This window comes from Molossus molossus, unplaced genomic scaffold, assembly GCF_014108415.1.
Source record: "Molossus molossus isolate mMolMol1 unplaced genomic scaffold, mMolMol1.p scaffold_m16_p_3, whole genome shotgun sequence".
NCBI lineage: Eukaryota > Metazoa > Chordata > Mammalia > Chiroptera > Molossidae > Molossus > Molossus molossus.
The window spans coordinates 63,559,041-63,628,307 of NW_023425366.1; the positions used below are offsets into that span (position 1 = coordinate 63,559,041).

A 69,267-nucleotide genomic window follows, 5' to 3' on the forward strand; every position below is an offset into this window, starting at 1 on the left:
GTGAATATCCTTGTCTTGTTCTTGATCTTAAGAAAAATGCTTTTAGCTTTTCACCATTGAATATGAGGTTAGCTGTGGGTTTGTCAAATATTGCCTTTATTATGTTGAGGTTTCTTCTCTTTATTCCCACTTTTCTGGGAGCTTTATCATAATGGGTGCTGGATTTTGTCAAATGTTTTTTCTCCATCTATAGGTATGATCATATGATTTTTATCCTTTTTTTTTTTAATGTGATGTATTACAATAACTAATTTGTGGATATTGAACAAAACTTGCATCCCAGGAATAAATTTCATTTGATCATGGTGTATGATATTTTTAATGTATTGCTAAATTCAGTTTGCTAATATTTCATAACATTATATTTGTAGAAAATGCTTGATTAAAATGATATCTTTTAAAATTTATTATATCTTTTTAAATTTATGTTTGTGGCCTCATATGTGGTCTATTATAGAAAATGTTTCATGTGCACTTGGAAAGAATGCATATTCTGCTGTGTTTGAGTAAAATGTCCTATAAATATTAAGTTAATCTGGTTTAATTTGTTATTAAGTACACTGTTTCCTGTTGCATTTCTGACTGGATGACCTATCCATTGATGTCAATGGGGTATTAAAGTTCACTACTATTACTGTGTTACTGTTGATCTCCCCCTTTATGTCAACATTTGCTTAATATATTTAAGTGTTTCTATGTTGGGTGCATAGATGTTTATAAGAGTTATATTCTACTGTTGGTTTGATCCCTTTATTATTATGAAATGCCCTTCTTTGTCTCTTATTATAGCCTTTTTTAAATTCAATTTTCTCTGATATAAGTATTTTTACCTCACTTTTTAAATTTCCATATGCATGGATATCTTTTTCTATCCCTTCTCTTTTAATCTCTGTGTTTTTTAATCTGAAGTGGGTCTCTACTAGGCAACATATATACTGGTCTTGTTTTATCCACTCAGCCACTCTATGTTTCTTGATTGCAGTGTATAGTCCATTTACACTTAAAGTAATTATTTATAGGTGTGTAGTTATTGCTGCTATACTAATTGTTTCTGTTGTTCTTTTCTGTTCCTTTCTTATTGCTATTATTTTGTAGGTTGATGTCTTCCTCTAGTGTTATGTTTGAATTTCTTTCTCTTTATTTTTTGTTTATCTTTTACAGATTTTTAGTTTGTGGTTACCATGTGTTTCAGATATGCCAAGTTATGTTTATAGCAGTCTATTTTAAGTTTATGGTTGCTTAAGTTTGGATACATTCTAAAATCACTAAAATTTTTACTCCCATCTTCACATTTATGTTTTGTCATTATCCTTTGCTTTTGTGTGTGTGTGTGTCCCTTAATTTATTGTTGTAATTATGCATGATGTTGCTACTTTTGTCTTTTAACCTTTGTACTAGCTTTATAATTGGTTGATCCACTGCTTTTACTGTTTCCTTTGTCAGTGAGATTTTTTGTTTGTTTGTTTCCTATATGTTCTTATTCATATTTTCGATCTTTTCTACTTAAAGAAATCTCTTTAACATTTGTTGCAATACTGGTTTAGTGGTGACAAACTCCTTTAGCCTTTTGTTTTTCTGTGAAGCTCCTTATCTTTGCTTCATTTGTAAATAATAACCTTGGTATGTAGAGTAACTTTGGTTGTAAATCCTTGCTTTTCATCACTTTGAATATTTTGTGCCAATCTCTTCTGGCCTGGCAAGTTTCTGTTGAGAAATCAACTGATAGTTTTATAGAAACTTCTTAGTATGTAACTAACAGCATTTTTCTTGCAACTTTTAAGATTCTCTCTTTGTCTTTAATTTTTGGCATTTGAATTATGATGTGTTTTGGTGTGAACCTTTTTGGATTCACCTTGTTTTGGACTCTCTGCACTTCCTGGACTTTCATGTCTATTTCCTTCACAAGGTTAGGGAACTTTTCAATCATTATTTCTTCACAAAGGTTCTCAATCCCTTGCTCTCTCTCTCCTTCTTCTGGCACCTCTATTATGCAATTATTGGTATGCTTGATGTTATCCCAGAAGTTCCGGAAACTGTCCGCATTTTCTAAAATATTTTTTCCTGTTTGTTGTTTTGATTGGGTGTTTTCTGTTACTTTGTTTTCCCAGATCACTGACTCAATCTTCGCTTTTATCTAATTTGCTCTTTATTCCCTCTAGTGTATTCATTATTTTAGTTACTGTTTTCTTCATTTCTGAATGGTTCTTTTTATGTGTTCTATATCCATTTTTGTGTATTTCATCTCTTGGCTGAAATTCTCACTGAATTCAACTATTTTCTTCTTAAGTTAATTGAACATCTTTATAATCATCAACATTTGAATGCTATATCTGGTAGATTTTTTATCTCCATTTTATTTAGTTATTTTTTCTGAAATTTTGTTCTATTCTTTCATTTGAGACTTTTTTGGTCTCATTTTGGCTGCCTCCCTGTGTTTCTTTCTTTTATTAGGTATATCTGTTGCATCTCTCTGTTGATAGGTTGACCTTATGCAGAAGGTATCTTGTGGGGCACAGTGGCACAGTCTTACTAGTCACATGAGTTGAGTGCTCTAAGGTGTCTCCTATGTGGGTTGTATGTGCCCTTCTGTTGTAGTTGAACCTTGATTTTCTTTAGGCTGACTAGCTGTGAGGTCTGGCTGTGACTACAGAGTACAGGGTCTTGTGTGGGGGATGACACCACTGGGTGGGTGTTGCTTCAGTTGTGCTCTGGTACCAGCTGTTGTTTGTGAAGCTTGTTGGATGGTGCCTTGGTGTTTTGAAGCCACTCCATGCTTATGTTGGGTCTGGAGCCTCCTGGGAGGAGCTCTGGTCCAGGGCAAGATCAGCAGATGCTTGTGGCAGGCTTGGGGCCACTTGGTAGGAGATATAATGTAATCCATGGTTGTTTGCCACTTGTGCTAGGTTAGAGGTACTTGGGAGAGGCTACACTGTAAAATGAGGCTTGCTACCATTTGTGTGAGGCTTGAGATCATTTGGTGTGTACCATGATGTGAACTGAGGCCAGCTGTCACTTGTGCCAGGTTTATGGTCTCTTAATTGAAATTATGTCCTAGGCCATGACTGACCACTGCTTATATCAGTCTTGTGGACAATTGATGGGAGTTACAATGCAAGCTGAGATTGGTTGCCACTTATGCTGTGATTGGGGCATTTTAGCAAGAGCTGCAGGGCACATTGAGGCTGGCTGTTGTTTGTTTGGGGTTTGTAGACCTTTGAGATATTTTAGGAAAGTCTGTAGGATAACCCAAGCCAGGCTGCTGGTGTTGATATACATTGTCTTTGTATCCTTAGTTATAGGAATTTTGTTAAGCTTGTCTTTAGTTGGTTCTCAATGATGGTTGTTCTAATATTTAGTTGTAGTTTTGATATGGTAGTGGGGAAAGGTGAGTGTTGACCTATTCTGCAATTTCTATCAGAAGTCTCCCCTGGAAGTATTGGTTTTGATATTTAGATGAGATTTAGGATTTATTGCTAAAATGGTTTAACACATTTGAGGATGTTGAGATAGGGTGAATGTATTTTGCATGTAGGATGGACATATATTTTGGATGTGGGCAGAGGTGACTGCTTTAGTTTGAATGCTGTTTCTCCAAAATTTATATCCATCCAGAACATCAGCATGTGATCTTTCTTGGAAATAGGGTCTTTGAAAATATAATTAGTTAAGATGAGGTCATACTGAATTAGGATAGATCCTAAATGTATTGGTTTATGTCCTTATAAGAAGGCCATGTGAAGACTCAGAGACAGATATACAAACGGGGAAGGTCATATGAAGAGTCAGACAGAGATTGGAGGGTGGCATCTATAAGCCAAAGAATGTCAAGGATTTCTGGCACATACCAGAGGGTAGAGTCAAAAGAAGTATTCTTTCCTTGTGTTTTCAGTGGGAGCATAGCCCTAATGACATTTATTTATTTTATTTTATTTTTCAGATAGATAGAGAGAGAGAGAGAGAGAGAGAGAGAGAGAGAGAGAGAGAGAGAAACATTGATGTGAAAGGGACACATCGGGTATCCGCCACCCACACAACCCAACCAGGGCCGGGGACAAACTGCAACCAAGGTACGTGCCCCTAAGTGGGAATCGAACCCAGGTCTCTCTGGACTGCAGGCCGATGCTCCAACCACTGAGCCAAACTGGGCAGGGAAGTCCTGATGACATTTTAACTTCAGACTCCTAGCCTCTATCACCTGACAGAATACATTTCTCTTATTGTAAGCCATCCTGTTTTTGATACTTTGTCACAACAACCATTGGGAATTAATGTAGTTTTATGCTCAGACATATCAGAAGTTACCAGGTAAATAGTACTTCAAGTAGCAAGTCCTTGTAGAACACAGCAAAATAGGCAGTCATACATTTACATGCAAAAAATAAAGCATTAATGACTAAATTTGTACTGCAGTATTGCTAGCTAGTTGCCAGGTTTGTGTATAAAGACTGCATGCTTTCATCTACCTAAGGATTTGTGTTATTATAACACAGTACTTTTTAGGGACCCATGGCCCTATTCAAAAGAATTTTCCCAAGGATCTCTACCAAATATATAGTCATCAGTTCACCTCTAAATGTAGTGTCATGTAACTTCTCTTAGTGTGCCCAAATGTATCTACTCAATTTGCCACTAAGTTCACTGGATACTAATAATTTTCTGTTATGTTTTCATATAGGCTTTGCGTAGTTTATAATCATGTGTACTTTTATTCACAAAGCAAATACACAACAATAAAACCTGAGAAGAGAAAAGGAAATAAATATATATATATATAAAAAGGATATGTGTCATTAAACCTTTCTCATAAGCAGAAACTATAGTGGAGCAGATGTGATTGAAATTTTCTTCTTAACAACACTACAAAGCCAACAAACCAACAAAAGCTAATTTTACAGGGCTCATCCTTCCTCTTTTCTGTGGTGTTTTATTTCCATTGTCTCTTACTTCAAGACATATAAGAGGCATCGTTTCTTCCAAGAAGCGGTCTTTGAATTTCACTTGTAGATAATTACCCCACAGATAGTGTTGGCTCCCAGTGTTCTTTCAAATCTTTTATTTCTGTGGAATTATTTGTTTATGTGATTGTCTTTTCTACTTGACTATTAGCCCCTATATAATTCATTGGACTAGATGGGTTGGTTTTTTTCTAGGCCTAAACATTATTTATTTTTTAAAACAGCTTTAACAGTATAATTAACACACAGTAAAATATAATATTTAAAGTATACAACCTGGTAAGTTTTGATTAATATATATACCCATTGAACCATCACCAGTATAAGAGAGTGAACACATCAATCACTTCAAAAAAAGTTTCCTCATGTAGGTGGGATGGATTTAAATAAAGCTTTAGAAGAAAAGTTGATTCTAGAGAGCTTAAAGAATTCTGGCCAAAAGTGTCAGTTGGTTGATTGAAGTTTATGTAATTTATATAGTAGCTAGATAAGAAGTACCAGGTGGAACTTTGAGCTAGCTTTTAAAGACACATTTTGGTCCATTAAAATTCTCTCCCTGCACCACATCTATTCAAGAAATGCTGCCTTGGGTTTGAGATCAACCTTAGTGAAACTGGAGCTCAGTAAGAAGCAATGGAATCCAATTGTGTAGTTTTTTCATGTTAAGTTGCACATTTTTTGTTCACCTTTTAACTCCTTGAAATGAGGATGTATTTTGTTCATCCCCATTATTTTATAGATGAGGAAAATTATTCCTTGGGGGCATGTAATCATACAGTGCTTTATTGTTTACATTGTACTTAATATCATCTCATTTATTCTTTATAGCTTATCATCTACAGAATTATCTCCATATTTGTAATTGAGAACTCCAAGACTTGAGGTCAACATGTTTAAGGCTTCTTACTATTTTGAAGATAATGAACCTTCAGCAATGGATTATAGTGATTTATACACCTAGTGGCTGGTAAAGACATTCCATGAGGAAGGACAGATGTGAGTGGTCCTGCAAGGTCATTTCCTTCATGGCCTTCTTGTCATGGAGACTGAGTGAAATTGCCAAGTAGAGCAAGAGAAGAATAATGGAACTTGTTATACTGCTTGTGAGACAACGTAACCTCCCTTCTAATTCATGGGATATGCCAAATAGGAGTTTTAACCTTTATAACTTTCTTAGTCCATTCAGCTGCTTTAACAAAACACTACAAATGAGGTGTCTTATAAACAACAGAAATTTATTTATCACAGTTTTAAAGGCTGAGAAGTCCAAGGTCAAAATGCTGGCAGATTCAGTGTCTGGTAAGAATCTGCTTCCTGGTGCATAGATGTGACCTTACCTGCTGGAAGAGGCAAGGACACTTTCTGAAGTCTCTTTTATAAGGGCACTAATGCCATTCACCAGGGCTCCATCTTCATGACCTAATTATTTCCCAAAGGTCCCACCTTCAAATACTATCACATTGGGTGTTAGGATTTAACATAAATTTTGGAATAGAGCAGGAGAGAGACAAACATTCAATCTAGCAGGGTGGAGAGAAGTACTTTCTCTCTCAAGAGAATGGAAGACTCAGCTGGCTTTCTCTTCTCTGATCTAAGGAAAACGACATGAGGGGAAATATGAGTTTTCCCTATAATAATAACTCTAAATTATATAATTCAGGATTTAATTTTCATATCTAGGAAAATGGAATACAGCATGGCATGTCTTTAGACATAAATATTAAGGGGAAAGGAATAACTTGAAAGAATTATTATTGTAACTGGTAGCTGTGGGTTCTTTCTGAAGACCTTGGAAATAGGTAAGTTCCCACATTTCTGAAGGCAAGGGAATTAGCTAGGGAATCAGTTGAGAATTGTTTCTGCCCAGTGATGCTAAGCTTTCACAATATTGTGTTGAGATTTACAAGTGTAACATAAACACTATAATTGCTTATTGTCTTTGCTATTTTAAGTAGCTGCCAGTGGAAAAAAAATTGTGCTATGTGAATAATCCAGAATTTCTAAATATTTTTCATTTTCTTTGAACTTTAGTAACTCTATTTGAATATTTAAATTTAAAACTCTTGAACTCATTCAGCCAAGAACCATTGTTTGTTTGTTTGTTTTTATTGTAAACTAGAGTCCATTTTACCCAATAACAGCACTGATATTTATATTCTTAAAGAGTTGTATTTAGGATCAGATATGTTGAACAAAGAGAAAAAATTGAAGCATATTTGAAAAGAAACAGATTAAGGTCATCTTTGAAAACTTGTATTATTCACCAAGTACTTGTTTACTTGAAGAAGCATCTATAAGCTTCTAAAATTTACTCATACTCACTGTGACTGTGGTACAAATCTCTGTGATTACACAAGACATTCTCTTGCTGAGAGATTCTTTATTGAAGGCTCCTAGAGACTCCTCTAGTCTCATAATATGTGTTAAATCTAATTGTGATTTAACACTTCTAATCTCAGCCACAAGCAAGTGACCATGACATATCAGCAAGTTCTTATATCTTTTGAGTCATCGAGGAACATTTGAAATACATTTTCTCTTGCTACTCTTCTTTATTTTTAGGAAGAAGAAAATATATTCCATACCAATTAGCCCAGATAAAGATGAAATTCAACACTGATTCATTGCATATTTCCCCACTTAAAAAAAATTTAAAATATAGTTGGCATACAATATTATATTGGTCTCAGGTGTACAACATAGTGATTCAATATTTATATATCTTATAAAGTGGTCACCACAATAAGTCTAGTAACCATCTGTCATCATGCCAAGTTATTAGAATATTATTGACTATATTCCCTATGTTGTACATTCCATCTTATGACTTATTTATTTTATAACTGGAAGTTTGTACTTCTTAATCGCCTTCACCTATACCCTCCTCACACCCTTCCCCTCTGGCAACCATCAGTTTGTTTTCTGTGTCTATGAGACTGTTTCTGTTTTATTTTGTTTGTTCATTTTTTGTTTTTGTTTTTTAGATTTCACATATAAATGAAATCATATGGTATTTGTCCTTTTCTGTCTAACTTATTTCACTTAACACAATACCCTCTAGGTTCACGCCCCACTGTTTTTTATCCTAATTTTACTGGAAATAATTGTTCTTAAATAGTAAAACTCTCATTATATTATATGTAGATTTAAGATAACTGTCAGAATTAACTTGGCTTTACTAGATTTCAAGCACTTAGTGACTGCATAATAAAAGGCAAGGAACATTTTAGAAAAAAATATAAAAACACACCCAATACTGATACAGTAGCCCCTCTTTTTTTCCTTTTTCTTTTTCTTTTTTGGTATGTGCTGCTATTGGGAACCAAACCCGGGACTCTCTGGTCCGCAGGCCAATGCTCCAACAGGTGAGCCAAACTGGCCAGGGCCAGTAGCCCCTCTTATCCACAGTATCACTTTGTGTGGTTTTAGTTACCTGTGGTCAACCCCAATCCAAAAATTCTCAATTTCCACAACCACTGAAATTGTTTGCTCCTAACCGCCAACCATCAGCATTGTCATGGCTTGATGATTCAGGATCACTTGAAGCAGATGACCCGTATTCTGCTATATGGTCAGAAGGTCAGTAGTAGTCTTATGCTATGTTATAATGCCTAAGACATTCGCCTCACTTCATCTCATCACATAGGTATTTTGTTATCTCACATCATCAATAGAAGAAAGGTAAATATAGTACAATACAATATTTTCAGAGCGAGACTACATTTACATAACTTTTATTACAGTATATTGTTATAATTGTTCTATTTTATTATTAGTTTTTGTTATTAAGCTCTTACTGTGCCTAATTTATAAATTTAATTTTATCATATACCTGTATTTATAGGAAAAACATGGTATATATATATGGTTTGATACTATCTGTGGTTTCAGGCATTCACAGGGGTCTTGGAATGCATCTCCTATGGATAAGGGGAGGACTACTGTATTATAATTTTTAAAATGATCATTTATTATTATTTTTATTAATTAATTAATTTTTGTTACAGATGTTTCTTTTCCCCCCACTGATACCCCCCTCAACCTCCCTACCAACCCTGTCCCCAGCTTTGTTGTCCATGTCCATTGTTCATGCATACATGCATATAAATTCTGTAGTTTATCCCCCCACCCCCTCTCCTGGGGATTGTCATTCTGTACCCCACTTCCATGTCTCTGGGACTACCCTGTTCCTCAAACTGTTATGTTCATTATATTTCACAAATAAGTGAGATCATGTGATATTTGTTTTTCTCTGCTTGGATTGTTTCGATTAGGATAATACTCTCCAGATCCCTCCATGTCATCTCAAAGGATAAGAGATCTTTCTTTCTTACAGCTGCATAGTACTCCATTGTGTATATGTACCACAGCTTTTTTATCCATTTGTCTACTGATGGACACATGGGTTGTTTCCAGATCATAGCTATTGTAGAATAGTGCTGCTAGGAACATGGGGGTACATATATTCTTTCTGATTGGTGTTTCAGGCTTTTTAGGGTATATTCCTAGAAGTGGGATCACTGGGTCAAATGGCAGTTCAATTTTTAACTTTTTGAGGTAACACAATAGAGTTTGCCATAGTGGCTGCACCAGTCTGCATTCCCACCAGCAGTGTACTAGAGTCCCCTTTTCTCCACACCCTTGCCAACACTCATGCTTTGATGATTTGTTGATGGTGACCATTCTGACAGGTGTGAGGTAATGCCTCATTGTTGTTTTAATTTGCATCTCTCTGATGATTAGTGATGTTGAGCATTTTTTATATGTCTCTTGGCCATTTGTATGTCCTGTTTGGAGAGGTGTCTATTCAGCTCCTCTGCCCATCTTTAATTGCATTCATTGTCTTCCTTTTGTTGAGCTGTATGAGCACTCTATATATATTGGAAATGAACCCCTTATCTGATGTATCATTGGCAATTATGCTCTCCCATACAGTGGGTTGCCTTTCCATTTTGATGGTTGTTTTTTGTTTTTGTTTTGGCTGTGCAGAAGCTTTTGAGTTTGATGTAGTCCCATGTGTTCATTTTTTCCTTTGTTTCTGTTGCCTTAGGTGATGTATCAGTGAAAATTCTGCTGCGTATGATGTCTGAAATGTTGTTGCCTACACTTTCTTCTAGGATTTTTATGAATTCATGAGTCACATTTAAGTCTTTTATCCATTTTGAGTTTATTCTGTGTATGGTGTAAGTTGATGGTCTAGTTTCATTTTTTTTTTTTTTTTTTTTTTTGCATGAAGCTGTCCAATTTTCCCAACACCATTTATTAAGGAGACTGTATTTACTCCACTCTATGCTTTTGCTACCTTTGTCAAGTATTAATTGAGCACAATGTTTTGTGTCCATTTCTGGGTTCTCTATTCCGTTCCATTGGTCTCTCTGCCTGTTTTTGTGCCAATACCAGGCTGTTTTGATTTCAGTGGCTTTGTAGTATAACCTGAAATCTGGAATGTGTTCCCTCCAACTCTGTTCTTCTTTTTCAAGATTGCTGTGGCTATTCAGGGTCTTTTTTTGGTTCCATATGAACTTTTGAAGTATTTGTTCTAGTTCTATGAAGTATGTTGTTGGTATTTTGATGGGGCTTGCATTGAATCTATAGATTTCTTAGGGTAGTATGGACATTTTAATGATGTTAATTCTTCCAATCCATGAACAAGGTATGTGCTTCCGCTTTTTTATATCTTCCTCTATTTCTTTTTTCAATGACCTGTAGTTTTCTGCGAATACGTCCTTTATTTCTTTGGTTAAGTTTATTCCTAGGTATCTTAATTTTTTTGCCGCAACGCTAAATGGGATTTTTTTAGTTTGTCATTCTGTGAGTTCATCACTGGTGTATAAGAATGCCGTCGATTTCTCAATGTTAATTTTGTATCCTGCTACTTTGCCAAATGCATTTATTAAGTCTAGTAGATTTTTGATGGAGTCTTTGGGGTTTTCTGTGTATAATATTATGTCATCTGTGAACAATGACAGTTTCACTTCCTCCTTTCCAATTTGGATCCCTTTTATTTTCCCTTCCTCTCTGATTGCTGTGGCTAAGACTTCCAGTACTATGTTAAATAAGAGTGGGAAAAGTGGGCATCCTTTTCTTGTTCCTGTTCTTAAGGGAAATGCTTTTAGTTTTTTCCCATTGAGTACAATGTTGGCTGTAGGTCTTTCGTATATGGTCTTTATTATGTTGAGATATGCACCCTCTATTCCCAGATTGCTGAGCGTTTTTATCAGAAATCAGTGCTGGATTTTGTCAAATGCTTTTTCAGCATCTACTGATATGATCATTTAATTTTTATCTTTCATTTTGTTTATGTGGTGTATCACATTTATTGATTTGCGAATATTGCACCAGCCTTGCATCCCTGGAATGAATCCCACTTGGTCATGTTGAATTATTTTTTGGATGTATTGCTGGATTCGATTTGCTAGTATTTTGCTCAGGATTTGGCATCTATGTTCATTAAGGATATTGGCCTGTAGTTTTCTTTCTTTGTAGTATCTTTTTCTGGTTTTCGAATTAGAATTATGCTGGCCTCATTAATCACTTTGGAAGTCTTCCTTCTAGAATTTTTTGAAATAGTTTGAGGAGAATGGGTATTAGTTCTTCTTTGAATGTTTGGTAAAATTCCCTCGTGAAGCCGTCTGGACCTGGGATTCTGTTTGCTGGGAGAGTCTTGATTACATCTTCAGTTTCTTTTGTTGTTATTAGTCTATTCAAGTTTTCTATCTCTTCTTGATTCAGTTTCGGGAGACTATGTGTTTCTAGAAATATGTCCATTTTGCTTAGATTGTCAAATTTGTTGCCGTATAGTTGTTCATAATCCTTTGTATTTCTGTGGTGTCAGTTTTTATTCCTCCTTTTTCATTTTTGATTTTGTGTATTTGGGTTCTCTCTCTTTGTTTCTTGGTGAGTCTAGCTAAGGGTCCATCAGTCTTGTTTATCTTTTAAAAGAAAATGCTCTTTGATTCATTGATCCTTTGAATTTTTTTTTTTTTTTTTTTTTTGGTCTCCATGTCATTTATTTCCGCTCTGATCTTTACTATTTCCATCCTTCTACTTGCTCTGTTTTTTTTTTTGTTTTTTTTTTCTGTTGTTGTTGTTGTTGTTGTTGTTTGCTTTCTAGTTCTAGAAGTTCTGAGGTTAGATGGTGTATTAGAAATTTTTCTTGTTTCTTGAGGTAGGCCTGTAGTGCTATGAACTTCCCTCTCAGAACTGCTTTCTCTGCATCCCATAGATTTTTTGTTGTTGTTTATTCATTTTCATTGGTTTCCAGGAATTTTTTAATTACGTCCTTGATCTCTTTGGTAACCCATTCATTGTTTAGTAACATGCTATTTAGCTTCCATGTGCTCAAATGTCTTTGCATGTTCTTGTTGCAGTTGATTTTTAGTTGCATGCCATTGTGATCTGAGAAGATGCTTGATATGATTTTAATCTTCTTGAACTTGTAAAGACTTAGTTTGTTCCCTAACACTTAGTCTATCTTTGAGAATGTCCCATGTGCACTTGAGAAGAATGTGAATTCTGCAGTGTTGGGGTGTAATTCTCTGTAGATATCTGTGAAATCCATTTGATCTAGCACTTCATTTAGAGTCTCTGTTTCCTTGTTAATTTTTTGTCTAGATGATCTATGCAGTGATGGTAGGAGGGTATTTAAGTCCCCTGTTATTATTGTATTGCTGTTGATTTTTCCTTTGAAGTCCACCAGAAGATTTTTAATATATTTTGGTGCTCCTATATTGGGTACATATAGGTTTACCAAGGTTATATCTTCCTGTTGAATAGATCCTTTCAATATTATATAGTGGCCTTCTTTGTCTCTAGTTATGGTCTTCATTTTGAAATCTACTTTATCAGATCTGAGTATTCCTACCCCAGCTTTTTTTTCCTTTCCGTTTGCTTGAAAAATTTTTTTCCATCCTTTCACTTGCAACCTATGTGAGTCTTTTCTTCTGAGGTGGGTTTCTTATAAACAATATATATGTGAGTCATGCTTTCTTATCCAGTCAGCTACTCTGTGTCTTTTTATCAGAGCATTCAAACCATTCACATTTAAGGTGATGATTGATATGTACATATATATTGCTATTTTTGTTTAGTGTGGTTCTATTTTTCTTTCTATTCTACTAATTACAGCAGTCCTTTTAGCATATCTTGCAGGGCTGGTTTGGTGTTAATGTATTACCTTAATCTTTTTTTTAAATCTGGGCAGCTCTTTATTTGACCTTCTATTTTGAATGATAGCCTTGCTGGATAGAGCAGTCTTGGATTCAAATCCTTGTTTTTCATGACCTTGATTACTTCATGCCATTCCTTTCTGGCCTGTAGTGTTTCTGTTGAGAAGTCAGCTGACAGCCTTATGAGGTTTTCTTTGTAGGTAAACTGTTGCTTATCTCTTGCTGCCTTTAGAATTCTTTCTTTGTCTTTTTGGCATTAACTTTGTGTCTTGGTGTGGGCCTGTTTGGGTTCTTCTTACTTGGGGCTCTCTATGCTTCTTGAACTTGAATGCCTTCTTCCTTCACCAAGTTAGGAAAGTTTTCTGTCACTATTTCTTCAGATATATTCTCTAACCCTTGCTCATTTCCTTCCTCTTTGGGGACTCCTGTGATGCGAATGTTATTACCTTACCAGTCGTCCCACAGTTCTCATAAACTATCTTCCTATTTTTTAATTGTTTTTTCCTTTTGGTTTTCTGATTGGTTGATTTTTTTTCTACCCTGTCTTCTAATTGACTGATCCTGTCCTCAGCTTCCTCTACTCTGCTGGTTAGTCCTTCCAATGTGTTCTTTATTTCTGCTATTATTGTTCATTTCCACTTGGTTTGTTTTCAGTGTTTCTATATCTTTACTCATGGTGTTGATGTCCTTACTCATGCTGTTGAGCTTCCTCAAGATCCTGGCTCTGAACTCTACCTCTGATAATTTGCCTAACTGCATTTCATTTATCTCATCTTCAATAGAGTTCTATTGTTCTTTCATTTGGGATTTGTTTCTTTGTTTCACCATTTTTGCTATCTCAGTGTGTTTTGGAGCCTGCCAAATTTTCCCTATGGATGTTGGTGTTCTGCTGTTTGTGGCTTTCTCTACTGAGTTTGAATGAGTCTCGGTGGGCCCACATTAAACAGTACTGTCAAGTCTTACTTTTCTGGGCAGATTTGCTAGCCCAGGAAAGGTTCAGTTATCCTGTAGCTTTTTCCTGGAGGCTAGTAGTCTCAGTTACTCAGTGCCTTGGAATATAGCCCTGGTGTTCAATGTCCCTGGTTATATGGTCCTGTCCTGTTGCTTCTCTGTTGCTTTTTTTCGAGGATTTGTCTTTATATTAGTTGTAATTCCTGTTTGGTCCTGGAAGATCGTCTGTGTTGCTTCCATTCACTCCGCCTCCAATTTCACATCCTCTAAGCCTATCTTGTGTGCAGCTGGGCTGCACAGGCCTGTCTAGTGTCCTGACACCCTACAGGTCCTGCGGGTAACTGGATTGCACAGACCCTTTTGGGACCTGGCTCTATGATTATGTATGGGCTGGTGGGTCGCACAGGCCTCTCTGGTGCTTTAGCACCCCACATGTCCTGCGGGTAACTAGATCACACAGTCTTTGCTAGGTTGCACAAGCCTCTCTGGTGCCCCAGCACCCTTCAGGTCCTGTGGGCTGGCAGATGGATCGCCCCTAGTCCCTCTCCGGCTCTAGCTTCCCACCACTCTTGTGGGTGACTAGGTCGCAGAGGCCTGTCTGGTGCCCCCACACCCTGCAGGTCCTGATGTGGGCAGCTGGATTGCACCAGTCTCTCTCGGGCTCCCGCTTCCCACTGCTCTTGTGAACTGTTGGACCGCACAGGCCTCTGTGGAGCCCCAGGTCCCGCTGCTGGTGGCTGGGGAGTGCTGCTGCCCCTTGGGGCTCAACTCCTGCTCAGCTTTTGCTGTAGTGTTTGTGGATGGGCCTCAGCTGTTGGTCTGTGCTTCTGTTGCCTGGGGATGGATGTCAGCTCCCCAGCCTCTGTTGCTGGGGGTATATCTTGACTTTGATAGGGCTGCTCCTGTAGGGGATGGTGCTGGGCTCCGGGCTGTCCCCGGTTCCCTGACCAGCTTCTTGGCAGCTCCACTACTGTGCACTGGTCTGTGTTGACACAGAGTGTCCACTGGTCCGATGGTGCCAGGTGAACTGGTGGGCTCACGTTGCTGGGCCCTAGCCGGTCCCACTGCCTCCTCCCAGGGAAGACCCGGGATCTTCCAAAATGGTGGGACCTCCCTGCAGGGCAGGGAGAAATGCACTGAAGAGCTGCTTACCAAGGTAGCTGGCTGTTCTTGTCCACCGCACAGGAATCTTCTGCTCTGTATCTCTGCCCTGAGTTTGGTCATCCTCCTTCACATCCACTCTCACTCTCTCACACACTAGCTCACTCTCTCACACCACTCACCCTCCGGTCCTGCCCACCGTATCTATATTGTATCTATATTGTAATTTCTTCTTTGTATCTATATTGCAATTTTTAAGGCTATGGAATAATATTCTTAAGATGCTAAGATACTGAGTTTGAAAAGAACTTTTAATATATTTTTAAGGTTTATAAAATTGTTAAAAATGTAACTAATCAGTTTTAGTGTCTGAAGTACTGCTAAAATTGTTATAATGCCATAAAAGGCATGCCTCTCTTAAAAAGTTTTTTGGTAAGAATTAAGAATTAAGGAAGTAAAAGGAAGCATTGTTTGTAGTGCAGAGTGTCAAGCTTTGGTAGGCAAAATAATTATCTTATGAGTTTATAAAAATTAGTGATTTGTGCTTAATCTCCTTCTTTCTCTCAGAGTTTCAGATTTTCTAGGTCTAGGGTATGGCTTGGGATCCTGCCTTTAAAAAAAATGAAGCATTCTCATAATGCAGGTGGTCATGGGACTGCTTTAGTATTTATTAAAAGTAATTTGGATAAATGTTAATATGATAATATTGATCAAAAGAATCCTGATCCAAATTAGTATGTAGTATATATATTGTAAGAGTTTATTTGAGCCAAACTGACAACATATGCCAGGGAGTAAGATCTTAAATGCTCCCCAGAATAACAGTTTTGCAGCTTGTTTTAGGCATTTGAAATTAAGGAGGGAATATAAGGAAGATTACATGAAGGTGGGAGAAAGCAAGGCAGGGATTGGGTTACAGGATAGTTAAGAATATTGTGTTCTTTTTAGGGTGGTCACCTATTATGGGGAGGGGTCTGAAAAGAGGCATTACAAAGTGGCATTAAACTTTGAACAGAAACAATGGACAGGGCTTGCTAGATAAGTAATTTTCTTGACCGCTGGGGATGGGGCAGTATCTTAACCATGTGATATGAGTTGAGGCCAAATTTTTCCCCAAAGGGAAAGCAGGTCAATCGAAGGCCATATCAGGTCTTATATCCTTCATTGTGAAAAAACAGTCTGGATATTTTCTATCATATGAACTATCATGATCTGAGTTTTGCCTTCTGTCTCATCTTTCTGTATTGAGCATTTAGTATAACATTTACATAAGCCATGAAAAGAGTATTACCAGTTATCTTATACATGTTTGGTAATCATAAACAGTGAATTATTTAGAAAAACCGAAGAACAAGTATAACTATTATTATGACTAATATCATTTGCAGACAGCAAAAGATGATCAAATGAAACCGATTCTGAGTTTGATAACAATCCATAAGTATACAGGCCTTGTTGATGTCTTAGAATAGCTGTTTATCTCTTGTGTTGGTGACTTCTCATCTTAGTGGAGTCTTTGATGTCTTTAGACAGGGTACATGTCCATTTTAGGTAAGGTGCCTGATAAGGTCCTTTCCAGTGAAGTTGGATAGTATCTTTTATTTAATGTCCTTTTAATAAACAAAATCTCCAGGTGGCAGTCAATGATCTTTGTCTCCTGGGAGCTCCCTGTGAAAGGAAGCAGTTATCAACTTGGCATTTTCTTGAAAGTGACTCTAACAAACCCTAGCCATAGTGTAAGATGTCTCCTTTCAATAATATCAGCTTATAAGTTCCTGCATCTAAGTCCTGTGTAAATGCACTATGATGACGAAGGAATGCAAAAACAAAACTAAACAAAAAACAACAACAATAGAAAAAAAAAAAAAATGCCCTGGCCAGTTTGGCTCAGTGGTTAGAGCGTCGACCTGCGGTCCGGAGAGACCGGGTTCGGTTCCCGCTAAGGGCACGTACTTCGGTTGCAGTTTGTCCCCGGCCCTGGTTGGTCGTGCGGGTGGCAGCCACTCGATGTGTCCCTTCACGTCGATGTTTCTCACTCTCTCTTCCTTCCTCTCTCTCCCTCCCTCTCTATCTGTACAAAAAAATGGAAAAATATTCTCGGGTGAGGATAGAAAAAAAAATAAAAATAAAAAAAACAACAACAAAAAAATGGGTGTCAGAGAGCCAGGAAGAACCAAGTGGCTGTCTTAGGTTTCCCATAGCCCCAACTATTCACTTAATTTACAACCATTGTACCCTAGAAGTTTTTCATCACTTATTTTACAATGCTTCCCATGCAATTTAACATAAAAACAAATCTATGAAGTATTCCAGAGGCCCTTCTGAAACACCACAGACTTATTCCTACATATATTGAAAATTTAACCCTTAAAACCTCAATGTCTACTGAAAACAGTTATCATTCTTTAGCTTAGACATTTTATAACCTCCAGAAACATTTTTCATAGACATAGAAGTTAATTATTATCACAGAGTTTTGTTGTAAAACCCAGGAAAAATAAAAACATGCCAATTTTTAAAAAAACAAACTTAAGCTAGCTTTTATTTACTGGGAGTTAATATTAGATCATATGAACTTGAAAAGCATTTAGGTTAGTTTCTATATTTCTGAGAATTAAAAAAAATCCAATTTTTACAAGTTCTTGCCTTTATTTATTTATTTTTCTTTATTGATTTTTAGAGAGAGAGGAAGGGAGAGGGAACGAGAGATAGAAACATCGATGAGAAAGAACATTGATTGGCTGTCTCCTGCATCTCCCCAACAGGGGATTGAGCCCATAACTTGGGCAAGTGCCCTGACTGGGAATTGAACCGGCAGCCTCTTGGTGCATGGGTCGATGCTCAGCCACTGAGCCACACTGGCTGGACCACAAGTCCTTGCCTTTAAATTAATTTTAACAATACGACCTGAAGGTAGACAATGATCTCACATTTACAACATACATATATAGACACACACACAAACCTTTTATCATGAGAAAAACTCACTAGTTTATAAAAGAATTGGATCCATATTTTACCCTGGAGGCATTTACAATTTATATTTGTCTTTAGTAAATCAAGTTCCAAATGACCTTCCCTCTTTTAAAATAAGGATAGCCATTTTTAATACCTTAAAGAATTGGGTTGATACCTAAATGATATAGGTTGATCAATTTATCTAAATACTTTCTTTCACTCTTTTTAAAAAATCTTTTTACATAGTTTCAATTTAGCTTAGGGGAGAAGGCTTTTTAAATTTGGAGACAGTTTTTCATGTCCCCTCCCACCCCATTTAATCTGCTAATTCCATAGAGAGCTTTTTCTAATTGGGCTTGCAAAAGATTAATTTAGAAGTACCAAAGAAACCTCATCTTGACCATCTTAGCACTAATGAGAGGATGACTGTCATGGGGCTTGTTGGAATGAGAGGCACAATTTCCCATGTTAATTTTGAGGTCTGTAGAGTCTGAACAAACTTCTATGGAAAACCAGCTCTCACATGCACATCTCCAGACAAATACAGTGAATATCCCTATAGGACTGCTTTATACCCTAGAGCAAGTTTTTCGTCAGAAAACCCAAAAAGATTCTTAATCACTTCAGAATACCTGAGCAAGAGCCAGTAAGAGGTTATCAAATGTGCCTGCTCTGTGACATTTTCCAAGGCACAGGCCCCTCTCTCTTGGCCCCTCTATTTGGATGAGCCCATGCTGCCCTTCTCCCCTGGGGTTCCCATGGGCTTCTCTGGGATCTGCTGACTGCCACATTGGATGACTCCTGGTGCCCATCCCCCCCACTCTGGGTTCAGGCATCTGAACAACTGTCATCACCTTGTTGGCTCTTCATGTTGAGGAGGCAAGTATCCTTTCTCTTTTGGAGCTAGAGAGAGTTCAGTCTCTCATTTAACCAGCAAAGATTTTGTTCAGATTCTCAGTAAGAAATTCAGTTAAAAAGCTGAAATTAAAAGCAGCACTCCACTTTTTCCCTGGGCTATCTTAAGCCTTATGTACCTCAAGGACTTCCTTTTTTTTTTTTTTTCTTTTTTTTTTCTCTTTTCTTTATTTATTTTTATTAATTAATTTTTGTTACAGAAGTTTCTCCTTTTCCCCTCACTGATTCCCCCCTTCCCCTCCCTCCCTGCCCTTTCCCCAGTTTGTTGTCCATGTCCACTGTTCATGCATACATGCATATAAGTTCTGTGGTTTATCTCTCCTCCACCACTTTAGGGGATTGTCAGTCTGTACCCCACTTCCGCGTCTCTGGGACTACCCCATTACTCAGACTGTTATGTTCATTATATTCCACAAATAAGTGAGATCATATGAAACTTGTCTTTCTCTGTTTGGCTTATTTCACTTAGGATGATACTTTCCAGGTCCCTCCATGTCGTCTCAAAGGATAAGAGATCTTTTTTTCTTACAGCTGCGTAGTACTCCATTGTGTATATGTACCACGGCTTTTTTATCTATTCGTCTACTGATGGACACTTGGGCTGTTTCCAGATCTTAGTGATTGTAAATAGTGCTGCTATGAACATGGGGGTACATATATTCTTTCTGATTGGTGTTTCAGGCTTTTAAGGGTATATTCCTAGAAGTGGGATCACTGGGTCAAATGGAAGTTCAATTTTTAATTTTTTTTTTTTTCTGAGGTAACACCATATTGTTTTCCATAGTGGCTGCACCAGTCTGCATTCCCATCAGCAGTGTACTAGAGTCCCCTTTTCTCCACACCCACGCCAACACTTGTTGTTTGATGATTTGTTGATGGCGGCCATTCTGACAGGTATGAGGTGATACCTCATTGTTGTTTTAATTTGCATCTCTCTGATGATTAGTGATGATGAGCATTACTTCATATGTTTCCTAGCCATTTGTATGTCCTGTTTGGAGAGGTGTCTATTTAGTTCCTCTGCCCATTTTTTTTTTTTTTTTATCCTCACCCGAGGACATTTTTCCTTTTTTTTTTTTGTACAGATAGAGTGGGAGGGAGAGAGAGGAAGGAGAGAGAGAGAGAAACATTAATGTGAAGGGACACATCGAGTGGCTGTCACCCGCACGACCAACCAGGGCCGGGGACAAACTGCAACCGAAGTATGTGCCCCTAGCAGGAACCGAACCCGGGTCTCTCCGGACCGCAGGCCGACACTCTAACCGCTGAGCCAAACTGGCCAGGGCTCCTCTGCCCATTTTTTAATTGGATTCTTTGTCTTCCTTTTGTGGAGTTGTATGAGCACTCTATATGTATTGGAAATTAACCACTTATCTGATATATCATTGGTAATTATGCTCTCCCATACAGTGGGTAGCCTTTCCGTTTTGATGCTTGTATCTTTCGCTGTGCAGAAGCTTTTGAGTTTGATGTAGTCCCATGTGTTAATTTTCTCCTTTGTTTCTATTGCTTTAGGTGATGTGTCAGTAAAAATTCTGCTGCGTATGATGTCTGAAATTTTGTTGCCTATAGTCTCTTCTAGGATTTTTATGGGTTCATGAATTGTTACATTTAAGTCTTTTATACATTTTGAGTTTATTCTCGTGTAGGGTGTAAGTTGATGGTCTAGTTTCATTTTTCTGCAAGTAGCTGTCTAATTTTCCCAGCATCATTTATTAAAGAGGCTTCCCTTACTCCACTGTATGCTCTTGCCACCTTTGTCAAATATTAATTGAGCATATTGCCTTGGGTCCATTTCTGGGTTCTCTGTTCTGTTCCACTGGTCTATATGCCTGTTCTTGTGCCAATACCTGGTTGTTTTGATTACAGTGGCTTTGTAGTATAACCTGAAATCTGGTAATGTGATCCCTCCAACTTTGTTCTTCCTTTTCAAGATTGCTGTGGCTATTCGAGGCCTTTTTTGGTTCCATATGAACTTTTGAAGTAATTGTTCTAATTCTGTGAAGTATGCCGTTGGTATTTTGATGGGGATTGCATTGAATCTATAGATTGCTTTGGGTAATATGGACATTTTAATGATGTTAATTCTCCCAATCCATGAACAGGATATGTGCTTCCACTTTTTTATATCTTCCTCTATTTCTTTTTTCAATGACCTGTAGTTTTCTGCAAATCGATCCTTTATTTCTTTGGTTAAGTTTATTTCTAGGTATCTTAATTTTTTTGCCGCAATGGTAAATGGGATTGTTTTCTTAGTTTCACTTTCTGTGAGTTCATCATTGGTGTATTAGAATGCCATCGATGTCTTGACGTTAATTTTGTATCCTGCTACTTTGCCAAATTCGTTTATTAAGTCTAGTAAACTTTTGATGGAGTCTTTGGCGTTTTCTATGTATAGTATCATGTCATCTGCAAATAATGACAATTTCACTTCCTCCTTTCCAATTTGGATCCCTTTTCTTTTTTTTTCCTGTCTGATTGCTGTGGCTAAGACTTCTAGTATTATGTTAAATAAGAGTGGTGAAAGTGGGCATCCTTGCCTTGTTCCTGTTCTTAAGGGAAATGCTTTTAGTTTTTGCCCATTGAGTATGATGGTGGCTGTAGGTCTTTCATACATGGCCTTTGTTATGTCCAGATATGATCCCTCTATTCCCTCACTGCTGAGCGTTTTTATCAGAAATGAATGCTGGATTTTGTCGAAGGCTTTTTCAGCATCTATTGATATGATCATGTGGTTTTTATTCTTCATTTTATTTTTGTGGTGTATCACATTTATGGATTTGTGAATATTGTACCAGCCTTGCATCCCTGGGATGAATCCCACTTGGTCATGGTGGATAATTTTTTTGGTGTATTGCTGGAGCCGATTTGCTAGTATTTTGTTCAGGATTTTGGCATCTATGTTCATCAGGGATATTGGCCTGTAGTTTTCTTTGTTTGTTGTGTCTTTTTCTGGTTTTGGAATTAGAATTATGCTGGCTTCATAAAACGAGTTTGGAAGTCTTCCTTCTTCTTGAATTTTTTGAAATAGTTTGAGGAGAATGGGTATTAGTTCTTTGAAAGTTCGGTAAAACTCCCCCCTGAAGCCATCTGGGCCTGGGCTTTTGTTTGCTGGGAGAGTCTTGATTACATCTTCAATTTCTTCTGTTGTTATTGGTCTATTCAAGTTTTATATCTCTTCCTGATCCAGTTTTGGGAGACTATGTGTTTCTAGAAATTTGTCTATTTCACTTAGATTGTCGAATTTGTTGCCATATAATTGTTCATAGTAGTAGTTGTTAACGATCTTTTGTATTTCTGTGATGTCAGTTGTTATCTCTCCTCTTTCATTTCTGATTTTGTGTATTTTTGGGTTCTCTCTCTTTGTTTCTTGGTGAGTCTAGCTAAGGGTGCATCAATCTTGTTTATCTTTTCGAAAAACCAGCTCTTTGTTTTATTGATCCTTTGAATTTTTTTTGGTCTCCATGTCTTTTATTTCTGCTCTGATCCTTACTATTTCCTTTCTTCTACTTGCTCTGGGGTTTTCTTTTTATTTGCTTTCTAGTTCTTTAAGTTGTGAGGTTAGATAGTCTATTAGAGATTTTTCTTCTTTTTTGAGGTAGGCCTGTAGTGCTATGAACTTCCCTCTCAGAACTTCTTTCGCTGCATCCCATACATTTTGTGTTGTTTTGTCTTCATTTTCATTGGTTTCCAGGAAGTTTTTGATTTCTTCCTTGATCTCCTTGGTGACCCATTCATTGATTAATAACATGCTATTTAGCTTCCATGTGTTCAAATGTCTTTGTATGTTCTTCTTGCAATTGATTTCTAGTTTCATGCCATTGTGATCTGAGAAGATGCTTGATATAATTTCAATCTTCTTGAACTTGTAGAGACTTAGTTTGTGCCCTGACATGTGGTCTATCTTTGAAAATGTTCCATGTGCACTTGAGAAGAATGTGAATTCTGTAGTTTTGGGGTCTAGTTCTCTGTAGATATCTATTAAATCCATTTGGTCTAGTGCTTCATTTAGAGTCTCTGTTTTCTTGCTAATTTTTTGTCTAGAGGATCTATCCAGTGATGTCAGCGGGGTGTTGAAGTCCCCTGCTATTTTGTATTACTATCGATTTCTCCTTTGAAGTCCTCCAGAAGTTTTTTAATATATTTTGGTGCTCCTATATTGGGTGCATATATGTTTATCAAGGTTATATCTTCCTGTTGGATAGATCCTTTCAATATTATGTAGTGGCCGTCTTTGTCTCTAATTATGGCCTTTGTTCTGAAATCTATTTTATCAGATATGAGTATTGCTACCCCATCTTTTTTTTCTTGTCCGTTTGCTTGGAAGATTTTTTTCCATCCCTTCACTTTCAATCTATGTGAGTCTTTTGTTGCGAGGTGGGTCTCTTGTAAACAACATATAGATGAGTCATGCTTTCTTATCCAGTCAGCTACTCTGTGTCTTTTTATGGGAGCATTCAGTCCATTTACATTTAAGGTGATTATTGATATGTATTTATTTATTGCCATTTTTGTTATTGTGGTTCTATTTTTCTTCCCATTTTTCCTGGTAATTACAGCAGTCCTTTTAACATTTCTTGCAGTGCTGGTTTGGTGCTAATGTATTCCCTTAGCCTTTTTTTTTCTGGGAAGCTCTTTATTTGACCTTCTATTTTGAATGGTAACCTTGCTGGGTAGAGTAATCTTGGATTCAGATCCTTGTTTTTCATGACCTTGATTACCTCATGCCATTCCCTTCTGGTCTGTAGTGTTTCTTGTGAGAAGTCAGCTGAGAGCCTTATGGGCTTTCCTTTGTAGGTAACCCGTTGCTTCTCTCTTGCTGCTTTTAGGATTCTCTCTTTGTCTTTAATTTTTGGCAGTTTGATTACTATGTGTCTTGGTGTGGGCCTGTTTGGGTTCTTCTTACTTGGGGCTCTCTGTGCTTCTTGAACTTGAATGACTTCTTCCTTCACCAAATTAGGGACGTTTTCTGTCACTGTCTTTTGGAATATATTCTCTAACCCTTGCTCATTTTCTTCTTCTTCTGGGACTCCTATGATACGAATATTATTCCATTTCCAGTTGTCCCACAGTTCTCTTAAGCTGTCTTCCTGTTTTTTTTAATCGTTTTTTCCTTTTGGTTTTCTGATTGGTTGATTTTTTTTTACCCTGTCTTCTAATTCACTGATCCGATCCTCAGCTTCCCCTACTCTGCTTTTTAGAACTTCCAATGTGTTTTTCATTTCTGATATGTCATTCTTCATTTCTTCCTGTTGGTTTTTAATTTCCAACTGGTTGATTTTCAACATTTCTATGTCTTTACTCATAGTGCTCATATCCTTACACATGCTGTTGAGCTTCCTCAACATCATAGCTCTAAATTCTAGTTCTGTTAACTTGCTTAACTGCACCTCATTTATCTCATCTTCCGTAGAGGTCTCTTGTTCTTTCATTTGGCTTTTGTTTCTGTTTTTCACCATTTTGGCTATCACGGTGGGCTTTGGAGTCTGCCAAATTTTCCCTGTGGGTGTTGGTGTTCTGCTGTTTGTGGCTCCGTCTCCTGGGTATAGATGAGCCAGGGAGGACCCACTTTAAACACCACCGTCGTGTCTTAGCTTTTCTGGTTAGTGTTGCTAGCCCAGGGAATGGTAGTTATCCTCTAGCTTTTGTTGCCTGGAGGCTATTAGTAGAGGTCACCTGAACACCCTTCGTTTCTGAGTTGCCTGGAAAACTCCCTCAGGTGCTCAGTGTAAGAGGATTTCCAGATGGTGGGGCAGCTGCTGGTTCTTAATGGGCCTCAATTAGCTTTTCAATGGTCACCAGGTGGGGTTGAATCTCTGAGGGCAGGGCCGCCACCTCTCCCCTGGGCCCTGGGAAGGACTAAAATGACCACAGTCCTGCATGGCTGCACTCAGCGAAAGCTCTTAGCACCCTCCAAAACCCGAGTGTCCCCACACAGTTCCAGTCCAGTCTGTCTTCCCTGTATCGGAGCCCAAGGTGAATGGCTGCTGCCAATTTAGCCTCTGTCCAGACTCTGCGTCGTGGAGCCACCTGGGACTTTTAACCTGAGGGCGTTGCTTCCAGCCAAGGGTGGCCCCGGCTGTGGCTCCAGCCGAGGGCATTGCACTCAGCAGAAACCCCAGGAGTGAGCCAAGGTAGCGGGACACTGCAGAGGTGGCAGCTGCTTCCAGCAGAGTTTCCTGGTCCCTGCGAGACTTTGCGGCACCAGCCGAGGGCTTAGCAGGCAGAGTTCGAGGGACTCAGCCCTGGTAGCAGCGTCCCGTCGAGTCCCCTGGCCCCAGCCAGTCTGTGCCAGTCCTTGTGGCACCAGCCGAGGGCTTAGCAGGCAACAGAGTTCCCAGGACCCATGCGGGGTCGCAAGGAAGGCGGTAGCAGCAACTTCCTGCTGAGACCCCTGGTCCCGCCGACTCCCCTGCTCCCAGTGAGTTCGTGAGGCACCAGCCGAGGAATTAGCAGGCAACAGAGTTCGCAGGACTCGGGCGGGGTCTCAGCAGATGCGGTAGCAGCAACTTCCTGCCGAGTCCCCTGGTCCCTGCCCAGGCCGCTGCGGACAGTGGGCTCCCGGCCCCCTCTCGCGTCCTCGCAAGCCTACCAGGATTGAGTCGGTGTCCCTGGTTATGTGTTCCTCCAAGGTGTCTTTCGGTTGCCCCTTCCTGAAGATTTGCCTTTATTTTCTTTGTAAATCCAGTTTGGTCCTGGGAGATGGTCTGTGTAGCTCCATTCACTTCGCCGCCATTACCCTCAAGGATTTTCTAAGAAGCTCAAATGAAGTCGTGGCCTACTTCTTAAAGCAAGGAGGGCTGGTATTCCGTGAGAAACTAACCCAAGTTCACCCAAAGTGAAGCAGGGAGCTGGTGGGGGCACAATGGGCTCTTGCTTGTAACTAGCACTGGGTCCAGGTTTGCAGGATGTTCTTGGTTGGGTTTCTTCAGTATCCTGTTTCACTACAGCAAGTGAAGGTCAATGCAAACCAGTGGAGAATTGTTATAAGAGGTTATTTGAGCCCTGGTCAGTTGCTCAGTGGTTAGAGTATCGCCCCGCAGACCAAAGAGTCCTGGGATCGGTTCTGTTCAAGGGCAGGTTCCTCAGTTGTGGTTTGTCCCTGGCCCGGGTCGAGTCATGTGGGAGACAACCAATTGTGTGTCGCTCACATTGATATTTCTCTGTCTCTCTCTCTCTCTCTCTCTCTCTCTCTCTCCTTCCCTCCCTCTATTCTACTCTGACTGAAGATAAATGGGAAATATCCTTGGGTGAGGATTAAAAAAAAAGGTTATTTGACCCAAACTGATAACATATGCTGGGGAGTTGGATCTCAAATGCTTCCTGTATTATTCCTTTTCATAAGTCCAAAATAAGCAGAGTTACTTTTGCCCTGTTAGAAGTCAGAATAGTGAGTATCTTTGGTGGGGACTGTGAAGATACAGAGTGCAAGGGGACCTTCTGGGTACTGGCAGTATTTCGTTTCTTGATAGGTGCTGGTTGTTTTGGTGTTTTCATTTATAACTAGTGTATCTTCTATATGTATGTTACACTTCAATCAAACATCAGTTAATTGCCTGAGTGCCTGTAGTTTTAGAAGAATTTCAGAACATACACTTTCTTTTGAGAGACAAATCAGTCTTTCAAAATAAATGGGTCACCAACCATTGTCGATGATAAATTAGATTTAATAATGAACAATAAATTTGGGACTAATGTAAATGGCTGACTATAAAACTGAGCTTCACTTAAAACAATCCAATGTTACAGTACCACTGGTTTGTAGCCCTAATATGATTTCTATGTAATGTTGAATATAATTTATTTATTTATTATTATTTTTTAAATCCTCACCCAAGGATATTTTTCCATTTATCTTCAGATAGAGTGGGGGGGGGGGGGAGAGAGAGAGAGAGAGAGAGAGAGAGAGAGAAACAGCGATGTGAGAGAGACACATCTATTGGTTTCCTCCTGCACGACCCTGACCAAGGTGGAGGACCGAGCTGCAACCAGGGTATGTGCCCTTGACTGGAATTGAACCTGCAACTCCTTGGTCCACAGGCTGAGTCCAACTAGCCAGGGAAAGTTAAATATATTTTAAAAACTGATTTAAAGATTCCGAAAATATTGAAAATGAATCCCTTTTAAGACTATCATTATTTTATTGTTTTTCTCGGTATTTTTCTTTGTAACATCCATAATGTTGTGGACATTTCTCTTTGCTGGGAGTGCTGTTATGAATTTCTTTAAATTATTTGCTAATTTTTTTATTATAAAATAAAAGAGGAATTATAAAAATTTTATAAAGTTTTTCTAAAGTCAATAGATCCCTCTTTTTAATCCTTTTCTTTTCTTCCTATTCTGCACCTTAAACATGAGAATGGTATTCCTCATTAAAAATTGCTGAGGATTCTCATCTTTCTGTTCTCTATGACCTTATTTATCCCTTTTGTCATCTTATAGACAACAGCACAGTGTTATTCTTCTCCGTTTCAAGGGGACATCCTGAATCCTATTCCAGCGGTTTCTTTTGAACTTTTCCTACATACTTGTTTTCCTTTAGAGTTTTGTGGGTAAGGAATTTGGAGATATGGTGAGGTTCCTATCTTTAGGGCCACATACCAGAGAAGTTTAGAAAAGCAAAGCTGAGGAGTTAAGCTGCAACAACTTTGCTTAAAAAGGCATTTGGACCACCAGGGAGCTTGTGTGGCAAGACCACGATAGTGTCTTTTGTTCATTAGATTCTACATATTAGTGAGATCATATGGTACTTGTCTTTCTCTGGCTGATTTATTTCACTTAGCATAGTGCTCTCCAGGTCCATCCATGCTGTCCCAAAGGGTAAGATTTTTCTTCTTTTTAAAAACTGGGTAGTATTCCATTGTGTAAATGTACCACATGGATAGAGAGCAAGCAGGCTGACAGCTATCAGGGATTGAGAAAAAAAAAAGGAAAAGAAAAAACTCATGGAGGACAGTGCAGTGATTGCCAGGGGTGTGGGGGTTGGGAAGTGGGGAGGTGGAGGAAAGTACAACAGGCTAAATGGTGATGGACAGAGATTTGACTTGGGGTGATGAAGACACAATACATGTACAGATGATGTGTTGTGGAATTATGCACCTGAAATCTGTGTAATTTTGTTAACCAGTTTCACCCAATATAGCCAATAAAAAGGAATAAAATAGAAAGAGCATGATAGGATTGGTTAGTCACAAGGAAGTAGAAGCCAGAGGAGGCTGATTAGAATGGGGACATCTCTTCAGTGGCGAAATTATAGAAAATAAAAATGTTTGCCCTACAGAAGAGAGATTAAATAGCTTCATAATAGCTACTTAAAAATATTTTGTGAAATTTATGTAGAAGGTGTATTTTTTCCACTGCTAAGAGAAAATGATTGGAAACATTGTGTAAAAGTTTTATGTAGAATAATTTTGATCTAATATGAGAAAGGGTTTTCTCAAAATTCGAAGCATCACACAGTATGAAGAGTGATGTCAGTCCACTGGTTAAGTGCCCCGCTGCTGGGAGTGGTAAGATGTCATTTAGATTACTAGCAGTAAACAATGCTGTAGAATTATAATTTAATAAGAGGCTGGACTATATGCCATATAATGTTCCTTCTAGTTCTTAGATTTGTGATTTCATGAGGAATATTAGAGATGTAGTTATAACTTAATGAAAAATCACAATTACTCTATTCCCCCCTCACCCCAAAAAACAAACAAAAACCAACCAGCCTAACCAAACCACTTATGACAGGACTCAGGTTGATCTGTAATTTAACATGATATGATTAGTACTATTCATGGTAGACTGTAAAAGGTAAAGGGAGAGTAAAGCAATGACAAGATACATATTTCTGATTGAGATGTCACAAATGGAAGACAATTTACTCAACTGCACTTAATCATTAATGGCTTCAAACATTTAATTTTTATAAATATAATTCTTCCCTCAAACACAGCATGTACTCAGGATGGGCTTGAATAATTCTGTTATTTCGGTTTACCAGAATTATTAGCACAAATGACTCAGAGGTATTAAAAGATATTTTAAAGGAGCTATATAAACTAATTTAAGATTCAGATTGCTTGACATAAATTTTTTCCGCAAGAATTCATTGGAGATAGTTATTTTTACATTATTCTGATCACAAAGCATATATTCATTTTCTGTTGTGTTCAAAGTGTTGTATTTGTTAAAGCTATTTATTATGCTAGTGGGGGTTTTTGGTTTGAATTTGTGTTAAACTCAGTCTTTACTAAGAGGAAGGCATAAAATAACTATAATTGTAAAGGCAGTCAGTGGTAAATTGTCAGGGAAATTTCATTAAAAAGGATCAATGAAACTTGATAGAGTAAGGGCATATACATTTCTAAGTAATTCCTTTGATTTGATTTGACAAAGAATAGTATTTGTAAATAAACTTATAATTAAGATAATCTTGCCCTATTTCTTTTTTCACATGATAATATAGCAGGAACCAGGGCTAATCCTAGAAATATTGAGAGACAGGTCATAATTAGTTCAATTCCAGCCCCTCCCCCGCTTTGCTAGCTACCTAATATATATGTAAGCCGGACTTGTGGCCCATGTTTTGAACACGTTCCTCCAATTAAAGCTTACTTTGGTTTCACTTCCTTAGAAACCTTTTCTCTGAAATTAATTGAGTTGATAAATTAGCTTATGTGAAGATACTAAGAGGCTTCCAAGTGCCATTTCTGATCTTATGTTAAATTCTAAAGAAGATCTTGCTTTCATTGGTTCATATATTTAAATTTGCAGGGGAAATCATCTAATTTTAAACACTAATTTCATAGATGAGAAAAGTGAGGGCTGGGAATTTAAGTCAACCTATGTTTCCAATGATTTTCTCTTAGCAGTGGAAAAAATGCATCTTCTACATAAATTTCACAAATATTTTAAAGTGCTATTATGAACCTATTAAATCTCTCTTCTGAAGGGTAAACATTTTTATTTTCTATAATTTTCTTACTGAAGAGATGTCCCCATCCTTATCAACCTTCTCTGGCTTCTGCTTACTTGTGACCAGCCAATCCTATCATGCTCTTTCTATTTTATTCCCTTTTATTGGATTTATTGGGGAACACTGGTTAACGAAATTACACAGGTTTCAGGTGCACAATTCCACAACACATCATCTGTACATTGTATTGTATGTTCACCACCCTAAGTCAAATCTCTGTCAAGACAATATAAGAAATTGCTTAAAAGTATAAGTAAATCTATTGCTGACTGGCTTATGAGGATATATTTATATAGTCATCTATCATATTGATGGAAACTTGTATTGCTAAGGATGTCTTGAAAGTAATCAGACATCTATTAAAAGTATAAATATACATACCTTTGACATTATAATCCTTTGGCTTATAGTGATCTAGTCCATAGAAATTAAATATTCAGTATGTAAGGATCTATTAGCTATTTTTTGTAGCATTATTTATAATAACATGAATCTAATAACAAGTTAAATGCTTTTCACCAGCAAATTCTTAAATTAATCCAACATGTGCCAAGAACTGCTTTAGATACTTGGACTAAATTAGTGTGCAAACAGTTGAAGATGAAGCTTACATTATAGTATGGGAAAAATAATAAAAACAGTAAAAATAAATTATATAATGTGATATAAGTAAGTGTATAGTATGATCAAATGAAATGGTGACGATGCAGGTTGACATTTTATTTATTTTTTATTTATTTTTTGTTGATTAATTTTTGTTACAGATGATTCTCCTTTTTCCCCCCACTGATTCCCCATCCCCCTCCCCTCCCTGCCCCTTCCCCAGATTGTTGTCCATGTCCACTGTTCATGCATACATGCATATAAGTTCTGTGGTTCATCCCTCCCCCACCTCCCCACTCCTTAGGGAATTGTCAGTCTGTACCCCGCTTCCGCGTCTCTGGGACTACCCCATTCCTCAAACTGTTATGTTCATTATTTTCCACAAATCAGTGAGATCATATGAAATTTGTCTTTCTCTGTTTGGCTTGTTTCACTTAGGATGATACTTTCCAGGTCCCTCCATGTAGTCTCAAAGGATAAGAGATCTTTCTTTCTTACCGCTGTGTAGTACTCCATTGTGTATATGTACCACAGCCTTTTGATCCATTCGTCTACTGATGGGCACTTGGGCTGTTTCTAGATCTTAGTGATTGTAAATAGTGCTGCTACAAAGATGGGGGTACATATATTCTTTCATATTGGTGTTTTATGCTTCTTAGGGTATATTCCTAGAAGTGGGATCACTGGGTCAAATGGAAGATCAATTTTTAATTTTTTGAGGTGACACCATATTGTTTTCCATAGTGGCTGCACCAGTCTGCATTCCCACCAGCAGTGTACCAGAGTCCCCTTTTCTCCACACCCTCGCCAACACTTGTTGTTTGATGATTTGTTGATGGCGGCCATTCTGACAGGTGTGAGGTGATACCACATTGTTGTTTTGATTTGCATCTCTCTGATGATTAGTGATGATGAGCATTTCTTCATATGTCTCTTAGCCATTTGCATGTCCTGTTTGGAGAGGTGTCTATTTAGTTCCTCTGCCCATTTTTTAATTGGATTCTTTGTCTTCCTTTTGTGGAGTTGTATGAGCACTCTATGTGTATTGGAAATTAACTCCTTATCTGATATATCATTGGCAATTATGCTCTCCCATACAGTGGGTAGCCTTTCCGTTTTGATGATTGTATCTTTCGCTGTGCAGAAGCTTTTTAAATAGCATGTCATGATAACCTATTTGAAAAGGTGAGATTTTAGCAAAGAATTGAAAGGAATTGTCAGAAGAATATTCCAAGGAGAGCAAATGCCCAAGGAATGAGACTGGGTGGTGTCATCACCAAAGGAGTGAGAAGATCTGAAGAACTAGGTCCTATGTCCTGGAAATCTCAATACTAAGAATTCGGGGAGAACAGTAGGAACAAGCGAAGAACCAAACCAAGTGAGGAAGAAGGAAAACATGAAAAAAAAAGTGAAGAAAATATATTAAGGAGAAGGAATTGATAGGATTAAATGTCATTGACAGGATAAGGAAGGTGAGCACTGAGAGTTGATTATTGATATATGATGTGAATGTCATCGAAAACCTAGATTAGAGAAAATTTAGAGAAGATAGCGGGACAAAAACCTGATTGGAATAAGTGTCTTAGTCTACTTGGGCTGCTATAGCAAAATACTATAAACAACAAACATTTATTGATTTATTGTTGTTTATGATTTAAACAACAAACATTTATTTCTCACAGTTCTGGAGCTTGGAAGTCTGAGATCAGGGTGCCCCCAGGTAGATTCTTGATGAGGGCCCTGTTTCTGGTTTACAGTCATCTTGCTGTTTCCTCACATAGGTAAAAGAGAGGTTGCTATCTGTCTGGCCTCCTATTATAAAGGCACTAATCCTATCCATGAGGGCTCTATCCTTACGACATCATTACTCCTCAAAGACCCCGCCTCCAAATACCATTGCATTGGGATTAGGGTTTCAACATATGATTTTGGGGGGACACTAACATTCAGTTTATTTCATTCTACCTCTGCCTCTCAATTCAGGTCCTTCTCAGTGCCAAAGACATTCATTCTATCCTAATAGCTTTAAAAGTTTTAACACATTTAACATCATCTCATTTAAACATCATCTAAATCAAATATGAATGAGACTTGAGTTTTGATTCCTTGAGTTTTGCTCTCCAGCTGTAAACCTGTGGAATTAAACATTTTATGGGTATAATGGTGGGGCAGGCATAGGATAAACAATTCTACTCAGAAGGGAGAAATAAGAAAAAAGAAAGGGGTGGTGGGTTCCAAGCAAGCCCATAACCTGGCAAGGTAAACTCTATGAGATTTTGTCTCAAGAATAATTCCCTTTGGCTTGATGTTTGGCCATTCAGACCCACTGGTATGGCAGTCGTGCCTTTCATGACCCTCTGGGGATCAGGTTCTACCCTAGCATCTCTGCCAGGTAGGGGTCCCTAGTCCTCTGCTGGGTGGCCCTGCCCAGTGACTTTGGGTGGTCCTGTCCCACAGCTTTGGGAAGAGGTCACCTTTCCTGTTGAAAGTGAGGTGATGGTACCCTAATTTAAAACTAAGAAGGCAGCCCTGATCTCTGAATTGCCTTTGGAGTAATTCTTCCCTTGTCTTGCAGAATAGTGCACCTTTATAGCCAAACAGCACGATGGTCCTGTCCTATAAAATGCAAGGGGTCTGACAGCCTTCATTTATTTTTTCCCATTTAGTTCAATTAAATATATTAAGAGGTCTGTGTTTACTGTCTTATAGAGCAGTCCAGGATATATGATGACTGAGACCATGCTTGTTCGGAGGAGTATGTATTTAATGGATCTATTTCAGTATAAACAACGAATCCGAAAAAACCCAAAGTTCCTATTATATATATGATTGTATATGTCCATATCTATTTGTATATGTCTGTGAACAAAGAGAAATATGTGAAAGTTACCAACTGAGCTATTGATGCCAATTATGGTAAGGGGGAATGGGGGAATTATTGAGGGACTTGGGCATTGTTGGGAGCTTTGTCTTTAAGCATTTTTGTATTTGACCATTTTCTTGCCTCAAAGAACATGTATTAAAGTTGAAATTTGAATGTTTGTGTTTGCTATTGAAGTCTGTGATACTCAGAGTCACTTGACTCATTTTTCAACAGAGACCTTACCTCTTATATGGACAAAGTCCTTTAAAAATGTTAAAGCTTATTACTTTACACAAATATTAATTAGGTTTATATATTTTTATATGTATGAAAATATTTCAACAATTCCTTACAGGCTGATAGGTTTTCCCATCAATTAGGCACTGAAATACACTTATTGATTAATTTCTTAAAAAGCTAATGAATCGAAAAACTGTTTAAGGCACAGGAAGTGAAATAAGTCTATGACTTTTCTGGCATGGGTTTTATCCCCATCAATAGAATTGCACATTTACAATACTATTATAAATAATAAATAACAATGGGTGACAAACCCAGAGGGAGAAAAAAGCAGGAAGCAAGGCATTCTATAGTTTTGTTGTGCATTATCTTCAACACATTTGTTGCTTTGTGGTTTTTTGAGGACTAGGCTTCCAGAGTGTTGCTTGCTAATGGATACTAACTAGAAGGTGAGAAATCTCCCTGTCATTTACTGTGGTCAGAGAAGGAAAATATATTTGTTGAATGGTGAGGCACAAATCCAGTAGTCAACTGACTGCCTAATGCAGGATTTATTGGAAAGAGTTGAAACCCTGCTGGACAGAACTTGGTTTTAAGCATGCGCTGATATTATTCCTAAATAAAAACTAGGTAGTAGGAGAAGGTGTCCTGGGAATGAGGAAAGCATGGATTTTGAATTCAGTAAAGACCTGGATTTAATGACCAGTTCTGTTACATATTTACCTTGGAAAAGATAATATTTTCAAGCTAGGTTTTTGCATAATAAAGTATGGACAAAAATATATCTCACTTATAGGATTCTTATGTGAATCAATGGAGGTAATGCCTGCAGAATACTCAGGTCCTTCCGGCCCTTCTTTGTCTCCTTTCCTTCTCTTTTCTTTAGTTTCCTTTCTTCTTTTCTTCTAAACACTACATGTTAAATTTGACTGTAATGCATTGATGTATTTCCAGACAAGTGACAAAGATAATAGTGAAGCCAGAAATGATTTCCCACATCAGTCTATATATTCTTTAGCTATATTAAAATAAATACACAGAGAGTGGGTCAATTTGTAGCAATAGTAAAGTGTACTCGGTTCTTAGGAATATCTCATTAGATCAACTAAATTTTTTTAGCATCAGTTTCTTAATGTTGTTGTTCATATTGATATAATCAATTTATCTTTTGAGGAACCTCTGTGGCAACTATAGTAGTTTGCTCAAGACCATATGTAAAAATTATTAACAAATAATAATTTAATGGAATGAGTACAAAAAAGAGGTTGAGAGGAAACTTTAAACTTTTTTTTTTGATCCTGCTATCCAAATGTTCTGCAGGGAAAAATTCTATTGCTAGTACTTTGCCATGGGGTTCATCAGATATCCTAAAAATCTAATTCAGAGCATATCATTTTTGTCTAGAGGCCCATCTTGTACTTTCTAGAGCACAAGATTAATGTTGAATTACTAGAATAAGAGTATCTAAAAGTCAGTGAAATTCTGGTAACTTCAAATCTTCTTTCTATAAAGCAAATGTTGACAAACATATGTGTGTGTTTATTTTATTAATTTTTTTTCTTTTTTGATTTTAGAGAGAGAGAAAGGGTGAAAGAGATAGAAATATCAATGAGAGAGAGTATCGATTGGCTGCCTCCTGCATGCCCCACACTGGGTATTGGGCCCACAACCTGGGCATGTGCCTTGACCAGGAATCGAGCCAGCAACCTCTTGGTGCATGGGTTGATGCTCAACCGCTGAACCACACCTGCCGGGCTGTGTGTGCATATTTTATATGTACATTTTTACATTATGTAATGAGTCAAATCACTTTCAATAATAATAATAATAGTTATTATTATTATAATAATTTTGTACAGACTTCTCAAGAGCCAGTCAGTGGAGTTGAATGGTTTAAGTGTCAAGGAGAAAGTAAATATTAAAGGGGAAAGGTCCTAGAAAATTACTCACTTATGAACATAAGGCACTGCACTATACCTTATTCCTACCCGCACTTTCTAAATAGTTTTTTTCTCCAGTTACCTTATTTCAGTATGTCATCCGTTTTCTGCTAGGACTGTGGCTAATGTAGGTGATAGTTAAAATATTCAATAACTTGTAAGGCATGAACAACAACTAGTTAGGACAGATACAGCTGTAAACAGTCAGTAAGGCAGCACCAACTGTGGAATGTGGAAGAAGTATTTTATTAGTATAGTAGGTACTGTGTCAAAATTTACAATTGAAAAAATGAAGTGAACTCAAGATCTGTAATAACATCTTTCCTACTCTGCTGCACTCCAATGTGCTACCTAAGAGTAGAGAAATAGTGGATGACATAGCAATCAGCCTAGGGAGGGGCCTCTTCCCCCCATAACAAAAGTGTGATTGCACACTCAAGGCTTAGTTACACATTCCCTCCGTTGGGTAGAGCTCCAGATGTATTTTTGGCCTACATCTTCTTGCAAGGCCACAAAAGTAAATGTTCTAGCCTCTTCAAGTCCAGAGTCCTTATTTTACTAACACATCTTATTCTTAAATCCACTAATACATTCTATTTCTACTTATAGAGAACCAGTTTCAAGCATAAAGAATTACATAATCAACTTTACATACCCTTCAACCAAATACATCTACTATATTTATTAACTAACCCAGTGTATATTTCTCTCCCGATACAATAATCTTTCCATTTCATTAGTACTTCCCATCAGATAGCATTCTATCCTCTTTGCTGCTTAAATGTGCACAACACCCAGCACAGCTATTGCCATGTCTGAGAACCTTTCCTGGAAACCACCAGGCAAAATTGATCACTGTTCTCTGTGCTTGAAAGCACTTCTCACTCTGTATTGTGATTAATAGTGTATGTTTCTGTCACCACTGGTAGATTTTGATCTCCTTGAAAGCAGGGATCAAATCTTTTTCATCTTTATAACCTTAGGGCTTACAACACTGTACATGATGGAACTCGATAAATGTCTGTTGAACTGAATTCAGTGAATTGGGTTCCTGCAGGTTTCACGGTGAGCCCATGGAAGAAAAGGAATTCAAACTCAGTTCTGTTCCTCCTCCTGGGTCCAAGCTCTTATCCACTATAATGTGCTGTGTTGCCTTATTGTTTCACAGCAGTTGTTGCCCTGATCGGTGCAAGTTTATTTCTGTTCATGTTACACTTGCCTTATAATTTAGGAAATTGATTATTTCTTATGTGGATCCTCAGATCTAATATACATGTGCATAATAGTTTTGTGTTCTTTGTACAATAAGTCCAAATAAGAAGGGTTTCAAAACATGTCATTGAAAATATGATTTTCCAAAAGCATTATTCCTATTGCTTTTTTTCCCTAGAAGGGAGCGAGAGCAAAGCGAGAGGCAGAGGTATCTAAACTGTTCGCACATTACCATAGAGAGCCTGATGTATAGTTATGGGTCCAGGGTCGTAAACGTCTCTCCTGGCACACTCTTACCACTGTCAGATTATTACTGTGTTCTCAGCTTCAGCTGAATGTGTTCAAGGATCTTCTTTGGTCTGAAAGGTCAGCTACTTTTAGTTGTGCACTGGTAGAATACTAATATGTCCTTATTCAAATTACTTGCTCCAGCACTTATTAAATTGATGGCCGTGTGCTCTAATTTAATACTGGTGTCGTTTAGAGGCGGGCTGCAGTGGCACTCTGTGCTGAACTGGGTGATGCTGAGGCAAAGTTCAAACTGAAACCGGGTTTGGGGCTGCATTTTCCCACTAAATTAGCAGTCAGATGCAGTATATAATTAATTAGCACAAACCAGGGAAAGCTTGTCATTTAATAAACCTTTTTTATTTCCACATTACACAAACAGTGGGAATTGATCCATTAAGTGCTTAGCTATTAATGCTGTTTAATGTATGTCTGGTTGTTAAATTGAGATGTCTAGGTACATACATCCAGAGTTTAAGAACTCAGCATTTGTTCAGTATTTGCTTAGATTTGAAGTCATGTTCCAGAGAATCAATAACAGCTTCAGTACTGAATTTGAACCTGAATCAAACATACATGTGGATGTTTGAAATCCACAGTTTCAGCATAGCCTCAGAAATAAGTTTTTTTGTATATATCTGTATGTTTTAAAGTTTAGCTACTTCTCTTTGCCCGATATTAAATACTGTATTATGTTTACAGCATTCTCTTTACATTTTCCCCCATATAATTCTTGCTTGGAATTGCCTCAGGAAAGAATCAGATCATCTTGGCACTATTCAGTATATCATGAAATTGGAAAGTTGGAAGGAGCCTTAATGAAATATACAGGATGAGATTTCAGCTGCCCTGTCAAGTCTTACCTGTGGTTTAAGAATCACACAAAGAGTTGGACATTTGAAACAGTCCCTAACTTAATGATTTTTCTAAAACATAGTTTAGGATGATTCACACCGTTTTGTGAACTGGATGTTGGTAGTTATGAGGTGATTAGCAAATGTGCTCTTTAGAATAACTATTATTACATTTTATATGCACAAATGAAAACATATATATTTTTAGTAAATGAAGATAGAAAAACTAAAAATCTGAATGTGAAATTACTCCAAGATTGGGGTAATTTGTTTGAACAGTTGATGAGGTCATTTGCCACATGGAAAAATTATTATATTTGCCAGTGTCAGTAATTTAAATTAGTGAAATTAGTCCTGTATAAGTTGTTAAATATCAAAGAAGTTAATTGTTTGTGTGTATATATCAAAGAAGTTAATTATGTGTATATGTCTATATATTAAACAACTTAATTATGTGTATAGACACACATATATGAAAAAGTACCTTGAAGACTTAAAAAGATGAATAAACATAATCATAAAGCTATGTCAGCATCTCTGATTTCTTTTTCTTATAAACTGAGAAAACTTTCTACAGATTTACACAGCAAACGTTAAAACTGCATTTCTGTTGAAGAATATGACTTGAGAAATATTTGAGCTGCAGAAATTATTTGAACTATAAAATTTTGTTTTGAAGAATAATAAAATAAAATGCCTGTGGCAAAAAATATTCATATTTTGGGGCCAGTCCAGATCTGTTTTATTGCATTTATCTCATTCTGCTCTATATTACAATCAGATGTTTCCATGATTGTCTCCCATTCGTACTGAAAAGCCCTCTAATACTGGAATATGAATATGGCATAGCACTTTTAATTTTTAAAAATTTTGTGCAGAATCAAGAACAGTGCAACACATTTGGGCAATACTGAGGAGAAAACTTTTTTAATTGAATGGATAATTTATTATTTTAAAAGGAAAGCAAGTTAGGAAAATATTTTATTTCCCCATGCTTAATGCACATTAAGCCAAAAATAATGTATTGTGCTAGTATATGCATAGTTTTGGATCTTTCATTAAATTTTCTGCCTTGCTTATTTCTCATACAACAATAGACTTGCCTTCATCATGTCTCATTCTTTTCTCAGTAAGAAAGGTTTGTGATTATTTACTCACCAAAAGACTCACTCCTTCATTAATTATCCAACTTTAAGAAGGGCCTATTTTATGCCAGTAGTGCACAAATATATTGAGGTGTGTGTGTGTGTGTGTGTGTGTGTTATCATTTAAAAAATTTTTGGTATTCATTTATTTTTCTTTTTATTATCCTCACCCGAGGACATTTTTCAATTTTTTTGTTCAGAGAGAGTGGGAAGGAGAGAGAGAGAGAGAAACATCGACGTGAAAGGGACACATCGAGTGGTTGCCACCTGCATGACCCAACCAGGGCCGGGGACCATCTGCAACCGGGGTACATGCCCTTAGCGGGAACCGAACCCAGGTCTCTCTGGACCGCAGGCCGATGCTCTAACTGCTGAGCCAAACTGGCTAGGGTGGTATTCATGTCTTTTTTACTGACATTTTTATCCAATAAAATGTATTTTCATCCTCTACTGAGCTTGTTTAAGTTTTTGTGGCAAAATGAGAACCAATCACCCAGTATTTCCAGTTCATCATTGCCTCCTCATAGTTAGGTGTATAAAGTATAGCTTTGGTAACAGGTTTGTGATTTGTGATTTGTCACACTCTCCCTTTCGCGTTATGATCATGGAAACCTGTATTGAGGTGATCTTCATCAGCCTGGGTTCGTGAGTCTCCCCAGTCAATGGAACCTCCTATCCACTTGTTGACCAGGTAATATGAGCTAGAAATACAATTTTGTTATGTTAAGCCATTCATATTTGGGTATTGTTTATTTCTGCTACATAATCTTGCCTATCCTAATCTATACAATCATAATAAATATGTTTTTTTTAACACAGTACATGAAAGGTAAACTAAGATAAAGGAACAAAATTTTTGAAATATATATTCAAAAATATTTTAGCTCCATACAATAAAATTTGGTGGAATATTCCAATTTGTCATGATATTTAGGTTATATGTAAATGTAGTAGTTTATGTCCTAAAATTTAAATTATGCTATGATAATTTTTTATTTTTATTTAACCAAAAAGTGCTACCTCTAAAAACCCATGACTTTAAATCCCAAGAAAAGTGTGATTTACCTAATTCTGTGAATGGCTTGTCTAATTTGTAATACTGGGTCAAAGGAAATAATGATAATATATATTTTTTCTTTTAGTAGCTCTATTTAGTAGTCTTTTAAAATACATTTAGGTAATTTGGATAATTATTGATCTTAAAACAAGAACATAAAACTCATGAACAACATTATGTTGGGATAAAAATAAAATTTACTTCACAGTGAATTCTGTCAACTTTTAACCTTTTAATACCATTTACTGATATTCATAACAACTCTCAATTAAAATTTTTATGAGTAGTAATATGATCTAAAAATGTCTGTTCTTTTGGTTTTCATAGTGATTAAAAAAATCACTTTAGTACAGTTATTTTTAAAGTTGTCATCTGTAAAATGTTGAAAAGGAATAATAAATGTTGACTACTAATGGGTTAATGTGAGAATATTTGAGTTTTAATTTTTAAAAGGTCTTTGGAATAAAGGACAACTTTATCTGCACATATAAAATAAATAGTAGCCCTGGCCAGTTTGGCTCAGTGATTAGAGCATCAGCCCACGGACCAGAGAGTCCCGGGTTTGGTTCCCGCTAAGGGTGTGTGCCTGGGTTGCAATTTGTCCCCGGCCCCGGTTAGGTTTGTGTGGGTGGCAACCAGTCGATGTGTCTCTCTTGTGTTGATGTTTCTCTCTTACTCTTCTTCCCTCTCTCCCTCCCCCTAAAATAAATAAAAAAATAAAAAAATAAATAAATAGTAAAATATTTAAAGTGAGTTTTAAATTAATGAATGTTGATGAACAAAGGGACATATATAAGGATTTAAACAGTTTTATTTAATTCTATACTGAACACCACGTTGGAAAGGAAATTATATTTAAAAAGAAAACCTTTAATTGGGATTTGCTTTATGTTGGGATTTGGAAACAATGTTGTTGTTTTTATGTGAGGAAATACATTTTTATTCCATAGTGAGGCAAAGAAACTTTTATGATAGAAAACAAGGTGATGATACATTGTAAAGAAGAATTGCCCTGGCCGGTTTGGCTCAGCGGTTAGAGCGCTGGCCTGTGGCCGGAGAGACTGGTTCGGTTCCCGCTAAGGGTACGTACTTCGGTTGCAGTTTGTCCCGGGCCCTGGTTGGTCGTGCGGGTGGCAGCCACTCGATGTGTCCCTTCACGTCGATGTTTCTCTCTCTCTCCCTTCCTCTCTCTCCCTCCCACTCTATCTGTACAAAAAATGGAAAAATATCCTCGGGTGAGGATAAAAAAAAAAAAAAAAAAGAAGAATAAAAAATATTTTAAAATAGTTCTTTCAAATTCTCCCTCTTGGGTTATGAGCTTTATGATGTATTAGATATCACTAATAACTTAGAATACAAAATGATTCACATACTTTGACTAATACGTTTTTTGAAATGTAGAGAAATTAAAATTGAGAAACTATATGAGATAAATCAGCAAAAATCTAAAGATTTACAAAGTTCCCAAATTAACCCAGTTTCCATGTTTTCCTGTAGGTTTATGAATTTACCTGTAAAGATTAGCTTATTTTATCTCTGCCTGATAGGTACTATTAATAATAGGTATTATTAGTGATTTTAGCTACTTCTTTTTTAAAAAATCTACAGCATTCTGTTCCTAATGGAAAATTCATAGCTATATCAAACAGATGGCTTATTTTTGCATCTCCCAAAGAACTATGCATGGGATTTTTTAAATGAACTGATTCTGGAAACAATGAGTTTTTATGTTGAATTCCCTAACTAAGCTGACTTTAATACATCTAAATAGGATTTCTGGTTTAGTACTTATTCTATTACCAAATATCGTACTACTGAATAATACATGATTTTAGGAATAGAGTCAAACTTTATTTTTTAAATGGCTAAACACTTAAGAATCTGGAACACTCCAAAAGGGTATATATTTGTTACATTGTATTCAACTTCTAAAAGCAGATGAAACTCATAAATTCCATTCTGTGATTGAGGAAGGTTATCTCCAGTATTTCCCATTTAAAATAATTTTTTGCACAAAATGGTGAATGAAAATTTATTAGTTATTGACTCTTAAGAAAAGTATCAGAGAAATATAAAGCCTACTGTGGGAGTACTACAGTATCTGGGAACCTGTGTGGTTAAAATGGTAAAAATGTTTTCATTCTTCATTTGCTCTATAAAGTTAACAATGAAATTTTCATATTTTAAGAGATTATTTTTCTACCCTGTCTTAAGTTTCATGACTTTTTGTTTCCTTTGAGCCCGTGGTTCTTTTTCTAGGATATTTTTTTTCTAAAAAAACCTGTTTAAAATGTTTATCACAGCCTCAGATATAATGGTAATAAAAGGGCGATAATTTTAATGCTGAAGAGAAGGAAAAATGGCTTTCTAGATTACTGTGGTAGATTAAGTGAAATTTGATATTCTTAATATCTTATAGAATACATAAGGATATGCAAAGATACAGTATATTTCTAAGTGAAAAATTATAAAACCTATGTACCACTCTGACTCCATTATGAACACATTATATTTATATTTACATTTAGTGTATTTTTGTTTTCATCTGTGTATATACATGTACAAAAGACTGGATTCATAGATAAATAGGAGATTAAACATTTTTTAATTTTATGTTTTGCTTATTTGTATTTTTTCAGAATTTAAAAATATTTTTCCAGTTTTATTGAGATGTAATAGATATATAACATTGTATAAATTTAAGGTGTACATTGTGATGATCTGATGCACATATATTGCACAGTGATTACCACATTAAGGGTAACTCCTCTGTCACCTTACGTAATTGCCATTTCTTTTTAACAGGGAATTTATTTATTTATTTTTTATTTGATTAATTTATTTTTTTGTTACAGATGTTTCTCTTTTTCCTCCCATTGACACCCTCCTCCATTCCCGTCCACAGCATTGTTGTCTATGTCCTTTGGTTATGCTTATATGCATAAATTCTGAAGTTTGTCAGTCTGAACCCTACTTCTATGTCCCTGGGTCTATTTTGTTCATCACCTTACTTTGTTCATTATATTCCACAAATAAGTGAGATCATGTGATACTTGTCTTTTTCTGACTGGCTTATTTCCCTTAGCATAATCGTCTCCAGGTTCCTCCATATTGTCTCAAAGGACAAGAGATCTTTCTTTCTTGTAGCTTCATAATATTCCATTGTGTATATGTACCACAGCTTTTTTTATCCACTCATCTATTGATAGACACTTAATTCATACAACTCAACAAAAGGAAGACAAAGAATCCAATTATAAAATGAGCAGAAGACCTAAATAGACACCTCTCCAAACAGGACATACAAATGGCCAAGAGACATGTGAAAAAATGCTCAACGTCACTAATCATCAGAAAGATAAAAATTAAAATGACTATGAGGTATCACCTCACCCCTGCCATCAACAAATCATCAAACAAGTGCTGAAGAGAGTGTGGAGAAAAGGGTACTCTAGTACACTGCTGGTGGAAATGCAGACTGGTACAGCCACTGTGGAAAATAATATGGTGTTTCCTCAAAAAATTAAAAATTGAACTGCCATTTTACCCAGTGATCCCACTTCTGGGAATATACTCTAAGAAGTCTGAAACACCAATCAGAAAGAATATATGTACCCCCATGTTCATAGCAGCACTATTTACAATTGCTAAGACCTGGAAACCATTTCTTTTTTATGGTGAGAACATTTAAGATCTATTCTCTTAGCAACTTTCAAGTATATAATACAATATTGTTTACTATAGTCACCATGCTGTACTAAATTTCCTTAATTTTGTACAATGAATGTGTTGTTTTTGTATTGGTAAAAAGTAAACATTTTATTATCATTTGTGACTTGTGCATAAACATTATTTTTAAAATATATTTTTCTTTATTGATTTTAGAAAGAGAGGCAGGGGGGGAGAGAGAGAGAGTGAGAGAGAAACACTGATGAGAGAGAACATCTATTGACTGCCTCCTGCATGCCCCACACTGGGGAGGGGCCCACAACCTGGGCATGTGCCCTGACCAGGAATCGAACTGGCAAGCTCTTGGTGCATGGGTTGATGCTCAACCACTGAGCTACACCGGCCAGGGATAATGAACATTATTATAGCAAATTTATTTTAGCAGAATATCTGTCAACTTCATTACAGTAATAGTTTGAATCTTTTACTAAAATTTTCACAAAAACCTTGACTAATGGTTTTGAAATATGAAGGACATGATATCCCCCCCCCCTTTTTAAATTTAGATATTTCAGAATCAATATCTTGAAGGGAGTGAGCTACAGATATGTTCCATAACAATTATAAAAAAAATCAGCCCATTTGCTCTCCAGACCAAGTGATGTTTTTATTGAGAGAGGTATAGTACTCAAGATAATTCCCATATAACACTGAAATCAGCATTAAAGGGTTTTGAATTGTAGCTGATGAGTATGAAGGGCTGAAAAGCGAAATTATTTTTTTTTAATGTTCTAAAACTCTTTAAATTTCTAAGAGCTGCATTAAAGAGATTCATACATTTCTTATTTTTAAACACATATGAACACATGATAGAATAGTAGGAAAAAACAATGAGGCTTGACCTTTTTTATACTTCAACAACATTTGAAGAAATAATTACTGTTGAAATGTAAAAAATGCACTTTGGAAAATGTTTGTTTGTTTTTTTTGTCAATTTTATTGAAACCTGAACAGCTGTTTATATTGCATACTATTGTGACTAGAGGCAAAATAACAACATAGCACTTTTTTTTTTTTTCCTGGACATTATATGTTATGTTAAATGCAATTACAAAAGTCAAAGTATAAACACATTTCATTAGTCATTCAAAATAATCCTGTTATTTGTAATTTATTTAGTAGCATTCGAAGTGAAAAATTAGACATTCACATGATTTAGTTTTTGGATACTTGTTTTATCCCCATCTGAATTAATTGAACTGTGTTTCTAGTAGATATCTTAAGCGTGAAGGATAGAGCATGGGAAAGTTATTATGAAAAAACACTTTTGAAAGATTTGTGAACCATCTCATATTGTCGACTCACAGTCTTTTCTTTAGGGTGTTTGGATCACTAATACTATTTTTTTCTAAGAATATAAACCAATGCATTTAGTTTGTTTAGTTGCTCTTCTTATCTTACTTTCAAAAGCTTTGTTATTAATTATCTTGCCTGTTTTCCTACTATAGGCCATGCAATATTTGGCCAATAAAAATAATCCCATTTGGACAGAATTACAAAATAGTCATTATCCTTTGAAGATAATTTTGATTAAAAGGTAAATTCAGGCTTCTGGGCATCATACAGGTTATTGCTGTGATATGAAATTGTTCCTATAAAAATTACTGATTGTTACCAATTTTGTTTGTTTTTAAGGCAAATGCTGTCACTAGGATTAAAAATAAATTTTGTTTATATTTTCAAATAATTGTTTAAAATAGTTTGAAGTAGGATTTCTGAATTAATTATTGTTTTAAATATTTTAGATTAAGAATCCTGAACACTAGATCTCCTGGGAGAAGAGGGAAGGCAGACAAGTCATAGTAGAATGCTTTAAATACTAATTATCCAGAATGGAATATAGTAAACTGTTTCAAATATCCTTCCACTAATAATGATAGGATGTCTTTAGATAAATTTAAAAAATTTATATTTATTTTGCTAATTGATTGGTATATTCATCATCCACAGATATATTAGTGAAAGCCGGATTCTAAATGACTTTCCTTGATAAGCTTTTTGATTAATTCTTCTCACACTGTTTTCCTGGTGACATTTGAACTTCTTTCATTATATAAAACACATCTGGAAAGAGGCATTGTGGAATAATAATCATGGATGCTAACATGTTGAAGATTGTACCTCTGACACAGTCAAATGTGTTCTGGTTTAAAACAATGACCTCAACTGATGTTGCTTTAAGTGAACCACATTTAGAAGGAATATATAGGCATGTCTGTGTAGCCTGCCTGTCTTGTGCTAGAATTGGTCAAAAGAAAAAAAAGAAATCTAATTGCAAACTGTGTCTTCCTTGTCTAGTAAAGTTGACTGAATTAAGTAATATTTTTCTTCTATCTGCACATATTTTTTCCTTTTGCTTGTCTGATAAGAAAAAATATTGTGATCAGTAAATATTAAAAAGGATTATCTAAAACATATTTTAAACCATCTATTACTTATAACTTATATTTGCATCATAGGGTTACTGAATTTCGTCTGTAGTGTATTTCTTAAGAGAAGATGCTGATAAGATCTTGTTTAAATGGCTCGCTAATACAAGACGCAGATCGTTTAAAATGAACCCTACATCTTTATAGGATGTTAGAAATGAAGACATTACCTCAAAATGTAGGTAATTATTGCCTCCTCTTTTATCAGTGCTATTTTCTGAGATATTATCATAAGAGAGCACTTTAGTATTAAGCAGGGCTTTCGAGTGGCAATAAATCAGTCCAACTGAGTCATCATTGTCTAAGGCATCCGAACTACTGCAATGTTGTGGATCCTACCGAGAGTGTGAAATCACTTGACCCTTGGCATTAACCTTTGCTGAATGAATAGACACTGCTTTCCACATCGAGGAACAAAGCAGAAGACTATTGATTAAACACCACATTCACTTGATATTAAATACTGGTTGAACTCACTTCTTGCTTCTTTTTCCAGAGGGAGAAACCCAGAGAGTTGCTGAGTCTCAGGAGAATGGATGTTTGTAATTCAGAGCAATGTTTTTTTCACAAAGTACGTTTTTTCTCCTTTGATCAATAAGTAGCATCCATGATCAGCCATGAGTATGTATTGTCAATTTTGACCTGTGTATTTTATCACTTAAGGTGAGAGGTCACAGTGCTGTGACTAATATTTCAGTTCTAAGCATGAATTGTTTCCTGACTTCAATATCTGTTTGAAAAAGCAATTTGTTTTATTTTATTTCTTGTTTAGGAATGATTGTTTGGCGATTGATTTTTCTGCATTAGTAAAAATGATTTTTTAAAATTTCTTTGGTTTCATTACTGTTTTTGCAGATGTTGAATTTTCTAGAACTCTACATTATAGAAGACATAATAATAAAGGGACATTTTAGGATTTATGATATATTTTGGGGGAATGAAAAAAATCATAGTTAAATAAATTTCTCAAGATGGAAGAAAATAAGAGCTTTGGAAGAGACTGTAGCAATATGTATGAGTGTAAAGAAAACAATAAGATATTTTGTAAGAAGTCTGACCTACACTATTGACAACAGTTTGGCAACTATTTTTTTGTAGACTTGCCCTATCAAGAAGGAGAACATGTATAATTGACAGATAAATCAATTCAATTCTTGGAACTAGAGGTAAATTAAAAAAAATTTAGCTGTAAATGAAACAATCATTTTTATTTTACATTTAAGTAGTTTTTGTGTGCTTCTATAACTGGAATTACTTTATTTTAAGAAGCAACATAAATAACTACAAGGTCTTTCTTCTCTCTCCAAGGTTACATATTATTTTGGACCCAGGATATTACATCAGTAAAACTCCTTATAAATTATTGTTTCCATCTCTAGAGGTTTTGACTGGCTTGTGTTCAACACCCGGAATTCCAGATCAGCCAGTTGTGAATTTGTCATGGTTGAGCAAAAATCTCTCGTTGCCTGAATAATAGAAAATATTTCCTCTAAGGACATAATGGTGTAATTTAATACACGCACAGTCTCACACAGTTTGCACAATTTTTGAAAAGGAGTATTGGAAGAGTGAGGGAAGTTGATAAAGTGAATCATGCTGCTAAACTTAATGGTCAATCCTTTTGATTTGATGTTTTCTATAGGATGTGTAGCCCCTGAAATCTTTCTCTGAAAGCTACTGAAGCTTGGAATACGATGAAAAACATTATGTTTAAACACTATTTTGGCTATGTATCATATGTTCCTTTTTCTTTATTACTAAGGGCATTTGTATAGAAGTCATTTTTATTCACTATTATTTTGAACACAGGTATATGTACAAGAACCTTGGAATTCACTTTGGCACTTGGGAGTACCTATGGACAATTTATGGATGATATGATATAGTACCAACTTGTTTTGTGGATTCCAAATAGGATAACATTAATTATCTGCAAATACTAATATTTTTAAGGTTATATTTAATGAAAATATTTAACTAGAACTTGTTGCTCTGGGGTATCAAATAAATGTTTTTTATTCTGTGGTACATGCTAATGAATGAGATATTTTTGTGTTATTTTAGAAATAATCATACTAGATAGAGAAATAGCTTCTCAAGGTCACAAGGTTACCTGTGCTGTGATTACAATCATGCAGCACATACTACAGACCCTTTTATAACTCTTTGGTGACTGTTTGTTCTTCCTAATGAAATTATTTTAAACTGAGGTTGTGAGGTATAATAAATTGTAATTATTGTATTGTAACAGGAATATTGGAACTCCATATTCAGAATTGAAAGATGAAAGGAGAGAAAGAGGAAGAGGAAGGTGAAGAGGATGAGTAATAAGAGAAAGAAGAAAGCACTCTGGTCTCATTCCTACAGCTTTCAAAAGAAAAGACAAGTAAGAACCTCACTTGAGATATATGCAAAAATAGTGTTTATGCTAACAGGAATGAAGAGTTTTTAATTTTTTTTAATGCTCAAAACAGTTAGTAGGGTTTCATTCAAATTTCTGTTCAATTAAATTCCCCATCCCGTTTTTAGAGATTATCCAGATATAGTATAGAACACATCTAGGTAAAGTTAAGAGTGATTCTACTATTTATAGGAGAAGTCTGGGATGGTTACTCATGAAACTATATTGTTTTTATGTTAAAAACAAAAGTCTCTGTGGGGGCTTTGGACAAGTTAAGAGAGTATAAACTCTAAAAGCATTCTGCCACAGGTAGATTTTTAAAAATTAATCTTTTCTGAGGTATGCTTTGACATGGTTCCCATTCATCTGATTAGTCACAAAAACTTCTTTTAAAAAGTTCTGTATAACACTTCATATCTTCTTTATAATTTAATTATTTTTTATTGTTGAAAGTATTACAGATGAACAGTTCATATCTTAAAAGAGGACAGTTCCAAAGGTTTAGTGATGGTCTTTTGTTTGCCTGAACTGTCAACAGACTTTGAAATTGACTACACATTGTTAAATCTTTGCTTGGGATCTAGTATATAGTTTATCTGACACAGTAGAGTTTATCTTTCTACATTTGTCATTCCAAATAAAAGATATCGACCAGAATTTTTGTGACTCTGACCAGCAGAAAAACTCTGTGACATGCTACTCAAGGCTGAAATGTAGCCAACGGAAATGGAAACACTTCTTGCCCCTGTGGCAAGAATGACTTCCCTTCAGATGAGGTTGATCAGATTCTTTATGCACCCAAAGGGAGGTACATGTGCTGGGCATTGTGTTTTTGTTTTTCTGACCTACCTGCTCCTTAGAGCTATATCCTAAGACTGTTGTGTGAGTAAAACCTTTCAGAACTCTACATCATTGATCTAGCCAAAATCACACTGATCTTTCGGCTTTTCACTAAACTTTACTTAAGTGAAAACTAACCCTCTCCCTCCTGTTTGGGGTTATGATTGACTGTATGTCTTTTGAATGGTGTAAAAATGTTGTCTGTGAAACCGGAACACTGCTTTAAAATGTCTTTAAAACAAGGAAAGATAAATGTGTCCCCTCAACCACTATAGAGTATGATAAAAAAATAAAGACTATACACTGTGTTGTTAATGTTGACCTTTAGAGAATCTATTTTAGAACATCTCAACAGCTTGAAACCACTTTTCTCTTTTTCCCCAAATTTGTTAATTTAAAATTTATTTTTTAAAACAAGAATTTTACAAGGGTAAATTTTAAGTCACTAATGCAATTTTGAAATATGCTACATACATATTTATTGAGAATCACTTAAATACTTTAATTTTCCGGATAGCAAACAGATGATACTTTCTCCCTGAGATATAGAACCAGAATAGGCAAGGAAAAAATATAGGAAATAGGGGGCCAGAGGACGTGAAAAACTGCTCAGAAAAAGGAATAACACCAGAAGATACAGACACGTGATCTACTGCAGAATGTTCCCAGTCCTGTTCTCCATTCTGACTTACTCCCTAATCACTTAGAATCTGTGGACTTGATATGAAGTTGAGCTACATATACATTGTATAGGTAATAAGATATAAAAATGCATAATAAAACTGTGTTAATTGTCTTTTATGTGGGCAGAGTTGATTTCAGCGGCTAAGCTTTCATGTTGTTTATAATTTCATGACACTAGGGCAGTCTAAGTACTTAGTAATATGTACGGTCCTCCGTCATTTCTCTTAGTATACACCATGCACATATGTAATTTTTCTACAACTAATAGCTTATTCTTTTATAAACAATGCTAATAGGAATGGGTAATTATCATCTAGTTGCTTAGGACTGTACTTTTGTGTATGCAAGGGCAGACCTCTTGCTCTACCTTTCAAAACAGCATTCCTAAGCATCACAGTGCACTTAGAGCTGCTGAATGGGGGCATGTGTGCTGACCCGGATATTAGCACATTCATCTAGCCAGAAACACTATGAAATACTTTACATTTTTCACATTGCACATCTTTTATGTGAAAACACACATGCACTATAGCAGTTTTAATCAACAATTGTAGCTCTGTTTAAGAATTAACATTTATAATAATAATTTCCTTTCACATTATCATAGTCTAAAATTGGTAATAATAAAATAGGGTGGTCAAAAAATCAAATATTTTTTAAAATCTTGGTTTCTTTCATAGTTTTCTTGTGTTTTCTATTTCAATTTCCTATAAAGGTGATCATAAAAAATATTGTCTGGTTGGGTATAAAAATTATTTAGTTGAGAGGCTCAATCTCTTCACTATTGTACCCAAGTGGGTTAAAAAAGTATATTTAAGATTATTCAGGAATCAATACTGTGTCTCTAATACATTGACCCAAAAGAATTATTTTTAACAACAGAATAGTCTGTTATACAATAATCAACTCTGGCTCTTGTTAAGAGAAAAAGTTATATCTCATAATGCAAGGAATGACATCTAATACCCACAGAAAAATAAAAAGAGAACTTTAAGAACATATTTTGATGTCTACTCTGAAAGAAAAGTACCTGGTGACTGACTATAGCAAAGAACTGCTGTTCTTCCATTTCTCCAGTGTTTATATTACTACATTTTACATTGTTTGAATTCATTTATCTTATGGTTTTATTAAAAGGCTTCTTTTATGATTTTTAGAATAGTCATGATTCTTAAATCAGTTACCAAATATTATTAAATTAGGCAATAACATTATCTATTTTGAATTAAGTGAGGTAACGTCTTTCCTAATTTATATCTATTCTAGAAGAGACTTCTGGGATTATGTTATTGACATGAATATAAGTAATAAAGAATATGAAACAGTTCCTGGCAAAGAAGTTACCACAAGGTATTCAATGTAAAGAAATATCTGATGCTTATCAACATGTCATAAAGAATTTTAAGTAGAACAAAAGTCTTGGGATTTGTGTGAGAGACAGCCTTTGAGATATGTTTGGGCAATCCATATGTTAGAATGAAATCTTAACCTCACTCTCAAATAGCATTTTCCTCCTGTTTGAGTAGCTATTTTATTCACTGAAGAGGACCCTATAGCAGATGTACAATCCTCATCTTAATCCATATCACACTCGATTATAATTGCTTTCCATCTCTGTCACTAACTAGGCTGTGACTCCATGTGAGGAAGAAGAGTAGGTCAGTCAGTATATTTAAGTCCCATTCTCAGAAAGTGAATTTTTATATATACCCCCAGCATTTTGGAAGGGAACTTCAATGTCAAACAACCTAGGCAAAGGGAGTACCAAACATGAGACCAATTTTAAATGTGCAGGCCTGGCACTGACACTTTCTTTTCTTGTTAAAACTCTTCATCATTCTCAACGAGTTTTGTTAAGACTCCCGAAGTCATTAAAAAGTCTCAGTCAAATACAATCTTTACATTTATTGAAGGAATAATAGCTTACTACCAACAAAAAAATGAAACAAGCTATAAATGTAGGTGGCTCTAATGGAGTGTATTATCATAAACTACATGTATAGTTTTAAACAAGGTAAGTTGTATTCCTTAAGACATAAAGAATATTTGCCCAAGGTGAGTTGAATGTTTATCAGTACTAAGGGAAACTTTTAAAATTATTGTTGATGCTAAAAAGCAGTTTTGATAGTGATCATAGCTTGGCCCCAAGGTTTAGTTTGCTTGCTTGCACATTAACCAGAGTTCTTTGGTGCATGGGATGAGAAATGTGGCATTGATTTTGGAATTGGGATCAATAGTCTTTGATCCCACAATGCTATGTCTTCCTTTTTGCAAGTGATAACTGGCAGAAGGAACATTTTCTATCTGTAAGAAGGAATATAAAGAAAATATTTCGAGCTAGAGAGAAGTATATCACTAATTAGTTAATTTTGTCATTTCAGTAAAGGTTAGAAAAAAAGTGGAAGCATCTCGATTATAAAGGTTTACTACTTGGAGAATAGTGTAAACAGGGTTCTGTATTTTAAGTCATTAAAAACAAAACAAAATAAAATAAAAGTTCTCTTTAATGAGCCCAGTCTTACATTACCAAATGGTATGTCATAATTGCTCCCTGGGTTTCCACCTATAAAAATAGATTATTTGTTCTAGGATCAAAATATAATATTAGACATCTTTCAAAAAGCAGAGTAAAAAAATATGAATGAGAAATTTCATGGAGAACCCTAGATTGCATATGAAGAATTAGATAACTTACAGGATATATCTATATAGGTCTACCTACAAGAAAAATGAAATTATTCTAGTACTCCATCTTAGTATTTGAACTTTGATTCATTTTAAGGGTCTCTATGTTTTATTATTTTATTTTTCTATATAATTTATTGAATTTTATGATTTCATTTATATTTTATATGTATTTTATTTATTACTTTTTAAATTTAAATAATTTTAAAATTTTCTATTACAGTTGACATATTATATTAGTTTTAGGTCTACACTCTAGTGATTAGACATTGTATAATTTACTAAGTACCCATCTGACAGCATGCATATTTATTAGAATATTATTGACAACATTTCCGATGCTATACTTTGCATCCCCATGACTATTCTGTAACAATCAATTTATACTTCTAAATTTCTTTCTTTCTTTTTTTTTTTTTGCAGACTTTTTCTTTTTTATTAATTAATTTTTTGTTACAGATGTTTCTCCTTTTCCCCCCACTGATTCCCCCTCCCCCTCCCTCCCTTCCCTGCCCCCTGTTTGTTGTCCATGTCCACTGTTCATGCATATGTTCTTTGGTTTATCTCTCCCCCACCACCCCCTCTTCTGGGGATTGTCAGTCTGTACCCCACTTCCACATCTCTGGGACTACCCCATTTGTCAGACTGTTATGTTCATTATATTCCACAAATAAGTGAGATCATATGATACTTGTATTTCTCTGTTTGGTTTGTTTCACTTAGGATGATACTTTCCAGGTCCCTCCATGTAGTCTCAAAGGATAAGAGATCTTTCTTTCTTACAGCTGTGTAGTACTCCATTGTGTATATGTACCACCACTTTTTTATCCATTCGTCTACTGATGGACACTTGGGCTGTTTCCAGATCTTAGTGATTGTAAATAGTGCTGCTATGAACATGGGGGTACATATATTCTTTCTGATTGGTGTTTCAGGCTTCTTAGGGTATATTCCTAGAAGTGGGATCACTGGGTCAAATGGAAGTTCAATTTTTAATTTTTTGAGGTAACACCATATTGTTTTCCATAGTGGCTGCACCAGTCTGCATTTCTACCAGCAGTGTACTAGAGTCCCCTTTTCTCCACACCCTCGCCAACACTTGTTGTCTGATGATTTGTTGATGGCGGCCATTCTGACAGGTATGAGGTGATACCTCATTGTTGTTTTAATTTGCATCTCTCTCATAATTAGTGATGTTGAGCATTTTTTCATATGTCTCTTGGTCATTTGTATGTCCTGTTTTGAGAGTTATCTCTTTAGGTCCTCTGGCCATTTTTTAATTGGGTTCTTTGTCTTCCTTTTGTGGAGTTGTATGAGCACTCTATATATATTGGAAATTAGCCCCTTATCTGATATACCATTGGCAATTATGCTCTCCCATACAGTGGGTAGCCTTTCCGTTTTGATGACTGTATCTTTCGCTGTGCAGAAGCTTTTGAGTTTGACGTAGTCCCATGTGTTCATTTTCTCCTTTGTTTCTGTTGCCTTAGGTAATGTATCAATCAGTGAAAATTCTGCTGCGTATGATGTCTGAAATTTTGTTGCCTACAGTTTCTTCTAGGATTTTTATGGATTCATGAGTCACATTTAAGTCTTTTAGCCATTTTGAGTTTATTCTTGTGTAGGGTGTAAGTTGATAGTCTAGTTTCATTTTTCTGCATGTAGCTGTCCAATTTTCCCAGCACCATTTATTAAAGAGGCTGTCCTTACTCCACTGTATACTCTTGCCACCTTTGTTGAATATTAATTGCGCATATTGCCTTTGGTCCATTTCTGGGTTCTCTGTTCTGTTCCACTGGTCTATATGCCTGTTCTTGTGCCAGTACCAGGCTGTTTTGATTACGGTGGCTTTGTAGTATAACCTGAAATCTGGTAATGTGATCCCTCCAACTTTTTTCTTCCTTTTCAAGATTGCTGTGGCTATTCGAGGTCTTTTTGGTTCCATATGAACTTTTGAAGTACTTGTTCTAATTCTGTGAAGTATGTCCTTGGTATTTTGATTGGGATTGCTTTTAATCTATAGATTGCTTTGGGTAATATGGACATTTTAATGATGTTAATTCTTCCAATCCATGAACAGGGTATGTGCTTCCACTTTTTTATATCTTGCTCTATTTTTTTTTTTTTTCAATGACCTGTAGTTTTCTGTGAATAGGTCCTTTATTTCTTTGGTTAAGTTTATTCCTAGGTATTTTAATTTTTTTTGCCGCAATGGTAAATGGGATTGTTTTCTTAGTTTCTCTTTCTGTGAGTTCATCCTTGGTGTATAAGAATGCCATTGATTTCTTGACGTTAGTATCCTGCTACTTTGCCAAATTCATTTATTAAGTCTAGTAAATTTTTGATGGAGTCTTTGGGGTTTTCTGTGTATAGTATCATGTCATCTGCAAATAATGACAGTTTCACTTCCTCCTTTCCCATTTGGATCCCTTTCATTTTTTCTTCCTGTCTGCTGTGGCTAAGACTTCCAGTACTATGTTAAATAGGAGTGGCGAAAGTGGGCATCCTTGCCTTGTTCCTGTTCTTAAGGGAAATGCTTTTAGTTTTTGCCATTGAGTATGATGTTGGCTGGTGCCGATTTGCTAGTATTTTGTTCAGGATTTTGGCATCTATGTTCATCAGGGATATTGGCCTGTAGTTTTCTTTCTTTGTAGTGTCTTTTTCTGGTTTTGGAATTAGAATTATGCTGGCTTCATAAAAGAGTTTGGAAGTCTTCCTTCTTCTAGAATTTTTTGAAATAGTTTGAGGAGAATGGGTGTTCTTCTTTGAATGTTTGGTAAAACTCCCCCATGAAGCCATCTGGGCCTGGGCTTTGGTTTGCTGGGAGAGTCTTGATTACATCTTCAATTTCTTCTGTTGCTATTGGTCTGTTCAAGATTTCTATCTCTTCGTGTATACTTCTAAATTTATTCTTCTTCTTCTCCCATCTTCGTATCCCCATCCTATCTGGCAATCATCAAAACATTTTCTGTATATGAGTCTGTTTCTGTTCTCCTTGTTTATATATATTAGATTTATTTGCTGATAAATACGTATTTATTGCCAATTTTTTGTTAATATTTCTTCTTCTTCTTCTTCTTCTTCTTAAAGAGGACCCATTAACATTTCATGTGATACTGGTTTGTTGGTGAGGTAATGAATTTCTTTAGCTTTTCCTTGTCTAAGAAATTCGTTACATGTCCTTTGATTCTAAATTATAGCTTTGCTTGGGAGAGTAATCTTGGTTGTAGGTACCTGCTTGTCAACACTTTGAATATTTCTTGCCACTGCTTTCAGTCCTGAAAAGTTTCTGTTGAGAAATCAGCTGACAATGTTATGGGCACTCCCGCATAGGCAACTAACTGCTTTTCTCTTTAGATTCATCTTTTTTGGGACTCTATACTTCCTAGACTTGTATGTTCATTTTCTTTACTAGGTTAGAGAAGTTTTACATCATTATTTTTTCAAATAGATTTTTAATTTCTTGCTCTCTCTGTTCTGGCACAACCATGATGAAAATGTTGGTATGCTTAAAGTTGTCCTAGAGACTCCTTACACAATCTTCAGTATTTTAAATTCTTTTTTTCTTTCAGCTATCCTGATTGGGTAATTTTTGCTTTGTTATATTCCATATCGTTGTTTTGATTCTTGGCTTCATCTACTCTACTGTTGAGTCCCTGAAAATTATTCTTGTTTTTCCCCTTTATTGATTTTTAGAGAGAGGAAAGGAGAGGGAGAGAGAGATAGAAACATCGATGAGGGAGAACATTGATTGGCTGCCTCCTGCATGCCCCCCATTGGGGATTTGGCCCACAACCTGGGTATGTGCCCTGACTTGGAATCACACTGGCGACCTATTGGTGCATGGGTCGAAGCTCAACCACTGAGCCACATCAGCCAGACCTTGTAAATTATTCTTCATTTTAGTTAGTGTATACTTCATTTAGGACTGTTTTTTTTTTTGTGTTTTTTTTTTTTTTAATGGTTTCCATGCCCTTTTTTTTAGACTGTTGAAGCTCTATCTAAGTTCAACTACTCTTCTCCTAATTTCATTGAGCATCCTTATAACTAGTGTTTTGAACTCTGCATCTAGTAAATTGTTTGTCTCCATTTTGTTTAGTTCTTTTTCTGGAGTTTTGGTCTATTCTTTTATTTGGGACATGTTTCTTTTTCTCTTCATTTTGGCAGCTTCCCTGTGCTTCTTTCTATGTATTAGGTAAAGCTGTTACATCTCCCAGGCTTGGTAGAATGGCCTAATGTAGTAGGTGTCCTACAGGATCTAGTGGTACAACCTCTCTGATCACCCCAGCCGTGGACTCCAGGTGTGCCTCCCCCACCCCCTTGTAAGCTGTGTGCACCCTTCCATTATAGTTGAGCCTTGATTGCTGTTGGCAAGTCAATGGGAGGGATTTACCCACAGGCTGATTGATTGGCGTGTAGGATGGGCTGTGATTATGCACCACAATGGAGGATCAGCTTTGTAGGGTACCACCCCACAGAGCAGGACTTACTTCATCAGGGCTCTGGTGCCTGCTGTGTCCACATTTTAAGTGTATCTTTGTGGAGGTGTTGGGTGGTGCTTTGACATGGACTGAAACTACCCAACAGGTGTACTGGCTCTGGGGACTCCTGGAAGGTGCAGGCCAAGGTCAGCTGCCATCTGTGTTCTGCTTGGGGCCACCCAGCATGAACTTCAAAGCAATCTGAAGAGGACTGCTACTTGTGCTGGGCTTGGAGGTGCACAGAAGAGGCCAAGAGGTGAACCACGGCCAGCTGCCACTAGTGCCAGGCCTGGGGCCACTTGGCAAAAGAGGTACAAGACACAGTGAGGCCAGATTTTTTTTAAAGAAATTTTAGGAACGTCTGAAGTATGAGCCAAGAGAGGCCATTTTTATGGAAAAGCCACTGGAAATAGCTTGGGTGGGCCCAAAAGTTGAGTGGGGCGGGGTCTCAGAAAATCACTACGGTGGGGATAACAATGTGAGTCAGTTTGATGGAGACTCAGATATAGGGCTCACCTGCTGGCTCAGTGAGAGAAGGCCTTAGGAAAGGAACAGTGGCCTCTGTCAACACTTCTGTCTGGGAGAAACCTGCCCCTCCAGCTCTCATCTTAATGCCAGGCATTTTGATTCCTCCCCATATGTCCCTGGTACCTTTTGAGATGCTTCCCCAGGGCTGGAACTCAGAGGGAGTGAGCTAAGTAAGTCTGTGATGGGCCCTTTAAGAGGAACTTCCTGGGACTACAGTGGGGCTCTGTCTCATTCAAGCATCATGCTCACTACTTTTGTTCTTCAGGATTTCATACTGATTTGGTGGTGATGAACTTTAGCTTTTTCTTGTCTGGGAAACTCTTGATATGTTCATCTATTCTAAATGATAGCTTTTCAGGATAGAGTAATCTTGGTTGTAAGTCACTGCTTTAAATCACCTTGAATATCTCTTGCCACTCCTTTCTGCCCTGCAAAGTTTTTTTGAGAAATCAGCTAACAGTCTTATGGGAGCTCCTTTTAGGTAACAAACTGGTTTTCTCTTTCTGCTTTTAAGATTCTCTCTTTGTCACTTTGGCATTTTGATGATGATGTGTCTTGGTATGAACCTCTTTGGGTTCATCCAGTTTGGGACTCTCTGTGCTTTCTGGACTTATATGTCTGTTTCCTTCACCAAGTTAGGGAAGTTTTCTGTCATTATTGTTTCAAATAGGTTTTCAATTTCTTGTTCTCTCTCTTCTTCTGGCACCCCTATGATGTGAATGTTGGCATGGTTGAAGTTGTCCCAAAGACTCCTTACACTATCCTCATTTTTTTTGGATTTTTTTCTTCTTTTTGCTGTTCTGATTGGGTATTTTTTGTTTCCTTATATTCCAAATCGATGGTTTGCTTCTTAGCTTTACTTAGTCTACTATTGATTTCCTGTAAATTATTTATTTCAGTTAGTGCCTCCTTCATTTCTCACTGGTCCTTTTTTATGTTGTTGATGTTCTCACTAAGTTCCTTGGACATCTCCTTAAGTTCCTTGAGGGTCTCACTAAATTTCTTGAATGTCTCACCAAGTTCTTTGAGCAACCTTATAACCAGTGTTTTGAACTCTGCATCTGATTGATTGCTTATCTCCATTTTGTTTAGTTCTTTTCTTGGAGTTTTGTTCTTTTCTTTCATTTGGGACATGTTTCTTTGTCTCCTCACTTTGGCTGCTTCCCTGCAATTGTTTGTATGTATTAGGCAGAGTTCCTATGTCTCCTTGGCTTTGTAGGGCGGCTTATTGTTGTAGGTATCCTGTAGGATCCAGTGGCACAGCCTCCCTGGTCACCCCACCTGGACCTCGAGGTGCACCCCTAGTGTGGACTGTACACCCTTATGTTCTAATTGAGTCTTAATTTCTGTTGGCATGTCAATGGGAGGGATTTACACAGGCTGATCAGCTGCAAGGACTGGCTGTGCCCACTGCCCACTGGCTTGGGAACATGGGGTGAGGTTGGGACTGCTCAGTTATCAGGGGGAACCTCTGCAGCTGATAAATCCCTTCTGGCTTTTATCTGCCACACATGGTTGTGGGGCTAGCCCATTCTGTGTCTCCATCCCTTCTACCAGTCTTGATTTGTGTTCCTCTTCATTTTATTTTTATTTTTGTCTGTGGCTTCTTTAAATTCCTAGTTGTAGGACTTCCATTCAACTAAATTTTAGATATTTCTGAATGATGGCTGTTCTGTAGTTTAGTTGTAAATTTGATGTGGTTGTGGGAAGAAGTGAATACCTCATTTACCTTGCTGCTGTCTTGACTGAAGCTATGTCCTATCTTTAGAAGAAACCTTTTCTTCCCTTGGTAATTATCACAGGCTATTAATGAAACATCCCAATTTATTATAGATACCTCTTTTTTTTTTTTTTACCTCATCTTTATTGTTGAATGTATTATAGATGTCCCCCCTTTTTCTCCATTGACCACCTCCTCTCCAAACTCTCCCCACTCCTGCCTCCCCCACGCTATTGTTGGTGTCCATTGGTTATGCATATATCTCATCCTGCCCTCCCTCTCCACTTCCCTTTGAGGTTCATAAGTCTAACAGCCAATTTGTTCTTCTTAATTCCTTCATCTTTTTCACCCATCCCTCCAGCCCCTGCCCATCTGGCAAGCAACAAACAGTTCTCTATATCTATGAGTCTGTTTATGTTCTGCTTGCTCATTTTGTTTGTAGATTCAATTGTTGATAGATATGTATCAATTGCCATTTTATTGTTCATATTTTTGTTCTTCAGGATTTCATACTGATTTGGTGGTGATGAACTTTAGCTTTTTCTTGTCTGGGAAACTCTTGATATGTTCATCTATTCTAAATGATAGCTTTTCAGGATAGAGTAATCTTGGTTGCCACTCCTTTCTGCCCTGCAAAGTTTTTTTGAGAAATCAGCTAACAGTCTTTATTAAAAAAATTTTACCATTGAAATAAACAAGCACATATCATAATGTTGATTTATTATTTGCTAAGAGAAAAGCATTGCTTATATTAATTAAACAATGGAGCAGTCACTAGTATGCATTAGGCACTGACCTGGCACTAGGAATAGAAATGAACAAAATAAATAAAAAGTCTCCCTCTTAGAAACTAAGAAAACATTACCATTTACCATTGTAACAAAATAAAATAAAATACCTAGGAATAAACTTAACCAAGGAGGTAAAGGACCTGTTCTCAGAAAACTAAAGGTCACTGAAAACACAAATAGAAGAAAATATAAAAAAGGGGAAATATATACCATGTTCAAGGCTTGGAAAAATCAACACGATTAAAATGTCCATACTACCAAAGTAGTCTACAGATTCAATATAATCCCTATCAAGTACCAATGACATATTTCACAGATCTAGAAGAAATACTCCAAAAGTTTATATGGAACCATAAAAGACCCCAAATAGCCACAGCAATCTTGAAAAAGAGGAACAAAGTGGGAGGGATCACAATAGCAGATATCAAGTTATACCACAAAGCCATTGTAATTAAAACAGCCTGGTACTGGCACAAGAACAGGCATATAAACCAATGGAACAGAGAACCCAGACATCAACCCAAGACAGTATGCACAATTTACATTTGACAAAGGAGGCAAGAGCATGCAATGGAGAAAAGACAGTCTCCTCAATAAATGGTGTTGGGAAAGTTGGAAAGCTATGTGCAAAAAAAGAAACAAGCCCTGGCCGGTTTGGCTCAGCGGTTAGAGCGTCGGCCTGCGGTCCAGAGAGACCTGGGTTCGGTTCCCACTAAGGGCACGTACTTCGGTTGCAGTTTGTCCCCTGCCCTGGTTGGTCGTGCGGGTGGCAGCCACTCGATGTGTCCCTTCACGTCGATGTTTCTCTCTCTCTCTCCCTTCCTCTCTCTCCCTCCCACTCTATCTGTACAAAAAAATGGAAAAATATCCTCGGGTGAGGATAAAAAAAAAAAAAATTAAAAAAAAAAAAGAAACAAGACCACCAACTTGCACCACATGAAAGAATAAACTCAAAATGGATAAAAGACTTAAATGTATCCCATGAAATCATAAAAATCCTAGAAGAAAATGTAGGCAGAAAAATCTCAAACATCATACGTAGCGAAGTTTTCACTGATACATCGCCCAGGGCAAGAGAAACAAAGGAAACATTAATAAATGGGACAATATCAAACTAAAAGGTTTTTGCACAGTAAAAGAAACCAGCATTAAAATGAAAAGGAACCTACTCTCTGGGAGAACATATTTGCCAGTTATACATTGGATAAGGTGTTAATATTCAAAACATATAAAGTGCTCATACAACTCAACAAAAGGAAGATAAACAATCTAGTTTAAAAAAAGAGCAGAGGACCAGAATAGACACCTCTCCAAATAGGACATTCAAATGGCCAGGAGACATATGAAAAAATGCTCAACATCTCTAATCATCAAGGAGACGCAAATTTAAATGATTATGAAATATCACCTCACACCTGCCAGAATGGCTGCCATCAACAAATCATCAAACAACATGTGCTGGCAAGGATGTGGAGAAAAGGTACCCTAGCACACTGCTGGTGGGAATGCAGACTGATGCAGCCACTATGGAAAACAATGTGGTGTTTCCTCAAAATATTAAAAATGGAATTGCCATTTATCCCAGTGACCCTACATCTTGGAATATATTCTAAGAAGCCTAAAACAGCAATTAGGAAAAATATATGCACCTATGTTCATAGCAGTGCTATCTACAATAGCTAAGATCTGGAAACATTCTAAATGTGTCCATCAATAGATGTATAGATAAAAAACTGTGGTTCATATACACAATGGAACACTAAATGGTTGTAAGAAAGAGAGATCTCTTATCCTTTGAGATGACATAGAGGGACCTAGAGAGTATTATGCTAAGCAAAATAAGCCAATCACAGAAAGTCAAATACCACATGAACAAAATGGACCCAGAGACATAGAAAGGAGTAGGGTCCAGACTGACAAATCTCAGGGTCAAGGGATGAGGTAAACCAAAGAACTTATAGGTATGTATGTGTAGTCAACGGACATAGACAACATGCTGAGGGTGGGGCTGGGGTCGGGAGAAGGGTGTGTAGGGGGGGAAAAGGATAAATATCTGTAACAGAAATAAATTAATAAAAAAATTGTGGTACATTTACACAGTGAAATACTATGCAGCTGTATGAAAGAAAGGTCTCTTATTCTTTGAGATGACATGGAGGGACCCAGAGAATATTATGCTAAGTGGAATAAGCCAGTCAGAGAAACACAAATTCCACATGATCTCACCCATTTATGGAATATAATGAACAAAATAAGCTGTTGACCAACAGAGACCCAGAGTCATAGAAGTAGGGAACAGACTAACAAACCTCAGAGGGAGGGGATGTTTTTTTAGTAGTGCAAATAGTTTATTTGCTCCTATGCCATGAAAAGACCAGAGAAGTAACATGAACTGCTTTTATAAAACATTTTTAATATTGCTAAGAAGCATGTCCATTAATAGAAAAGAACATGCCAACATTATTGTCTACTTATAAATCTATAGCAATTATTTTAACGTGCTCATCAGCATTGAGCTTTGGGAAACAGCTGCTTGTGGTAAAGAACCAAGTTTGTATTTTGTATTTCATGGTTGAATTGAGGGGTGGGAAGAGATAAACCAAAGAACTTATATGCATTATGCACAACCAGTGGACACACACATTAGGTTGGGGAAAGCAGGAGGGGGGGTAGGAGCGGGAAAGGGGGTCAATTGGGGGGGGGAGGAAACATCTGTAATATCTTCAACAATAAAAAATGTATATTTTTTAAAAAGTCCCCTTCTCAAGGAATTTATATGGTAATAAATAAGATCGTAAAATACATGGTATGACACATAATAATGAGTGTTAAGAAAATCGTAAAGAAAAGGGTAGATGGAATATTAGGGATGGTCAGGTTAGATATGGTGGCCAGGGACAGTCTAAATGAGATGATGTCATTTGAGTAAAGACTGAAAAGAGGTAAGGTAGCATATCACACAATATTATTTTTAGAACTATTTGTCCTAAAAAATATTTTTTAAGTTAATATAGGTAGTTTGTTGTTTACTTGGCATTGTGTAACTATTATATTGAAATTATTGTTTATGTCTTGCTATCTGCCCAATATTAATTTTTAAACTATATTCTTTATGTCTCTCTGTGTGTGTATGTGTTCTTTAGGCTCCTCTCTCCTTTTTTTATGCCTGGAGAAGTTAGAGGTATTTTGTTAAGTCTTTTGAGAAGAGTAGTATCCTCATAATTCAACTTCTTGGCTGAAGAATATTGAGAGACAGAATTTAGACTGCAGTTTTACTTTCCTGTTAAGGAAATGCATAATGCCAGAAGACTAGGGCATTCTCATTTTCTCTGAAGGAGATAGTCTAAATCTCATCTCGTTATTGCATCCAACTCAAAGTCTAGAGTTTCTAGGTTATGGACAATTCTCCTCATTGGTCAAGATGTGATTTCCCTTGACTAAGCTATCTAAAACCAAAACTTACCTGTCTACATGCCCAATACACAATGGTGGAGAGAAATCAGATTTACAACTTGGTTGAAAATACTTTACTTAAAGCATGGTGCTATATTTGTGTATGTCTTTTAATAGGTATCCTGTGAATAATTGGTTAACATTTAAAGCACTTTAGTTGGCAATGCATCCACTAGAACTCACCCTGCAGCTATGATAAACCCATTAATTATCTTTATCTCACCACCAACAAAGGAATTATGATCTTAGAAATGATTATTCACTCATGAAATAAGTTATGTTTAAGATATGTGAACTGCCTAGAAATGTTATACACTCATCTCTGCCTTTTCATGAGCAGGATCTAACACTCTAGTGGCTTAAGTAGCCTTTCCTTTCTGTTTGTTTTGAATTCCCTTGGAATGGCACCCTATGCCTGGGATTACGTATGGCTCAGTGTTTAGACCCATGTGGAGGGGCTCATTGACTTAACCCAGCTCTAAGTATAGCTGAATCCTGCTGCTAGCATGTCTGTTCATTTGTCTATAATGGGTCCTTCCATGCATGGTGTGGTGTAAGCACTCAAAGGCACAGGAACTGAAACTTTATTGCATTCATAGAAAAGGCTGTATAATAATACACATAATAAAACACATGCATGACAGAATTTGATCTGTCTTGCAAGGCTGAGGGAGGTGAACATTTAGCTTTCATTAACCTATAACCACTGAAGGCCAAAGACACTTATGAGAAAATAATTAAGAAATGAGGTTAGTTCACAATTACTACAGTGAAAAGGTCCGTTTGGAAAGGGGAGAAAGGGAATATATGGCAGTTCTGTGGTTGTGGCCTTGTAGCCGTAACTGTCTCATTGGAAGGAACAGTGGGACTTCCTGTCTTAGCTCCTAGGTCCTGCTTTCTCTCTTCAAGGAGCTTCCATGCCCAGCGTTATGGTGGCCACATCTGCTCTTGGCCTTAGTAATTGTGCACCTTTCCCTCCACCTTCCTATGGTGCAGACCTGGAGGCCTCTGGGATACCTTTGCAGCGTGTGCAGTTATAAGCAGCTCTCTGCCAGCTTGTTTGTTTAGTAATTCAGTTCCCTACAAACATTAGTAGGAATTCGGTCTCTTTCTACCTCTGAAGAAACACAGCTAAAGAGCTTCCCTACATGTAGCCTTAAACTTGATAATTTTGGCTTTTGGGGCTTGGACTCTGTGCTCTGACCTTCTATTCCCTTTATTTAAGAGCTACAACTTTGAATCCAGTTGAAACAATAGGGTCTGGCAGGACCCTTACCTAATTTTTGCTGGGATGGGCATGTTCCTTTGTTAAGCAAAACACTCTTAAGGAAATGTGCTTCTTGACAAATTATAGGATGTAATTTTATCTATTTCTAAGCCTACCATTTTTTGAGTAATCTTTTTATTTTAGAACAGTTTTAGATTTCTTGAGAGTTTATAAACATGGTGCAGAGAATTCCATATACTTGGTACTCAGGATTTCATATTATTAACAGCTTACATTAGCACAATATATTTGTTATAATTAGTGAGCTAATATTAATAAATTGTTATTAGTTAAAATGCATACTTTATTCAGAGTTCCTTTTTCTCTTCCAGGATCTCACCCAGGACACTACAATGTACTGTTTAGTCCTCATATCGCCTTAGGCTCCTCTTGTCTGTGACAGTTTCTCAGAGTCCTAGACTTTGACAGCTCTGAGGAGTGCTGGTTAGGTATTTTGTAGAATGTCCCAAACTGAGAATTGTCTGATGTTTTCCTCATGATTAGCCTGGTGTTATGCATGTTGGGGAGGCAGATCAAATAGGTAAAGTACCATTTCATCATATAATACTACAGTATACTATCAACATGAGTTGTTGTTGAAATTTACCTCAATCACCTGGTGGTATTAGAATTTTCCACAGTGAGGTGAGTGTTTTTTTTCCTTTTACTGTATCTTTTAGAAAGAATTTACTGTGTATAGATCTCAGTTAAGGAGTGGGGAGTTATGCTCCACCTTTTTGAGGCTGAAGTGTCTACATAATTTGTTTGGATTTCTTCTGCATTGGAGATTTGTTTCTTCTCCCCCATTTACTTTTTTATTGAATAATTTATTTCTATCAGTATGTTTATTTTATACTTTGTGTTATAATCCAATATTTATTTATTTATTTATTATGGTGCTCACATTGTTCCAGCTTGGTTATTGGAAGCTCAAGGCTTATTTTGTACATTTCTTGCCCAATCCTAGAAATAGCCATTTCTCCAAGGAGTACTGGTTCCTTTTATTGAAGGGATAATATTGGTAACTAAGATCTGGGTACTAGATATGCTCCTTATTAATGAGGTCTTTTTGCTTCTAGGTTCTCCTAGTTGACAAAGAAAAGAAATACATTTGTGTTTATGAACCATATATGTACATATCAATTAATATTTCTATGTGTAGCCTTCTGTATATGTATTTAGCTAAATATGAGTTTATACTAATGTTAACAATTCCATTACTTCACGGTTCATTTTCGTCTTTCCCTTATTTACCTGTTACCTCATACTACTATGGTGAGAAGCCTAGCTTTTCCATCCATCTCTTATTTACTTAATTGTTCAATTTCAATATACAAGTATTGAGATATCAGAATTGTAAACACATAGCACCTTGGGAAAGAACTTACCAACTAGATTCCAGTGCTTATGTACAGTTTCTTTTATCTTTAGTCTTACAGATTCCCTAAATGAGGTTGTGTATGTTTGTAGTACAGTTAGATCTTTTTGTTTATTCTGCATTTCATCCTCTGATCCCTTAAATGATTTAAAAACTTGCATATATTAGGCTTTGTTCTTTGTGTTATATATTCCTTGAGTTTTGATAAATATACAGATGGACAAAAGTAGATTTACAGTTGTATGTAAAACAGTTTATTCTTGTATTATTATTTTTTAATTATTATATTATTTTCCATATGTACAACTGTAAACCTACTTTTGCCCCTCCCTGTATAGTGTCACGCACCCACCATTATGTTATCCTATAAGAGTCACTGTTCTAAACAATCCCTAGTGATTCACCTATTTATCCCTCCCCACCTCAAACCCTGAACTTGCTGATATTTTTACCAACCCTAAAGTTTTGCTATTCCAGAACTTCATATAATTGGAGTCAGATTGGCTTCTTTCATTTAGCAATATGTTTTTTAAAAATATGTTTTTATTGATTTTTTAGAGAGAGAGGAAGGGAGAGAAAGAGAGAAACATCAATGTTAGAGAGAAAACATCTATCAGCTGCCTCCTCTATGCCCACTACTGGGGATCAGCCTGCAACCCTGGTCATGTGCCCAGTGACCTCTTAATGCATGGGACGATGTTCAGCTGAGCTACACTGGCCGGCCAGACTAACAATATGTGTTTAACATCCAACTAAGATCCATCTTTTTGTGGCTTGATAGATTATTTTTCTTTATCACTAAATAATATTCTATTTCCTTTATGAACCACAATTTGTTTATATATCCACCTATTGAAGTTTACCTTTATTTTTTTCTATTTTTGGCAACTATGAATAAAGCTGCTGCCCTGGCCAGTGGGGCTCAGTTGGTTGGAGCATCGTCCATGCACAAGAAGGTTGAGGGTTTGATCCCCAGTCAGGGCACACATGGGAGACAACTGATCAATCTATCTCTGTCTGTCTGTCTGTCTGTCTCCCTTTCTCCATCTCTGGAATTAAATAAATAAATAAATAAATAAATAAATAAATAAATAAATAAAAACAGAAACAACAACAACAACAGAAAAACTGCTATCAAGGTTTGTGTACAGGTTATTGTGTAGACATAAGTTTTCAAATCATTTGGGTAAATACTTAAGATCATGAATGCTATATTGTATGATAAGACTATATTTAGCTTTGTAAGAAACTGCTAAACTGTCTTCCAGGGTGGCTTTACCATTATACATTCTCACCAGCTATGAATTAGAGTGCCTGTTGCTCCTCACCAGCCATTAGTATTGTCAGATTTATTTTTATTTTAGACATTCCTATAAGTGTATAATGGTATCTCATTATTTTAATTTGCAGTGCCCTAATGACAAATGACGTTGAGCATCTTTTAATGTTTGTCATTTGTTGAGATGTGTGTTTGTTTCAATCTTGTGTTCTTTTTAAATAGGATTGTTTCCTTGTTTTAAGAGATCTTGTTGTATTTTGATTTCAAATACTTTATCATATATATGTTTTAAAAAGATTCTCTCTTAGTTTTTTGTCTCTTTATTCTCTTAATGTCTTTGGCAGAGCAGAAGTTCTGAATTGTAAAAAAATCAAACATCATTTTTTTCTTTTATGGATTATGTTTTTGCTCTTATATCTGAAAATTCATTATGAAATGAAATTACATGTATTTTCTCCTGTATTGTAGACGTTTTTTAATTTGAATTTAAATTTAACTCTGTGGCTATTTTGAATTAATTTTTGTGAAAGGTGTAAAATTTGTGTCTGTGTTGCTTTTTATTTATTTATTTATTTATTTATTTATTTATTTATGTATTTATTGTATTTGAATTTTTAATTTTTTCAGCACCATTTGTTGAAAAGATTATCCTTCCTCCACTAAATTACATTTGTTTCTTTGTCAAAGGTTAGTTGACTTTATTCATATAGGTCTCTTTCTGGATTCTTTATTCTGTTTTATAGATATATGTAACTATTTTTTGTTAATACCATATGTCTGAATCATCATAGCTTTAGTAAGTCTGTAAATTGATAGAGTGAGCTTTTTATCTTTACAACTCTTAAGTATTGTGTTGATTAATATAGGTCTCTTGTTTTCCATGTAAACTTTAGAGTCAGTTTGTAGATATTTACTTAATAACTTGCTGGAATTTTGCTTGGGATTGTGTTGAACCTTGTCTTTCTATCCATGAACATGGACTATCTATTTATTAATATTTTCTTTGGTTTCTTTCATCAGTATTTTGTAGTTTTCCTCCTATAGATTTTGTCATATTTTGTTAGATTTATACCTAAGTGTTATATTTATTTAGTGGTGCTAATATAATGGTATTGTGATTTTAATTTCACATTCCAATTGTTCATTACAGATATACATATACATATATATATATACACATACACATAAACCTGTACATGAAAGATATATATATATATATATATATATATATATATATATATATATCTCCATGTATTGTATATTCACAGTATAATTTATGATTAATGGCCTGGAATCCAAATAAAATCTTTCTTTTCAATTACTAAGCAAGTGTGTTTTGAGCACTCTGATGTTGTTGGTTTAGGATTACATCGGTGAATGAAATTA

General features: G+C 36.3%; 1 long non-coding RNA gene across 3 annotated transcripts; it reads left to right on the forward strand.

Moving 5' to 3' along the window:
• Window positions 1–31,430: 31,430 nt before the first annotated feature.
• On the forward strand, window positions 31,431–51,650 carry LOC118642709. Of its 3 annotated transcripts, XR_004961779.1 has the most exons (5): window positions 46,440–46,552; window positions 46,871–46,945; window positions 47,473–47,540; window positions 48,626–48,760; window positions 51,566–51,650. It is a non-coding gene; the product is annotated as an uncharacterized LOC118642709 (long non-coding RNA). The 3 variants fall into 3 exon arrangements; XR_004961778.1 differs by lacking the exons at window positions 46,440–46,552; window positions 47,473–47,540 and adding an exon at window positions 31,431–31,471; XR_004961777.1 differs by lacking the exon at window positions 47,473–47,540.
• Window positions 51,651–69,267: the final 17,617 nt, after the last annotated feature.